Genomic DNA, 72,089 nt, shown 5'->3' with positions numbered 1-72,089 from the left:
GATTCCTAACAACAGCTCTTTGGATTTTTTTTTCACATTGCTGTAGTTTCCAAACTGTGGTTGACTCATCCCTTGTCATCTTCGAGATCCTAATAGTCCTCACATGCTCTAGGAAAATACTAAACAGGGACACATATGAACCTGTCAGTTTTGTCTGACAGGGACCTTGATTGAACCCCCTTATGTCTTTGCTCTGTCACCTTGTGTCCCAGGCTCTACATGAGGATGGGGAGTTTGCAAGACATATCGACACCTGACAGTGGTTCATTGGTCTAAAGTGCTTGGTAGTCACGGGGTTATTGAGTTATGCATCCTTAACAATGTTGAGTGGCCTGCTGAAATCCTGTCTATCCTTGAGGAAGGACCTGCACAAAAAACATGGACCATAACAACCACAGACTGGTTGACACTCAGCTCCAAATCTGAACTTTGTGATGGGTCCCTCACTACAGAGACATCACATAACACTATTATGCTACACTGGGTGTGGGGGGGAAGGAATTCAGATTATAAAAGCCAAACAATGCTTTCTTTTTTTGTATACATGCAAAAATGTGGTCCCTGTGTATTCAAATGACAGGCAATTCCAAAAGGGAGTGGATGTCATTTAAAAGGTGTAAATCTAGATCAGCTGTTAATCTGAGTGTTTTATAATAATGCTACTAGTACTTACTGAGCTACTAATACACCTGGAATCCATTGACATTTCTCATTCAAGAAAAAGGTGAAACCTAAAGATGCATATCTGATGATATGTCAATGCTGAAATGAAATGAGGAATAGAAACCCTGTGTGATTTTTGCAATATTCCCTACCAGTTAAGAGTTAGGCATTTTATCCAAACTGTTCACAAGAGTTCTTAACTCAGAAATTATCAAAGAAAGTCTCCAGGCAGTTGACCACAGTAGGTCTCTAGGAGTGGTTTTGGTGGTTTTTTGGTTTTGGTTTTGGTTTGTTTTGTTTTTCCCCAAAAGAAGCAAGAGGCAGAATTTTGTAATCTGTTTCTCAACCCATGTATCTCCTTGCCAGCAGATGATGTGGATTTGGAAGGGGGAGACTGGACAAGCACTTGAAAGAGATCTACTGAGGGCACTTCAACAGACAAATTGCTTGGGCAAGTTCTTGATTAAAAACCAGTTTGAGACTAGAAGACTAGTATCATATGGAAATATCATAGATGCAATACCTTGTTCTTACTCTACCCTAGGTACTTGCTATGGTCATTGCTGGAGACAGGATGCAGAGATGTGCCTTCCTCTGAGCCCTTATGGTTATTCTTATGTTCCAGTGAAGTGACAGTAAAAGTCCTGCTGGCAGGAAAGCCATGTTGGCTTCATGTTGGCATGAAGCACGCACTCAGCTATCCATCTATTTTTTTTTTTTATATTTTCTAGTCTTTGGTGCTTCAGTTACCTCTCAAATCTACACCTACAAAGTAATTAATTGCTGCAGATACATAAATGGTTATTCTGCTGAATTTTAGATGGATTACATCTCAGGTGCTTCAGACAACATCAAGGTAAGATGACTTCCCTTATACTTCTGTGATACACCTGAGAAAGTGGTGACACACATCCAGAGCACTATCTCTGCCTTGCAGTACTTTCCACATACACATCATCATCCCTTATTTTTTTATGATTATATTTTTGCTTGTTGCCTTTACTTTTCACTACTGTGAAGTTATATAAGGTGATTAATGCTCTCTGACTGTAATGACTTCATTTGATTTTTCAAAAAATAATTAGAGAAGAAAGAAACCGCCCTTAGAAAAAACCGTGAGACCAGATGAAAAGGCATGTCTTGGGCGTGGGAATGGTTACAAGGTAGTTTTGGGGAAACAATCATTTGATGATTTTGCTCTCTTCCTCTGCTTGCTCAATGATGACCTCAGTGACCAGTGTCTCTTCTTAATTATCAGGAAAGTTTAGGAGAGAAATTTTTTAGGGAATTTTGCCCTTGTTGGCCAATAGATTCATCCGAGTTAAGCTTCTCCAAAACTTTTGACCAGCCAGGGAAATCCTTCCCCATAACTTTAGTATTTATCAGAGGGTTTGGTTCAGTTTCAGGGGACAAATCATCAGGCTGGCATGTCCACACCCAGGCAGGAGTGAATACAGACCAACCTCTGCCAAAATAATAACAATAATAAAGAGAGATGTGTTGACTAGTACTTGTGCTCAGCCACTTCCTCCACTAATGAAGCAGGAAACAGAGGGGAGAGTTTCAGAGAGAAAAAAAAAAAAAAAAAAAGCAACACAATGTCATCTATTAGCACTTACTACTGTCACCTTGCAGTGGGGGCTTCGTACTTCAGTGGTACAGGTTTAGGACTAACTACCTTGTGACAGACCCCAAAGTCCTTTTGCCCTTTTCCATAGGATTTGAGACAGCAGTAGTAAGCACATGAGACTGTGCAGCTCTCACTGTCCAAAAAGCTATATAGGGACCTGAGCTTAAACATAAGGAATTGCTTGACTCAACATAGTGTGTGAACCTGAAACAAGACTGACATTTTTGAGAAGTTGTAACTTTATTCGCTTGAAAAGTTTTCTTCCTAAAAATATTTCCAGGAAATGTCCAAAGGCACTAGAAATCTCAAAAAGGCACCTGTTCCTGCAGGTTTTCCTACTACCTTTCAAGGTCAAAAGCTTATGGCTTGATTTAGGTAGTACATATTAGCATGGCAGGCGAGATCTCAGTTGGTGCCGATCACCAAAACTGCATTGGTTTATGTAACACCGAGCAGCTTCTCACACCTGGCAGGAATTAATAGGTCATCTTCCTGCATGGACACAGCAATCATTTCCACCAAATGTTTGGATAAAAATCCTCTAAAAACTCAGTATCAAAACAGGTCTATCTACTTTTCTGTCCCAGGATTCTTCTTCCTCTTTAGTTAAAACACCTTGGCTTTTCTAGGGCACAGCTTTACATTTCATTTGGTCTAAGAATCCAGTGACCAGGCTAGGGTGCAATACAAGTCATTTCCTCCAGCTCCAATGTGATCTCAGAGGCTTTCAGCTGGAGACATTTTAGAGCTGGAACCAGTTCTATACAGTTCTGAAAAGCGTCAAGCCAAGTTTTGACATGTCATAAAATATTTATGTCTAACCTGGGATAAACCATTATGTTTATCTGGGAACTTGTGTAGCAACTGAAACAGGATTAAAAGAAAAAGACCCAGTCAGTATGGTGTGGCTATACATATAAAGGTTCTCATTCACGCTTGCATCTTACTATTGAATCTTAATTTTGCTACAACATCATACTCGTTCCATTTAAAAAACAATTCCCCTAAAATTTCCCTTAAAAATGAAAAAGAGTTAGGAGCTATACTTTGGGTCTAATTTTACTCTCCAGCAAAGCCAGGGTGTGCACAAGTTTGATTCCTTTCAGTCTTAGAAGCACTTGTAAGTTCACAATCCAAATGACCTCTACTGGCTCGTTTAAATAGAAGTGATTTAAGTCTTGGGGGGGAAAAAAAAAATCTCAGGGTTGTCAAGTCTGAGATTTCTCTGTTTAGCTTCACAAAGGTTCTCTAGCTTCTCTCAGTGTTAAAATCCATACATATATATTTATGACATCAAGAAAAATGTAGTATTTCAGAAGCTTCTCAGCATTTGCTGCTAGAGAGAACTAGTTGGGACACAAATCCAGTATTGATTAACTATCATCTAATACACTATTTATGTTTCAAATGGCTACTTAATTAGGTGGCTAGTTGTGGTAGAGATCACAGGGAAGTTATCTATTTATTTATTTATTATGAAGAACGCATGTTCTCAAAATCTTATTTACTTCTGAAAAATGAATGGGACTGAGTAACCAGTGCCAGGGATGAGTAATCAGCACCAGATTAGTCATGCTTCACTGGCGTGCAAGGCATGGGAAGCTCACCCACATAGCAGCTCATCAGCCCAGACTTACCCTCTGCCTGGCTCAGTGTCTGGTCACTGCGGATTCCCACTGTGCCGCTTTCCGCCACCTCAGATGGCCATGTTGGTCAAGTGATTATCAACTATTTCTGGCTTTTTGAGGTAGATGTCTCCTTGTTCATCTTATAAAGGTGCTTCAGTTGTGCCTGTGACACAAGCCATAAGTCAGACTGGCAAATGCTGTTCAGTTCCATCAGGCGTACCAATGAGTTTTCACAATGATGGCTTAGGCAAATTTCCTAACTATGTCTCTTCTTGATGGGGAATTGTTGGCCAAGAGCTCGTGAGTAAGCAGTGCACCTTTTCCAGGAGAAAAGGAGGTCTGTTTGTTGCCCATGTAGAAATTCATATGTTAGAGGGGTGTCTGAATAAGGCCTGGCGATGCAGACACAATTAGCGGACGTTGCACCTGCCAGACCTGCAGCAGATATTAATGTTGCTCAGAAAAAAGGGTCATGAAGAGAGATGTCAGACTCTGAGACTCCTAAGGAAATTACGCTGTCAGCAAAAGGCCAGGCAGACCCCCGAGACGGGAGAACGAGCCAGGAGGTTCCTTTTGCTGGGAAAGCAGAGTTTTCCCCGTGGGGAGTGGGGGTTGGCAGCTGCACACCTGCCTCCTCTGCGGCTTCCCAAGTGCCTCCCCAGATGGAAATGTTTGCTGGAGATGGCCCACGCTGCTCCGAGCAGTTTCCTGAGCCCTGTGGCTGCTGTCAGGGGAAGGAACAGTACGTGAAACATGGCATCGTTTCATTTCACTAAAAGGAAGCAGATAACACAATGGATAAAATAATGTTCACAATTCCCATGTGTGGCTCAATACTGGTGCTTAAAAGGATTGTTTGAATACAGTGGAGCAGCAATAGGCACACAGAGAGGAGTTTTTAAATCTCTCTAAATTGCACTGCATCAAATTCCCTGCATTTTCTCCCAGTTTTCACAGTCTCCATCACCATGACACATAAGTAATGGATGTAGTGCTCCACATACCTTCTTGTTCTAGAAGCAACGGGGCTGCTCTGCACTTCAAGTGTTCTCCTTTCACTTGGACACTGATGGGCTTGCATGAAGAAGCAAAAGAGCTTTGTTGAAACTTCATCTGTGAAAGGTGACAAGACCCAGCAGAAGTCCCGGGGCCGCAAGCTTTGCCATGCCTGATTTCTAGAGACCTGGCTCCAGTGAATGCCCTCGTATGCAACCTAGTCCAACCTGGTCTAGTGGACGGTGTCCCTGCCCATGGCAGGGGGGTTGGAACTAGGTGATCTTTGAGGTCCCTTCCAACCCAAACCATTCTATGATTCTGTGATTCTATGCCTGTAGCCCCTCTCTGCAGCGAGAAGGGGATCCAGCCCCGCAGGCCTCCTGCACTGCCCTGCAGCCAGTGTGCTGCACAGCCTGTTGTTGGACGGAGCCCCTGGGGAATGGGGTGTCCTCTCCTGCCTGCCCTTCTCACTGGCCAGCTGCCGGTCCCAAACAGGGACACATGCAGGCAGTGCTTGTCTGGGATCCAGTGCCAGGAAGCTTCTCCCTCAAATAAGAACTTTCAGGCTTCTCTTTTTCTTCCATGAAGAAATCAGGGAGCACTCCTACTTTAAAACACAGTAAGAGGAGGTGATGGAGCTGTGACACTTATTCTGTCACAAACCAATTAGAGCACTCACCAGAACGTGGGGACTTGGGATCCCCTCAGCAACCCAAGAACAGTTGTGCCTTTGAAGTCAAATTCTGCAAAAAACACCCCAAACCAGCTAAATCATCCCAGGAGCAAGACCAATGTCCAGGTGTCCTCCAGGACTCCAATGAACAGGAGTGGTAAGTGCCTCTAATGCTTTCTTCTTCTCTTTGGCCCAAAGTGGAAAGTTCAAATCCACCACAAACATCACCTGACCTGCAATATAGAAATGAGCTAGAATAATTGCTAAAATATGAAATTAAAAGTTAACTCTTTCCTCCTGCTTCCACAGCCTCTTCTCCCACCTTGCTTCCTAGAAATATTTATCTGGATTTTTCAGACTGAAGTCACTGCAGCCGGCCACACCAGGAGTTCACCCGGAGTGCTCACTGGAACACCTCAACTGCTCAAACTTCAGCAAGCTTCTTCCAGCACCATAAAAACCTCAATCTTTGCTACATCATTGAGAGAGAGAGGGAGAGAGAACTAATCTGCTGCACATTTAAAAACACTTATTGCTCTACTGTGGACCTAAGGTGAGTGAAGAGAAAGCCTGGACGTTTGTCCTGCGGTGAGACAGTGAGCGAGCTGTCTATCGACAGGGCGTCTTAATACAGTTACAAAATTAAGCAAAGGGCACTGAAAGAGGGATATTCTGTCACCTCGTCACTTCTCCTTTTGTGAAGCCACACATAACACAAAGTTAATTAAAGCTTCTACTCTGAGAAAAAGGAATGTTCCATTTGGTAAATTTAGAAACAGCTGGTTAGTTTTATCCATTACTTTTGTGCTAACATCAGTTGAGCTCATTCAACTCTCTCTTTTTATGAAGCTGTCCTTCCTATGCTACCTGATAGCTACTAATTGCTGCAACTACATTTCTGAATTGCAAATTTTCTGCACTGATAAAAACTTTGATTGCCTGTCAGCTACACATAAGGAAAAGATCACCAGTGCTAAATGAGGTGTTCCACGCTTGGATAATAATGCCTAATGAATTATTCAAAAAAGAATGCTTGAATGAAGCAAACAATTTGAAGGGTTACTAGCAGCCGTAACAGTTCAACAGCCAAAAGAACAAAAGTATCATCCTGAAAATTACACTAATGATTAAAAAATGCGTATTAATTCTACATTTGGAGAAAAAAGAAATGCCAATCTGATTTTAAAGGTTAATCATTATTTTTTCACTAATGCTCTAATCTCTGGGAAAAACACCCTTTACCAATATTTTGGGACATATAATATTATGACATAACATATTTATATAATTTTCCAGGCATTAACCCTCTCTGCAAATTTCAAATTTCACTGTAAGAGAATCAAAAGCCCTGTTTGAAGGCTATTACTGTCCACAGGATTCTTTCTATTGCTTTAAATGAGCCTCGGATCGGACCCAGTTACCAGCACCGCAGCATCGTACTGGTGGCATTGTGCTCAAGCACCACCGATGCTGCAAAGATGCTCTCCAGAGATGGACTGTCGAGCCAGACCCCGGCCTCAGCTGCACCAAAACACAGCCCGGAGTGTCTGAATTACTCCAGACTGACTTCGGTGTGCTGAAGCCAGAATCTGGCTCTCACCTGTCACTTTATGAAAGGATTTGCCAAATGAGAATACACGTAAAGGAAGCAAGACCCACATGTTCAGATTATAATAAAAATAATGGCTATATTCACAGAACTGCTGTAATTAGTAACTTTTTCCAGCCCAGATTTGATTGTATCTTTTAAAAAAAGTGGATGGCTAACAGGGAAAGAAATATTTTCTCTAAATGCTGCTGGCTAAAGGGAGAAGGATAAAAGAAAAAGAAATCCTTAATAAACCATGAGAATTCCATGGATGTCCGATGCTGACACATTTTCAGCTTTCATAAAAAATATATTTCCAAGACCAAAAGTGATAATTTATTATGACAGACTCTCTCTGGTTGCCAAAAAACAAGAAGAATCTGAGAACTAAATCCTAACGAACATCTCCTGTAAAATATTAGCATTACACATACATGAAAAATAACAGCACAATGGCAGTGACAGGCTTATCTGCTTTGCTGTTAAAACCACTCCCAATTGCTCCGTTTGGAACTGAGCTAACGGAAATGCACCATTATACGCACAGAGGTCTCACAAGGATAGTACGATGTTGACTATGCTAAGGAAGGATTTTTAAAACAGCATTTATTAAAATGAAACCCAGTCAACCACTTAGCTACCTCTGTTGCAATTTTACAGCTATAAAGCCTTTGGTATTAGACGCCAATTAGTGATTTTATTATAAAGATGTTCAATGTCAAGATAACACTTCTTCTCATTTCTGGCAGTGACACCGAATGGTGGATAGAAGAAATGACTTCGGGAAAGCTTAGCTGACCATCTGCTTAGGCCTGCTCACTCACTGATGATTAATCCTTTCCCTTGAGGACAATGTCTCCATGTGTTTCTCTTGCTGTCTTTTTAATGTCACAAAAAGAGGTTGATAAACACATTCAAGTCACAATTAAAAAACATTTTAACTGACCAGTTGCCACTGATGATATTATTAGACAGTTTTAGTCACTGTTGTAACAATGCGTTTAGTGGTGTTGATGTGAAGTGGAGATGAAGTTCCTTTAATGTGCCTCCTACCTATTTTTATGTTTAAGTGACATTTAAAGGTTTACCTTGATGCTCGCAACCAAGCAGTTTGCAAGGGGCATGGGGAGGGGGTTGGGTTTTACCCTACAGAAGCAAAACCTCTGGAAACAGTATTTGCAGGACTGCAAGGTGGCTGCTGTGTTCCCTTGCCTGGGTTGGGGGAGGAGGAGGAGGAAGAGGAGCAAAAGACCCAACAGAGATTTCAGGTGGATTGCAGTGATTACTTCCAGACCCGTATATGCTTCTGCCAAATGCACAAGTGATTGATTTCCCATTTCCTCACAACAGGTTAGAGCACAGTGGTGGGGTCATGAACCTCGAGAACACACAGGAGTCACACGTGTGCTGGGACATGCCGCTGGTGATGTGGAAGCTGTCACCATAACGAAGTGTTGGGTCCTGCCTGCCCTCTTTTCTGTCATGGATAACCGTATGAATTTTGCTCCATGTGGGAGGCAGGTTCATGCTCACAGTCCTTTACAGAGTTGTCCTGATGGAAGAGGTGATTAGCGAGCGACTAACTGCTGACAAATGAGAGGACCAGCTTTCATGAGGACTGACAGTCAGAGAGCTCAGCACTTCTGGCCACAAGATAACTTTTTATTTATATTCTCAAATACAGATTGAGGGGGGCAATTTACAGTACTCAGGGCCTGACCTTTCGTCTCTACCCTGGCCTTTTCTTGCATAGCGTACTTTTATTCCTCCAATTGATCGGCACAAGCAAACAACAGAACAACATTTCTTGGCAGTCCCAGAAGGGAAGCACTATAATTCCCAAGTAGATGGGATAATATATTTATCACTTCCTGATTTAAAGCAAATTTGGCCAGCAGAACAGTTAATGATGGTCTGCTTGCCATTGATTGCAAATATTGCCCTGCACTATGAAATTTGTGGTTTTCAAACTCCATATTCACATCATTATACTAAATTTTATGAAGTGTCACACTTAGACTATATCAACTCCAATCAAATAAAATACATTGAGCACTTGATAAATCAGAAATCAAACAACGTCAAAGGAAGCTTAAGATCTAGTGATGTGAATTTACTTTATTCTTGTGAAGGCATCACGGGGAGCATTGACTTCATAAGTCTAGTGATGAATTCGAGCGTCTCTGCATAGATCGCCTCTCAGAGTTTCCTTTACCTTTTCCAGACCTGTATCTACATCGTTGCCTCCCATTAGATTAAGGGACTTAAACTGTCCCATGACTTGATGGCATTTCTACATCTCTGAAGGTTTCCAAACTAACAAACGCACTGCCTTTCAGTATCAAAGCCAGTCAGTGTTTTCTAGAAGGAGTTTGACCTGGAGAACTGCTACTGCCCCCATGCTACCCATATGGGGTGGAGACAGTCGCTCCTTGGTACAATCACATCCTCCCCTTGCAACTGGGAATCTCTCAATAGGATTTTGGTCATGAATTGAGGTCACGATATGGCCCTGAATGGTCCTACCTCTCCTTTTGTTGTAATGCCTTAGCTTCACATGCACACAGAAAGCAGGGCAAGGTTAGGGCAGTACATTAGAATTACCTGGCAAAGTTATTAGTTGTGCCAATAATACCATCTTCAACAGGAAAAGGTAAAGAAAAGACTCTCCTGTTGAAAGAGGAGCATTGACTACTATTTTAGCTTAAATTTGCCCCAAAACATTCCTAACAGAAAAGGTGGGTTTTTTCAGTCCTCAGGACCTTAGAAATTAATGTAAGGTGTGACACAATAGGAAGCCAAAAAGTTATGGGGAGGACGTAAGAAGGAGAGAAGTAGTAAGTGATTACTTCTTGAAGGCAGATTTGACTTCTCATTTCATTGACAAGATATGGAGAGGGATTTCCAAAAGCCCTGGGGTGACTTAGAAAACTAAGTCCCATTGACTTTTAATCAATTAGTCATTTTTGAAATCCATGCAGATAATGAGTAAACATGTTTACAGTCCAGTCCAACCTGCACTGAAGTTGATGGTAATGTTCACTTTATGAAAGATAGATTCAATCCTTAATTAGATTTCCTGTAGGCATTGCAGGAAAAAAAAAAAAAAAAAAAAGGAAAAAAGTGGTTTATGTAAGGAAAGTGTAGTTGCCTTGCAGTTTACCACTTCAGAAGGAGCATTTCATGGCATGAGAACAAAGACACAGATATCGAAAGAGCAGACAAGCAGGATGTCATACCGACCTAAGTAGTGTGAGGTTAATAGCAACATTATGCATGACAAGAAGGAAAGGCCAGACAGCCTGAAGACCGTGAGGAAAGGTGAGAACTTGGTGTGGCATGGAAGAGATTCAATGGAGGAATATAACAAAGGAGGAGAGTGATTTACAGAGGTGGGCCTTTAAGATGATTTTGGCTGAAGTATTTTTTTCATGTGATGGCAGCAAGAATGGATGCTGTAAATTTATTTTCTCATTAATAAAAAAAAAAGTAAAGAAAAAGACAGGGTTTCAAAGTCTGTATCAATGAGAAAAAGTTGGTGCTTATAAATGGTTTCTTTGGAAATCATCAGGACATATATACCAATTTTCAGTGGAATCACATAGATGTTTTGTAAGGGGAGAAGAAGAACAACCCTTGTAGAGGCTCTCAAGGGATGGTTGCTGACATGGAAAACCATTTGCCCCAATCAAACTTTTGGTTTTAATCTGAGATGAAGGATCTAAGTCACTTAAGGGTGTTTCTGTTTACCCCTCAAGCTTCCTGGAGGCAAGAGAGAAGCTTCTGTGATCAATAGTATCAAATGGCATGAAGAAGCATAGAGCAATACAGACAAACGTACATTCTTTTTCAAAAAGAGATCATCTACTAGATAACAAAGCACTTTCCACCTTCAGTCGGTCAGACCAATCGAGTGTCGTGGTAGGGGATAAAAAAGCTGACTTCTGGTTTATTAGAGTTCTTAGGAAATGGAAATTAAGCAGTAGGTGGTACCTTGAGCAAAATTTTGAGGGTGGATTACTGCAACAGATCTAGGCAAGTATCAGCTGGTAACAATTTTTAAAATGCCATTTAAAGACTTCATCCTGCAAAAAATTTCTTGTGCTTATTACAAAACCACCAGTTTCTCCAATGGATTAAATCATAAGCCCAACTGCACTGACAATTGCAAAAGCAGGAATAGATTTGGCCTATACTGTTGAACTAGAAACCCGTCATTAACAAGGTATATTTTAAGAATAGAATCAAATACTGTTATATTTGCAGCTCAGTTCTACCAGGGGGAAATCCAGGGGAAAGTAAAATGTGCTACAAAGGTAAACATTTTCATTTCTCCATCTGTGTATATTTGGTTTGTGAGATGTTTCCAAATCATAAAAAGATAAATAGAACGTGTAATATGATCCTGAAAAAGAGGTGATTCCTTGCCTTCATGAAGCAGAGCTCAGATGGCAAAAGAAATGAAGTAAAAAATTAAGAGAATAGTGACAGATTTTCATAGAGACATTTCAAAATGTTGACATTCAAAGTAAATTCAAAGAGATTAAATGGCTTTGAGTAGTCAAGAAACAAATCACATAGATCTGTCATCAACATAACACTGGAAGCTGAAACCCAAACCTTCCTGATGGCTGAAAAAACAAAAGGAGGAGCATACACCATAGAAATAAGTCTTCATCCAACAGCAGCAACTAAAATGACTAATTCTGATAAAATGTTAATTTTAATGAGTCACATAAATAAGTGTATTATAACTGTAATCAAGGTGTCAATAAAGCTCTGCAAGTATCCTGTGGTCATCAGGTACATTCAGAGGGACTGCTGTCTTGTGATATATCTTATTTTTCTGTTTCTACTCTGGCACTCTTGGCAGCCTCCGTCATCTGTTCGGCCATTTCTCCTACAAATGTATGTATTTTTCTCCGGTGGCTGTTTGTACCTGGAAGGCCTTACTCCTGCTCTTCCTCGCATCACCAGTCCTCCCACAACGTTCTCCTGAGCACCAGCGTCTCATGCCAAGTGTTAGCAGGAAACTGCCCATCATACCTGGAACATTAAGCTGGAAACTGAGAAGTAAAAAGAGAAAAGTAGACTCCATTTTGACTTAATCCAGTGAATCCAGAGGTGCGTGACTGCAAGGAGATGAAAAATATGTGTTGGGAATCACAGCGGCTAAACAGGAGGATAATGGGAAGTGCTGGTGTTAATGCTGAAAGACCAAAACAAATCACACAGATGCTGCCCTAGGCTATTAGATCTGGATTAAGTAATGAATTCATCAGATCTCCCCAGATCAGGTGTGTGCCTCAAATCTTAGCTGTAAGCTGGTTTAACAACACAGAGTGTGCACATTATGAAAAGCCACATATATGACCAGTCTCACATCACCCATTTCACTTGAGTCCCAGTACAATGTCCTATGAAATAGCTATTTTTATTTCTTTTTACCTTACTGCCACCAATATAAGGGTAAAATAGATGGTGTTTTCCGGGTGGTCGTTCCGGCACATTTTAAAAGTCCAGTCACTGCACTTTCCTTGCTTTTCCAGCTCCAAGACTGAGGGACTTTTCTTCATGTGTCCAGCTCGCTTCTTTGTTTTTCATCCTAATAAAACCACAAGAATAGATTTCAGAAAACAAGAGAAGAGATTTCAGAAAACTTGAGCAACTTAAGACCTTTGCATTGAATTGGGAAACCAAGTAATAAATGGGAAGGAGCTGTACACTGTAATACAAAGAAAATCAAACGCCAAAGCCAGTCCCATCTGTGTTCAGCCTTTCAAGCATTTCTCTCCCTGTATAAACTGTCTGGGATAGGTATCTTCTAGTAAAGGCTGTTTTGTCAAAATGTTCTAGAGGGACTTTATGTTTGTCATCTCTATATCAAGAACAATGTGCATTATTTCACATTTCTCAGTAATAAATTTAATTTGCCATGTGTCAGCTCAATTACCGATCTGATCTAAGGCACGATGAATATTTTTTGCCACTTATTTTGTGCTCAGTATGCATCATAATTTAGCATCATCAGCACATACAGTGAGTTACGGTGGGTCTTTCTAGCTAGGTAATTTATTTAAAATGAAGCTATGAATCCAGGTATTAATCACATGTAACTCTTCCCTTTTGGGGGACAAAGATCCCTCAGCACAGAAAATTCATTCTCTTTCATGTATTTCTATGTCATGTCCTTCTCAGCCCCTGTTAGGTTCATCTTCAGAAACAGGCTGTCATGTAGATCCTTATCAGAGATTTTCTGAAAACCTAGATAAAATATGTCATATGCACTGCAATTATCTACTTTATAACTCCTAAGCTCATTAAAGAGGTCAATTAGTCATTATTGCCTTTTTTAAACCCCCTCTGGCAGCCTCAGGTTAGGCTTTGGCTCCTTAATGCAGGCAGTACTCAAACTGAGCAAGTGCTCCCAGGAGCCAAGCGCTTCTGCAGCCAGAGCTGAGTACCAGCACTTTTAGAGGGGAAAAAAGGGAAAAGAAAAGGAAGGTAACTGCCCACTGTTCCACTCACATATTAAATATTGATGAAAAGACTGAGAAAATAGAGCTGGAAATGTAAGGAAATCACATCTGAGAGAAGAAAAAAAAAAAAACCACAGCGAGACCAGGAGGGAGGGGGGAGCGAATACTGCAGAGCACTTTTGTAAGCAGAAGCTGAAATTAGCAGGGGGGTTATCTATTTGTAAGCAGAACAAATAGAATTAGATGCTCCCCCTGCTAATTTTGGCTTCTGATTGCACAAGTGCACTGCAGGGCACACACCTTCCTTACCATTTCCTCCTGTTCTGTGCTTTCCAGGTGATACCTGTGAAACAGCAAAGGAGGAATGCCTCCATTCTGAGCACTGACTGTAAGCGCCTGCCTAGGATGATTCCTAGCAGTTTGTTATGAAAATAAGCACACACAGATTTTGGGTTATTCCTAACAAAACCTTCCTCACAGCACTGCTCCAGGGTGGTGCATTGCTGGGTGAACCAACACAGCCAAGCATCCAAGAAGTCTCACGGCTGCCTCCTCCTTCCTTGGTTGGCCCATCTCGGTTTCCCTGTGGGTCCCAGACAGGATCACGCAGAGTGATGTGAAGATGGAAAACCCCAGCTCAGTGGGGAGGACAGGGAGGCAAGTGTGCCCCAACTCCAGCTGAAACTCCATCTAGGAGTTCTGCATCCCTGTGCAGAGCGTGTCTTCCCTCTTGACCATGAACCATTCCCAACTCATCTCCTCGATGTTCTCTCTGCCATTGTTGTGGTGCAAATTGGAGGAGAGAAATGAAATGGGATAAGAGAATGAAAGAAGGCTATTCCTGTCTCGATCTCATTATCTCTGCTGAAAAAAATGAGCAATCATGGCAGTGAGAAACAAAATCTCTGAGGAGTGCTCACTCCAGGCAGAGAAAGCAGTGACAGAGGGAAAGAGAGCATTAATATGTGCTTTTCAACCAACTGCATTCCAATTTACTACTGGACTCTATCTCGCTTTTATTAATTTAGGAGTGTTTCTAGTTTACTCTGTAATCTGTGCTCCACATTTTACTGAATTAGATTTCTATTTTCCTTCTCTATTCTTTTTTTCTTAGTTTTGTTTGTCAGTGTTACAGATGATCACATTTCCTTCTATTTGCAAGTTTGCTTTATCTATCTTTCACAGTTGCAATCTGGGCTGTCCACTATCTTATTACTGTGTGATAAGTGATATCTGCTATAACTGCACATGAACTCATTTTCCTCTGTTCCTTTCATATCCCTTCAAAGCTGGCTCATCTGAAATAACAAAATGTTGTCTTGCAGCTGGCAATTATTAGTTTGGGCTTATTAGTTTTGATCTCTAAGGTAATTTAATGTGTAACCTTATTATAGTTACTCATAGCTCAGGACTCTATTTAAAGTCAAATTTGGTTTTACCTTCTTAGCTATTAATTGCAGCCTAGTTGGGATGTGCATATATTGGAATGAAACAATACTTTCATGAACAAATTGCTGCATCATTTCCTAACACCCACGTTTTAAGGGCACCCAATTAATGAGGACAACTTCTGTGCTGAGGTAGGCAACACATGCCATACTCTTTGTGATAGTATCTTTTGTGTTTACTAGAATTCAGGTTAACAACATAAGAGAAAGGGTGGGGGTGGTGTTTTGATAGAATAACCCAGTGTTGCACTATGACTAGCTAACGGATTTATTAATATCTTAATATCTGCGGTACATTGAGTTCATTTTTTTCCGTACACACTTCTGCTATTTATGTCCCTGATCCTCCAGTTTCATCCACGCAAGTGGAACTTTATATCCATGCTGAATCCTATGCAAGGCCACAGGGGCCTTCTCAGAGGTAGGGACGTGTCCATTTGCAGCCAAACACACGAACAGCTGAGTTGAGCCAAACAACAAATACGCAGATTCTTTTGCATTGCTTCCCAAACTAGACATGTTATTTATTAACCTTGTTTTCAAATGACCTAATATGCTGTGGTGGGTTGACCCTGGCTGAGGGCCAGGTGCCCACCAGAGCCGCTCTATCACTCCCCTCTTTCATTAGACAGGAGAGAAAAGGTACAATGAAAAAAAACTTACGGGTCGAGATAAGGACAGGGAGAGATCATTCTCTAATTATCATCACGAGCAAAACAGACTGAACTTAGAGAAGGAATTCATCTTATTTATTACTAAGCAAAACAGAGTAGAGGAATGAGAAATAAAACCAAATCTTAAAAAACACCTCCCCGCACCCCTCCCATCTTCCCGGGCTCAACTTCACTCCCAGCTTCAACCTCCGCCCCCCCCAGCAGCACAGGGGGACGGGGAATGGGGATTACGGTCAGTTCATCACACGGTGTTTCTGCTGCTTCTTCATCCTCAGGGGGAGGACTCATCGTTCCCCCGCTCTAGCGTGGGGTCCCTCTCATGGGAGACAGTCCTTCACGGCCTTCTCCAACGTGAGTCTCCTCCACGGGGTGCAGGCCTTCAGGAGCAGACTGCTCCAGCGTGGGTCCCCCAGGGGTCACAAGTCCTGCCAGCAAACCTGCTCTGGCGTGGGCTCCTCTCTCCACGGATCCACAGGTCCTGCCAGGAGCTTGCTCCAGCGCGGGCTTCCCACGGGGCCACAGCCTCCTTCAGGTGTCTCCACCTGCTCTGGCGTGGGGTCCTCCATGGGCTGCAGGTGGAATCGCTACACCCCCTCATCCTCCCTCCATGGGCTGCAGGGGGACAGCCTGCTTCACCATGGTCTTCACCACGGGCTGCAGGGGAATCTTGCCCCGGCGCCTGGAGCACCTCCTCCCCCTCCTTCTTCACTGACCTTGGTGTCTGCAGATGTTCTTACATCTTCTCACTCCTCTCTCTGGCTGCAAAAGCTCTCTCTAGCTGGGTTTTTTGTCTTGTTCTTAAATATGTTATCACAGAGGCGCTGATTGGCTTGGCCTTGGCCAGCGGCGGGTCCATCTTGGAGCCGGCTGGCATGGGCTCTGTCAGACACAGGGGAAGCTTCTAGCAGCTTCTCACAGAAGCCACCCCTGTAGCCCCCCCGCTACCAAAACCTTGCCACGCAAAACCAACACATATGCATTGGATATACTTACTTCTGTTAAAATCCCTGATGTACTGCTCAGAAAGGTTATGTTGCGGAAATTCATTGAGAACTTGAAGGAGTCTACAATAACGCAATGCAAAGAGAAGCTTCATCCTGAAGGAAGAGTGGGTGCTAAGAGTTCGATAGTGAAGTATAGAAAGCTATTTGCATGGTATCACCCGTAAGAGATAAACATATGAACAAATAGTCAAGAAAGTATGTTATAATGAACATGATGACGATACTGGAAGAGCACTTAGGGGTATTGTCTTACAACTGAGAAGACAGCAAAGCAGCAGGGAAGTTAAGTAGTCTGTGAATCTGACCCCTCACATCAAATAGACGATGTTTTACTCCCCTTAATTTATTTAGAAGTTTCCCTGTTTGTGAAGATGTTTGGGTGGATGTGGTTATGTGTTAACATGCTCCTCTGCTCATGAATGTGATCATACAAATCTGTGCATTGTTGAGAAATAACTGTACACTTATGCTGCTGTCAAAAGGGTTTTCTATGGTGATCACCAAGTCCAGTGAAAAAACAATACAATTTCAAATTTTGCTAGCACTCCCAAATCCTCAGCCACCTCCTCTGCAGGAAGGAGTAACATTCTGGTTAATGTGAAACAAGATCACTATAGATAAGAGCACTTGAAGACCTCCACACCAGGACCATGACTATTTCAAAATATTTCAATACCCAGACCTTTAGACTTTCATCAGTGCTCAGACCTGCATCTCTGGAATACTAAACTCACTAAATATTCTGTAGCAAAATCATTAAGTCCAGGAATGAAAATCCTGTTTTACTAAATAAAAGCCATCTTATGTGCCGTGCAGCTCTTGCCAGGACCATAGGCATTAAAGGAAAGTGCTATGTAGATCAAATGTGGGCTCACCTGCCAGGCAGCATATGTTTTGCTACTGTCAAACCCAAGGGCTCTGTGAAGAATTGAGACAGATGCTTATCTCACCTTCTGCACCTTTCAGGAGATCATGTCACAGCGTCCACATCTTCAGAATGCTTTATTGTGAAACACAGCACCCTTTTTAACATTGGTTTGCCAGCAATCTGAGACTTGCTGGTAGAGGTTTTCTTTCACACCAGCCAGTCTTGGCTATCTTAAGTTTTCCTAAAGTGACATGTTGGAATTCCCTCCACGCATACCAACCTGGAGATACGCGAGGTTCAGTGAATTGTAAACTTTCACAACTGATTTACATGTTCCAGGTTTTAATACCCTCTCAATTCTTAAACGGATTAAGGAGGACAGTCTTTAGCTACATTTGACAGAGATTATTCTCGACATGGCCTATTTTTCATGGTAGTCATTTATTGTACTTGGTAATTAGCTATATGGCCTTTTGCATTGATTTTTCTTTCTGAATCTACTTTAGGTCTGCTCCGTAAATGCTGGATATGGTGTTTAGTGACACCACTTTTGTTTATTCTGCAGTCTGGCATATTTGATAATTCATTCATTTCTTCACATGACATAAATTGGCAATGAATAAACTAATGTTGGAAATAAAATGGTTTTGGCTGTCATACGATGGATAAAAGCCCTGGAATGGCTGCCCAGTAATAGGAATACTGAGGGCCAAAAACCCAACTGCTTTTTTAGATGAAGCTTAATCAGTTCCTGAAAAGGTTTATAAGACCTAACATAGTGGCTCTGATAATGAGGAAATGGGTCCCAAAATACAGAATGCCTTTTCCAGGCATATGAGAGATGAGTGTGCACACACAAGATGATTCATCATCACAAAATATCACAGCATTTTCTTGTGTGCGCGCAAAACAAACAAAAATTAATCATAGCTCGTTACTTGTAGGCTTGGAAGGGCTAATTCTACCATTGAACAACTATTGTCTCCATAAGGGAAGTCTGACTTTTAAAAAATTTAGGGGCACATACAGACAACTCCTGATGCAGCATGTACTTGCCGTTTCTAAGACTGTGTAGGTTAGCAGTCAACCAGATCCTGCTTTCATGATATTTTCCACAAAGATCAGACATCACTGTACATGCTTCCTTGTGTACACAGTTGCAGCCTTGCTATTTTGATAACCAAGCCATCTTTTGTTCAGGTTTTTGTATTTGTCTGGAGACTGATTTCAGAAGGTTGTCAGATGCACCTATCTGTAGCACAGAAAGCCTAAAAGCAGTGAAGGAAATGCACACAGAGCAAGTACTCCAGCTTCAGCTTATTATCCAAATGCTGACTATGGATGACCCTCAACGTCCCAGCAACAAGAAACAGACATTAGTGAAGACACGGCAAACGGCTCAATAGCAAGCTTTGGCCCATAAACATTCCCTTCACAACCACAACACAGCTACTGCAGGACAGTGCATGGAGCTGTATTTGTGCAACGTGAAAAAATGCAATGCAGCTTGATAGATGAGGGCATTTCACCATCTGCCCATGGCTCTCATGCATGTCAATGTGGACAGAGTAAGACAGATGATGCCCAAGGCCCCTACTAATCCACCACGTCCATTCTGCTCCCACGATGTCTGCTGCTGCTTCTCTCTCCCAAGTATATCCCACTTCTGACGCTCCTTCCAGCTCAGCTTGCATCTCTGGACCTGTGGTCCCTTTTCTTGGACAGTGGTAGGTGACAGGATTCAGTATCTGCTCCCTTGTGGTGCATTCTTCATTTTCACCATATCTCTGACATTACGGGAGAGGGCTGGGAACCACAATCACACAGAAAAGTACCCTTCAAAATACAAGTCGTTTTAGTGGAAGAGTAGGATAACATCCACATCTACAACACCTAGGCTACGTCTGCAACCCTGATGCTGAGATCTCCTTGTGCAGCACAAGACAAATGGAACCACCTCTGGGACAGCTGCCAAAATTCCTTGAGGTGCCTCAGGAAGGGATGAGCCCAGCTTTACAAACCCAGCTCCCCAGTGCCTTACATGGGAAGCCCTATAACTGCTAAAGCCACCTAAAAGAGAACAGAAAAGCATTTTCTGCCCTTCTGTGTATGTGTAATGACAAGAGATACCATGACTGTGACAGTTTGGAAACAGACCCATGGGACTCATTGTATATCAGTGTGAAGGTGAAAGGCAAACACAAGCACAAAGGCAAGAGGAAACACAAGAACCCAGAGCATAAGCGTTTAAACAAATCAATATGCTGCTCTCCATCAGAGCAGACTCAAGGCTCCATTTGACATATTCCATGCTCCAGTCACTCACTCAAGTCATTGCCAGCAATGACGTTTCTATTACTGCTGCAGTGGCAGGAAAGTATAATTTTTCAGAAGGTGTGGGGGATGGGGTAGGGCTGAATTTATCTGCCACTTAGTGAAACGAGCACAGAGCCAGGAGGGACAATCAGGTAAATATCTACATGTAATAGTAAGGCAAATAGTTTCTGCACCAAATGGGGTCTATAAAGCTGCCTTTGCCTCATGCAGTAATAGATTTGGAAGCTATTTGTATAGCCCTTTATATGCCCAAACTTAGTGCTATATACTAACCCAGTCCAGACCTGCTCTTTTACAGGTACATACATGGACTATGGAAGCAGGGTTACCACTCCTCGAACCTAAGAGATGTCAGGCTCTTCTCTGCATCAGGGCCAGCCTCTCAGGGCAGATTTGTCTGCACCTCAGGCAATAGAAGAAGGGTTTTCCCATGGAGATCTATTCAGGGGCACAGGCTGTAGGTGAGTCTCTGTAGCCTGAGGTATTCTAGGTGCCTCATGGAGTGTTAAAAAGAACAAGCTAGCGTCACTTAGACAAAAATATTACTTACACTTGGGACTATCCCAGCCCCAGGGTAGTGGGAGACCTTTTGAGTGTTATATCAGTATCATCAAGTGTTTTCAAACTTTTTCAAGCCCTACTCTGAATGTCCTTCAGCCAGAATGAAGAAGTGGAGTCAACCACCATCACATATGGCAGAGAGTTCAGTAAAAATGCAAGTGGAACCATCCCACCCCGTTCACCAGAAAGCCAAGAGATAATAGAAATGCTACTTCGCTCTGAAGAGAGACTTGAAATATCAGTTCAACAACAAAAAGGTACCTATTCCCATCTTGAGCCAATCTACAACGCTAGATCTTAAAGAAAATTAGTGTAATAAAACATCAAGTCAAAGCAATATTACCTGCAATCTCAGTTTGGTTAATCACGATTATTTAAAATATTTAGTGTTGGAAGTGTGAGGAAAATGCAGAAACTGGACTGAAAATTGATGTGAAGATGTGACAATTCCAGTAACATAATGTCTTTGCATGATGGACTACTCATAAAATGCCTTATATAATCAGATGCACAACAAAACACAACATGTGTCTTGCCATGGATCAGATAAAATGTGGAGCGCTTATTTGGCATCAAAACTAGCTGCTGTTCCTTCAGGATCCATCCCATTTGCAATAGCTTTAGGAAGAACAAGACACAGAAGCATAAGAGGGAAGAGAAAGAAGACAATGATAAAGATATGAAAAATGCCTGTTTAATGATGCTCCAGATTTTATCTGCGTTTCGTATCAGCTCTCTCTCTTTCCTCTCCAAGAGAAATAACTGGCATGTGCTGTATTTTGAAAGTAGATTGACACAAAGAAAGAGAATTGGCCATGTCTCCTGGCATTAATCTCCCTCCACAACAGCCTGTGATTGAGTCAGAGCTATTATTCTCACTTTCAGGTCTGAGTCACTATCAAAAAGGATGCTATTTCTCCAGCATCCTTTCCAGCAGGGATGTACACTGTCTGGCAGAGATGGTATAGAACACTTCAAGCCCTACAGAATTTGCTCTGGCTCTTGCTTTTGACCTGTTCACAGCTCATTCAATGAAAACCACAAAGCCTAAAGGAGGACAAGGAAATAATATTGCTGTTCCCTTTTTTTTATTATCTACTTTTTTACATCCTTCTTCAGTCTACTCCATGACAGCATCTAAAATGTTATCTTCCTCACTACAACCACATTGCCTCATGAAAACCCTTCCCTATTAAATTTGAACTCATCCCCTTTACTCTCTACACACAAAACCCATCTTCTCCCATTATAGCTTCTCTTTTGTCCCCTCTGATCCTCTGCCTTCTGCTTACATGCATCTAAATCCTTCTTCCTAAAGATCATCTTTATTCTGCTCTGAACTCGAGATAGTCCTTAACTGGCTCAGCTGCTGAGCTCAGTATAGGACACCAGGTACTCAGAAACATTAATTTTCATCATATATACATATCATGTCTGCTCCCTACCCTCAAGTTCAGCTCAGCAAAGCTCTGTACCCCACCTCATTTAGCAACAGAAGGAGGAACGATCCTGTGCAGGAGGAAGATAGTCGGAACCACAACTGCCTGCCCAGCTGATGAAATGGTACAACGTGTAGCTCACTGACCCTTACTTTAGAGCTCCAGTTCTTTATCTCTCTCCAACCCTCTTTTAAAGTACCTACGGAGCTTTTTATTTAGGTAGGGAGGTGGAAAAGACTGACTTGAATTTTCCCAGCTCTCACTCAAGTTTCTGGGCAGCTAGGCTTTAGCACACCAGGAATGGAGACACCTTTCAGCCTGCCCCTGGTGATGACATAGTATTGCTCTCATGTCAGAACCAGGAAATTGAATGCTGATCCTAACAAATGCTCCCGGTCTGTTTTACTCTGAAGCTGAAGAACATCTCATCTCCTCTGTATTTAAGAACTTATTTTGTTCTCTTCAATAGAGTACCTGAGTGCTTTCCTCAGCCAAATTTCTCAGCTCACCACCTGCTTTCCCTGCAAACACCTGTGGAGATCTGAAGGCAGAATTGTGTCTGTTGTTGCAGTTATGAAAGCAACGCAGGACTCATATCATGCTATCCTTATGCTTAGACCCCTTTAATCAAGCAGCTTTCCTGAATTATTTTATTGAACTCTTTTCAGGAACAGTTCTGACTTCTAGTTTTAGCACTGCAGATATTCTGTGTGGGACTGGCTGGCAGATGCACATGGCTTCGGAAGACAGACAAGGCTGAAACTGCTCTGGGGTTTATATGGCGTTCATGGGAGCTCAAGACATGTGGGAGATCACATTCCAGTATTTCTATTAGCAAAGGCATATTTTGCCAATACAGCTGGATGCCAGTGTCCAGGGCACTCATCCTTCGCTACCTCAGCAGCAAAGAAACTGCTGCTCTAGAACGGAGTCTCTTCCAGTGGGTTTTGGATGAGACCATTTATCTACCTGAGGAGCTGACAGCACTGTATTCCCCCCCCCCCCCCCCCCCCCGCCCCATATCTAAAGCTTAGTTTTTTCCTGTCATCTGAAAAAAAAGTTGAGCTACAGCTTAGGTACATTTTTGTGTCTGGACAAATCTCAAAGACCCATCACTTAATCCCTTCATCTAACATCACACTTCGCTTAAGTGACTTTTCAGAACTAAGCCTGTATGGAACTGACTGTAGTATTTTACCCTCGCTGTGAAATATTCTTCCCTTTTGTGACACCAACTAGTCTTGAAATGCTGTAAAAATGCTGACAGAAGAAATACCAGGGAACGGTTTTAAAAAGCTTGTGAAGGATCGGTAGGTCCAGAGGTGTTTTTTCAGCATCGGAACAGCTAGGGGACATTTACAACCAAATGGAAAAAATTCTAGAGGACACAGAAGATTTAGTGTATTTGAGGGAGTCACCAACATGAAAGGTAACATATTTTGGTGGAAGCTGGAGGGGACAGGATCTGATGGACAGTACGTCAGCCCTATAGTAGTAACGGGGGGGCAGGCAGCACTGCTGGAACATGGGGAAAGCAATGAAATGAGAAAGGTAAATGAAGCGAAGTGTAGCATCAGGCAGAGGCCCCAACATCACAAACACAGTCGCAGTGTAGTCTCATAGATCCTCTGAGTTTTACATTGAAGAGAAGTGACAAAATCATCAGGAGAGAAATGAGAATGACCAGCAGAAGCCTGGGGAGGAACAGTGTGAGAAGGGAGTCAAAATCACTAAAGAGCTGCCTGAGGTTAGTGCTACTGGACTACGATTTATGAAGGGATACATTCAAAACTGCCTCAAAGGTTAAATGTGAAGCTTGGACAAGAGAATGAGAGAAAAGAGAATCTTCAAGAGTCCAAGATGTAAGCAAGATACATGGCACGTACAGCTCAGCTAGCACAATTGCACTGTGAAACTGAATTCCTGAGCAGCAGCTCTTTGCTTTACTGTCCTGAAGTGGCACTCCCAGTCGTGTCTTTGTCATTTGAACCCTGCTGGCTTCCATTGCTGCAGCACCTGCACCACAACAAAGGAAGGAGCCTTAAAATAAGGCTGTGGAAGGCTCATTAAAATCATACTAGTCTTCCAAGATTCCATTTTCAAATGTAAGCACTGGTCCACATATATGTTTACAATATAGATGCATGTATGCACACAGAGGTACATATACACATATAGATTTGGTTGCATACTCTGCTGCTCATCAGAACTCTTAAAATACTATTTCATTGTGGTTTAAAGTTTTTCTTAGGAATCCAGATACAAATAAAAGCAGTTTATGCAAATATGTCCCACAATCTCACTTTGGAAACCACAGCGGTACTTCTCAGCCTCCCAAACAAAAGTCATAGTTGACTTAAATTTATAAACCCTCCCTCTCATCTAGGCTTTTCTCAAGTCTTTGCTGCATTCTGGAAGAAGAAGCCATTCACCTTCCAAAGCAAGCGGTCCCATGGGCTTCCCATGTGCATTCATTCAGCTGCGTCAACAAGAGTCTTGCCCACCTACAGATTGCAGCATGTGGCTCCTGGATGGTGGAATTTGTGGCCAGTTAGTTTAATTTTGCATCCTCTATAATTATGGGGATTATTCTGCTTTTCATTCAAATCGTACAGCCATTTTTCACTTAGCTTTGTTACATCTTTAATTATGACCTTAGGTTGAGGTGGTATAATTTTACTTTAAGAGATATGCCAGAACTCAGGTACTGACATCTCCAGGTTGCATAGAAATTGCAGGGATCATAGGAATTTAACTTGATAATTACCTCAATATTTCAAGTCAGACAATCACCATATAAAATAATTATGGGTTGTTGTTTTTCCAAATTCACTTTGTGGGTTACTGTAGGTTACTGCAGGTTACAATATATGATATTAGATAGATATAGAAATACAGATAAAAAGGTATAATATACCTAAATGCAAGATTATTTAAGCAGTTGTATAAGGAATACCAAAAATACAAAGAGAGGCACCTCTTTTAAAAGCATAAAGTAGCAAATACCACATTTCCAATTAAAGAATGCTCAGACCAAGGATTCTTTTCCGCCACCTCTTTAGCCACAGAAATTTCTTTCCCCATGAGACTTGCAAAGATGCAAAGACTGGCACAAATGGGAGAAAATATACCCTTTGTACACTTCTTGCAAGAAACCTTCAATAACTGGCCCCTCTGCCACCCATATAATCTCTCTTCTTTTACTAACAGAAGTACTCTCAGCCAGCATTTCCTCATGTTGCTTGACACAGTTATGGTGATTTAAGCTATAAGCTACTACTTGCTAAGGGTTTGTTTTGTTTGGTTTGGTTTGGTTTCAGTTTTAAAAAAAGCAATTAACAAAGTCCAAAAGGGGAATATTTTAATATACCATAATTTGATTATATTTCGTGGGGGGGTTCCTCCCTCAAAATGCTTTTGTTATCTCTTGCATGTAAAGATGGAGAAAAAAATTACTTGGCATGATTTCCGTCATGTTGATTCTTCTGGGTTCTCAAATATTATGATCCATGGAAAGTCTGGATTCATGCTTACTTCTACTCTTCATTAAGTCAGTTGTAGTTGAATTGCTGGTAGGGCAGGCTGCTGATACAGTAGGTGGGCATGCTGAATAAAATACATACCACAGCTGTACCTGCACTTGTCAGAGAGCCAACCTGCTTTACGCCAGTCTGTTCTCCGCTGCTTCCTGGTCATAGCCCATCTGTTTCTGAATTCATAAAATGCTGAAGAACACAAATATCTGAACCTATTATAGCTAACATGCTTCAATTAAATTCTGATTGTGGAGCTGTGCTTAACAGACTAACATTGGTAATGTATCTCTTTCAAATTTGTCAATAAAATAGACACCCATCCATAGATATTTCTGTGGAATTCAGAGGCTTTTCTATCTAGTGGCTTCTACATATGGTGCACCTGGCCAATATTCTTGCAGTTGCAAACAAAATCAAACCCAAAAATAACTGCCAAACCAGAGTATGGAAGGTTACTAAGACAGATTAGATAAAAACCTACAGAGAGAGAGAGGTTCCACAGTAGGAGCACTTACAGGTGAAGTAAGCCAGACAGCTATTAACCTGAAGTTTACCAATAGCTTAAAGGAGCGCTTTACTTTTCAGTTGGATTCAGGGATAACATAGAACAACAGTGTACACAAAAATAACGAAACTAATAAAAGTTTACCTTGTATGTATAATTTTTGCACTGGGGGTGAAACAATCAACTTTACAAGGTCAGTTCCATAAAAACTAAGAATTAGAGGAACTCAGCAGGCTGTCAATAACTGATTTAATAGGAATAGACTTTAAACAGAAAAAGTAGGTGAGGGATATATCCCCGGGAAATTTGCTGAGAATACCTACAGTACCTATGATTAAACTATCTGTCCTCTGGATGTCATCATTGCTCTTTTTATATGCTGTTGGTTAAAGGTGTATTTATGTAGAAAATAACTGCAGTCCTAAGGAAGCTGGCTTGGGTGCATCATTTTTGGTAGCTTAGTGCATTTCTAATTAGTACTGAATACACAAGAGTGTGGTCCAGATCATTACTATTTATAATCTACAATGAACCATTTTCTATAATGTAATGCAAAAACAATGACCCCCCGTGCACATTTCATTTGCTGTGAATTCATATCTCTGCTTCAAGAAGCACTTTATGCCTCTTCACAAAAAATTTCCATCTTTCCATATGTGCAGCTGAGGCATAGCTGCCAGTCAGCAATAGTGTTTGCCGTATTTGCAAAAATCTTTGCTTGAACATGGAACCAGAATTTTAAATTTCAAAATAAGGTGCTTGGTTTCTCCAGGGAGGGAATACTCCATTAGCGCTGATGTGCCAGAGCAGAAAGAAAAATTTGGAATACACCTTACTGTGGCAAGAACGACCCTGAGAGATTTGTTAGAGAACACAGACCAAAGTGGAGCACTGCAGATATTTACCATATTTCTACAGGACCTTTTATAAGATATTACAGCAAAATAGTCTACGTAGAAGCAGATTTGAGGCTGAATCATTCTCCCAGCATGAGGCATAAGGTTGAATTCAAATCTTCTCAGTACCTTTCAAGTCCAGACGAATCCAAAGACGAGGAGGGGCTGGCTGTCCTAGCGCAGTTGGGTCTGCTGGCAGGTGGTGCAGGCTGAACTGGCCCCAGCTAGCTGGTAAAGGAGACTGTCACCTTTGCACTTCTTTTCCTGAGCTGTGCCAAATGTTTCTCGGCTGCTGTCAGCATCCATCCTGAAACACCTGAAACAGCGTCAATTTTAGCAGCATGGGGACCGCTCCAGAAGTCTTAGAAATGCAAGTACGACGTCCTTCTCCCTTCTGCATGGCCGTTGCACACAAAGTGAGTTGTCAGAGAGCTACATTGCACAAAAAACCCCTATAGCTTTCACAGAGGAATTATTATGGAGCTTTCAGAGAGACATGCTGCCCAAGTTGTACAAGCTAATGCTTAATGTATTCCTTCCCAGCAATAAACACTCCTCTCTCACAAAACTGGCTGATGCTGCATTTTGCACAGGGGCAGGGGGATAGGTGCTCCATTCCTAGCTTTACCCAAAGTATCAGTTAGACAGGATTCAGCCAAACACTTACACTTAGGTCTACAGAAAGCACCTAGACTGAGCCTTGGAAGAAACAGAGACGATTTCAGTGCTGAGCCTCTGAGCTCCCGGTCAGCCGAGCCAAGAGGCACTTGCAGTGTGTTAGTTTTCTGTGTGCTTAGATTTTGGGAACGCTCAAAAGCCTCATACTCTTAGCAGGGCCGAACAACTCAGCATTTTTTTCACACCTCAGCCCTGTGAGGATCATAAAATTTGATATTCTTGTAAGTAGCACACAGGTGGAGCAGAATCTGTTAGGTGAGCTAACTGGTCAAGTCCCTCAAAAATGGCACTTACCCTTCCTTTGAGGAAGAGGTGGAGGGTTCTCTCATCCTTTTACCCAAGAGCTAGTAGGTAGCACACCAGCTTCTGAGGAAAAAGGCCATTTTCAGAGGTCCATGCTTCTATTTAAACTGAAACACAGCAACATGTGACAGAAATGTCAGGATTTCCCTCTCCCAGGGAAGGGCTTCACCCAACATGCTGTGCACTTGCTCTGTCTCTTTAGTCCAATTAATCCTTTTAGTTTCATGCAAGTGGAGAAGCTTGAAAGAAAAAAGTTTCCTTCCCCATACCCCAATAGCTTCTAACTGGAGGCCAGAGCACTTCCGTGGGAGGCAGGAGATGCAGAGTTAAATACCTTCAGACATGGGCCAGCACTGATCTGAACATGCCAGAGCTGCATTCGCCCAGTACTGACAGGCTCAAGCTTTGAGGAGAGCTTAGCGATGTGCTACCACGGCTTTATGGCTTCTGGATCAGAGCTGGCCTTGGCTTCGTTTGGGACGCAGAGACACTCTGCCCCTAGAGAAGCCTTATGTGCCAAACAGGGCTGTGCAAATGTCTCACTGGCTATCACAGAGCCAAACCCCTTGGAGGATTTGCACTTCAGCTTTCCGTGCCTTCTTGTCCTGACTACCCGATATTTTCAGAGGAGCTGTGCCTATTCATTTATTACAGTCGGTACACCATTTTGTAGTGAAGTATGAAGCAGCATTATTAAAAGATGTATTTTAGGATGTTCAGTCTATTGTTTTTAAGCATCCTCTGGAGATGCAAAAACATGTATAGAAAAATAACTTTGATGTGCTGCCCCTTTTCGACACTGGAGTTTTGCCTTGCATGTTAATGTGTATGTTTTCATGCCTCAGCTACACTAACTGTACTTCTTTCCTGTTTCTATTTATTTTGGAAGCAATATATGTTTACTAAATCAGTTGAAAAGTGTTAATGATCAGTTCACAGAATACTAATGTGGATTCAAATTACTCTCACATGAATCAAGACAAATTAAAAAATACTATTTGATCATAAACTGCTTCAAATCCATGTCACAAGAATTCTAGTATCTTGAAATGAAGATTTCCTTTTTTTCATTTTGTTAATATCTCATGAGATATTTAAATTGATCAAAAAAGTGCGGGGACAAGAATACATGGATTATCTCTGGTTCATGTAACAGAGAAGAATGAAATAAACTCTGTGTGTGTATGTGTGGCAAGGGGGGAGGGCATCAAAACCAGTTGCTCCACAAGCAACGTCTCTTCCATGTGCCTGAAAAGGAAGAAGGAGACATGTGAGAGCAAGCAAAGGAGTTGTGACGTGGGTACAGCCAGCCCTGACTCAAAGCATATCATTCAGCCCTGAGAAATAGATGTGAAACCTAAAGACTGGTAACCTGCATGGACACTGGGTCAAAACGTTTCCAACAGAAATTTTTATTGCTCCCCAGAAAATTCATTGAATCTGAAGCATACTCCAAAGATGAACCAATTTCAATGACACTTCAGCTTGATCCTGTCTTGATCTGAAACAGAGCTGTGTTTCAGAACTGCCTTTCGAGTACGTCCTATATTCTAAAGGTAGGAACTTCCAAACTATGAAATTCCTATAGGTTTTAGTAGAGCAGAGCAACCCAATTTAGTGGCCACCACTGGGGAAAGGCAGACAACTCAGGCATTATAGTATGCGTGCTGCTTAGGAGCAGTGTGCTAGCTAAGAGCATATGCCATGCCCACCAGCCACACCTGCATATAGGTGACAAAGAACATGCAACCTCTAGCAAACCAGGCTTCAGTAGTTCTGTTGCCCACAGAAAGCCATTTTTTCCCCCCCATCTGTCAAAATCTGTCCTTTCCAGGCTCCCAGATATTTTAAGTTAACCTCTTAGTGCTTTGTCATACAGGAATACACATATGCTACACTAGCAAAACACTTCTTACGTGGATGCATCATGATAATACAAATGGTGACTTTGCTGGGTGAGTCAAACTAGCATCACTGAGCAAATCGATATTGGAGGGTAAAAGCAGTTTTGCCAGGAACACTGAGCCTATACCGGGGCACTCGCTAGATCCCAGTGCCGTGGAGTTCTGCAGGCAGAGCAGCCTGTAGTGCAGACCAGTAACAGACACAATGTCCTCTACTTCCTCCTTCCTCCCAGCAGAAAGCAGGTAACTTACAGTAGCGTTGCTAATCATTATATCTGCCTTGTAAACTGACCCATGAGAAGATAGTGGATACTAAGAACTTATCTCTTTGCTCGCCTTTTCCTTACTCATGAAGGAATAAGTGAGGGCACAACATTTCCTTAACCACAGTTGTCCTGAATTGTGGTTTAGGATTGTAAGGCAGGATGGAAGGTCAGGTTCGCCTCCTCCACTACTGTTTTGCAGGGCCCAGGTAGAACATTCAGCTGTTCCTTTACTCTTTTATTTTATTTTTTATGCAAAAAATGTAATCTATCGTGGATATTTTATGCGTGACAATTAAGACTCATCTAGGAAACTATCAGAAGGAATAGGCTCTCCAACCTACCCTATTTCATTCAAGACAATTTTATCTAACCAATTTTTAACAAATTTAAAACATTGCCCATATCTACTCTAGCTATGAGGGACTGGTAATCAAGTCAAGCACCATTGACTACGCGAATAGTGAACTGTAGAAAATGACTTCTCAGCATTATGTAGTGTCACAGCACAATTTAAATAACACGTTCATTATTCAAGGTCTCATAATTCGTACATATAGAAATAGATACAGGGAGCTGGAAGAGGCTTTCCAGCTTTCAACAATTAAATAAATAAGCGACCTGTATCATTACAAGTGTATTGTACATTCTTTAAATATCTGATAGGTTGTTGGAAGTCCTTCCAAGATTAAATCTAATAATACAAAGTGCTAATTTAGGATGAGAGATGCATATACAGTAGTGACGGCTACTACATAGTGACATTGCTTTTAAATGAATGAACAGACGGTTTGAGAGAACCTGTCCTTTCTGGGTAGGAATCTCAGACATTATTATTATGTTGATGTACAAAAGGGGTCTTACAATTGTGATTACAGAAATCTAATATTAAAGTCATGCTCTTTTCTATAACTTTAGTGGATGTCAGTATTTGTTTCTGTCCAAGGTGGAATTTATTGCAGAGGGTTTTGTCATGATTTTCATATGCATTTTAGCAGATTTCAAAGTGAAATTATTGCAATTACATTCTATCTGACATTTCTGGTAGGATCATTGTTGAAGAAGAGTATTCTACTTTTTTTTTTTTACAGTACTCAAACCCAGTCTCATATAATTTCTTGTAATTCAGTAATGTCACATTATACTTAGATGCATGTGAGTTATGAAATATAAATATGACATTACTATTTATATATAGATAAAATGTATAGATGTAATAACCTGAGCTATTCACAAGTAACTTTTCAGGAAATTTACCAATTAATATTTGCTTGCATATTTTGTACAAGGCTAATAAATTGGGCAAAAACTATTTAACAAAGACAAACCAAATGACAAAAAGACAAAGAAAAACAAAAAAGAAAAAGACAAACCAAATTTTACCCATCAATTGTTGCCAAAGCGAAAGAATCTCAGAAGTCTTTCCTGTACCTGATTACTCGCCTGCTTGGGACCTGTTATCTGTCTCTGCTGAATTTATATTGTGAGCAAGAGATGAATTTATGCCATGCTGTTAAGTATCTCAGCAGAAAACATTTTTCCTTCTTTTCTGAGAAGAAAATCTGTGTCTCTAGACGGAGCCAGGACAGACAGCTGTATTCCCCTCCTTATTGAGGAACAGATGAGAAACACTGTCCTCTTCTGCCTGATGCTGGAGGAAGTCTTTCAGAGGCCTGGTGTTTCTGGGGCATTTATGAGCTTATTACTCACTCACTGTTGACCTCAGAAAGCTGCCTTCCCAGAGAAAAACACAATTTCCCTCACCTCAGGACACACAGGGAGGTCCATCTGCTCCTCTTTCTGGGTAGACAGACACCCATTTAGCACTGGGGCAGGGATTGAAAGTATTCTTGAAGCCTTGTAAATCTTCACTTTGCCATTTGCTATCCTCATTGATACTCTGAGCTTTCCCCTTCGTCTCTCAGTCCCAGACATGAATATACAGCCTGCCTACATCATGCCCTGCATATCAACAAATTCTTACTTCTACTGCCTCCTCCAGTCTATACAGCAGGCAGCCAGCTGTGCCTGATGTGATCATAATCCCTTCGGAATCTCTCCACTGCCCCCTCCTAACTGCCTTCCTGTCTTCTATTCCACCACATCACATCCAAATTTGCTCTATAGTTTTGCCTTGGCCTTGTTAACACACCATGTCCTATATCGAAAGCATCCTCTCTTTCTTAATACTTCTCAATATTATCAAGCTAGTGAAGCTTTAATCCAGTCTTTAAGCATTTCTACCAGTTGTTCATGGCAACACCCTTTATAGAATTGCTTTTCCATGCTGATTACTCCTCCATACACAATCCTTCTTGAATCCTTGTTCATAAGTAAGGGGGAGATTTTTTGTATTTAACAAAGGATAAGAGCACATACGAACTGTCACTGGTGATCTGTAAGTCCCTACTCCAGCAGGTTTTGCAGCATCTTGTGAACTTAGCCACGTCTTTAGCACCTCAAAACAGGCTGGGTCTGTCCTGCCAATCATATGTGCTCCATAGGATGTCCTGCATTCTCCCCCTTGGGTGGTCCTGCTGCAATTTAGCTGCACAGTCAGATGCTGTGCACCTTCCTCCGTACACCTTCCTCCGTACACCCTGAATTCTTCTCATAGAAAATCTGGCACTGTGTGTAGGGAGGGTGCTACTACAGATCCCACAGCCTGGATGGTGAGGAGATCACAATTACAGGCACAGTGTGGAAAACACTTTCCCTATAGGTCACCAACAACCTCTGTATCTTAGCGCTGGTGTAAACTGGCTTTGCTGAGGACAGCTGAACTGCATGAAGTTGCAGTGGATTTGCCTTCGCGCTATCTGGCTATTAAAAAAGATCACCAGGCCACATCACTCATTCAGTGAGCATACCCTACGTTCCTATGCCTCCTCTACTGTCTGTGTTGCTCTTTCAGAGAGCTAGCTGTGTACACAAACATGTCCCTGTAAGTCAGACGAAAATCCATCCTTGCCCTGTATCCTGTCTTTGGGCTATTAGCAGGAGATTCTTAGAGGACGAGAATAAGAAACAGGACAAATCAGAAATCCCTGTGCATACTCTCTCTCTCAGCTTCCAGCAATCAGCTGCTTAGAGGACTTTCTGAACTAGAGCTTGCCACAGTACCATCATGTTAATAGTCCCCCATGGACCTATCGTCAATAATATATCTTATTTTTTTGAACTCGTAACATCCTGTGGAATGAGTTCCACAAAATAATTATGCCCTGCATGACAAAAGTTTGCTTTAAATTCCCTGGGTGATTATAACACTGGAACCCCCTTAGGTCCTGTATTGTCAGAAACAATGCATTAGTCACTCCCTAATCACTTTCTCCGTGACACTCATTATTGTGCACATCTCTGTCTTTTTCCCCTTAGTGGATCCTCTGAAAGGTCTGGATTATTTACTGTTATCTTTCCCTGTACCTTTCCTAGTTCTATCCCTTTGAAAGACAGCAACCAACCGAAGACAAGATTCAAGATGAGGACACATCTTGAAAGTGCGTGGCATAGATTTTAACAGTCTGATTTGACCGGTCTTCGTTGTGACTAAATTGTACTTAGCAAGTTTGACCAACACCAGGACAAAAATCAAAATAACAATTAAAATAGTATTGGCTAACAAATGGTAGTAATAATAAACAGACTTGTTTCTCAAACAACAATATGAAACAGAAAATAAATAGGTGGAATAAAAAAACAATCACAAGATAATTTCCAAAACTAAACAGTCAGTTCTTTTCCCCAACATCTAGTGAAAGCTTCTTTGCTCTGGGAGGAAATTCTTGAAGAAGTTTACCACTTCAGGGGAATGAAAAATAAAGGGAAATGCAGAGTTGACTCTTGAGGTCTCTGAGATACAGCAGACAATTGCATCTGCTCTGCTATTGACCCCTTGAACAGGGTTTCAGAAAATCCATGCATTTAAGAAACACTACATGACAGCTTATGACTTGCTAGAACTGTCACTTATCTCTGGCTGCAAGTGACTCAGCTGAACAAATATCCTCTCATACATTATCATGTATCTGCTAGCAACAAGACTGCTTTTCTTATGCATGGTCAGCACACCTTTTCTCTTCCGAAGGGAAAAAACTAAGGTACATTTAGGCTGAAGAGTTCAGTATTTTAATAAGACACTTCTAGAGGCAGCTGCACCTCTGGACACTTTCAAAGCAGCTACCTCAGAAATTGGGCTCCCCAGCATTGCTTGCTTCGTGGGCAAACTCTTGCCGTTCCTCTCATTCACACCAGAATCAAGGCACCTCTTCAATGGGGCGAAACATGTTTGCGCTCACAGTTAAGCTAACAGGAGGCAAAACCCTAGCAAGGCTGTGATGGTCTGCAACTGGTTCAGTGCCTGCACAGGCTGAGTCTCATGCAGCCTGCGTGGCCGTTACAAACGGCCGCGTACTCATTATGGTTTTCTCTCACTTATCTCTTTTTCCCCAGTGAAACAAAACTTTCTCATTCAAAAAAATGGCTTTTATGCAGCAGTCAGTAACCGATTTAACAGCCAGTAATTGAGGCGACTTCACTGGGATCTGGAATTGCCTTCTTCGATCTACCCTTAAGAATTAGTACCTTTAATGACCTATAGAGTTAAGCAATCGGCTTTTGTCTGGTGCGCAGACCCTGTGCAGGTGACAAAGATCCAGACAAGCTGCCAGTAATTATGCCAGGGCATACTCCCACGTATCATGCCCAGCCTAACTGAAAGCATCGCTGTTTTCTTTGATTTTTCAAGTCAGTGGATATTTGGATATTCTTCGAGGAAACACTAATATGCCAAGTCTCCTCTGTTATCATTAAGAAAATATCAAACAGGTTAAGCAGGCACCTCTTGTTCTGCTGGCTTTCCTAATCTAAAAGTTCGTCTGTCAATTGACAGGTAGCTATCACAAATTCCATGAAATATGTGTGTGAAAATAACTTCTTTCCCTATGCTTCTGAACAGAGATGGAAAAATAGAGTGTGCTGTTATTTATTTGTTACTAAGTGTTTCACGTTTCTTCTCAAGCAACAAAGAACTTGCATCTAACCCCGGTGAACATCCACCCCACTGCAGATGCAAACCCTCCTCTGCCACAGCTGCAAATCTGGCTGGACTCCAGGGCTCTCCTGCCATCAGGGCTACCTCAAATTCCTGTTAAGGGTCCAAGCTGAGAACTAAAGACTCCATATCTATATAAAGCATCCAGCCAGAGCCGTTTAACACACACACACACACACACACTCTCTTCTTTCTTGCTCTCACCTTTAAAATTGAGCATAGTTGTTTTTGCAATAGAAGTGGTGAAGGTGAGTCCTCAGGCCAGCGGGAAGACACTAACATATATTGCTAGTGCAAGACTAGCAAACCAGATTAGCAAGCCAAGACTGGCAAGCCAGTTTCTTGATGGGACAAAGACTAGCTCATACTGCCTGTCCTGCAGCCCAAGATACTAAGTTCAAATGGTTCCAATTACACTTACACTGGTGTGAGGTGATAGAATCATAGAATCATTTAGGTTGGAAAAGACCTTGAAGATCATCAAATTCAACCATTTACCTAACACTGCCAAGTCCACGACTAAACCATGTCCCTAAGCACCACATCTACATGTCTTTTAAATCCCTCCAGGGATGGTGACTCAACCACTTCCCTGGGCAGCCTGTTCCAGTGCTTGACAACCCTTTAGGTGAAGACATTTTTTCCTAATATCCAATCTAAACCTCCCCAGCACAACTTGAGGCCGTTTCCTCTTGTCCTATCGCTTGTTACTTGGGAGAAGAGACCGACATGGAAGATGAAGTCTCTTCTCTGGCGGGAACTTTTAGGAGACTTTTCTGAGATCCGTTCACAGGGTATGGCCATGGGAGAAGGCAAAGAAAGACTGTGTAACCAGTCTTGATGCTGGTTCGTGACATGGGACATGCAGTGATGCAGGGAAGTAGGAGAAAAAGATTCGGCAACCATCTAAATTGAGGTGATCTGGGAAAGGGCTTAAATACAATCTCCAGAGTAGATGGTGTGAAAAGATGGGGAAAGTAGTTTTTTTCTAGACAAAATGTAGGAGTTACAGACACAGAGAAATTCACGAAGTGTGGAAGAACCATTTGGATTAGGAACTGGGGCTAAGATGACACTTTGGAGAAGTTACCACAGGTTGTGATCAAAAAAAATGTTGAAAAATAAGAACATAATGCCTAGTCAGTATATGAGAAGCATTTTTTTTTTTTAAACAAGCCCGACATAATTTTTTTTTGGTTGTCAAAAATAATTGCACTTGCATTTTGAATTCATATTTTTTGAAAGTTTTTGCATTACATTCTGTAAAAAACCAACGCTACTAAAAATGTAGAACATAGTAAAATGTATTAAAAACTGACAAAAGCACTGTTATTGGGTATCATATCTGAATATGGGTGCATCTAGTAGTATCCCCAGTGTTTCTATTACTTTTTTTAAAACCCCTTTTGACTACATTCAGAACAGGAATTGATGGAAATATATTTATCTGTCCAGGAGAGAAAATACTTCATATATTTTAAACTGGTTACTTTAAAGGTATGCCATTGGAGAGATAGGGACTGGTCAGTTATAATGTGCTATTTGTATCAGCTTGTAAAATGAAGTAATATTTTAAAAATGTTTTAACACAGGCAGACACAAAGTCAGATATGTCAAAAGAGAGAATGTAGGTCACATAACAACACAGAATACCATATCCTGAAATGCAGTGACACTGAAAAGGACTTCAGAAAATCAATTTGCCATGAATTCCCTATGCAATCTATGGGCTAAGGTTAATGCAATACTTGCATGATTATGCAGGAGACCATGATATTACAGGTATGTATCACTGATGGGACCAGCATTGCTATGTCCAGTTCTGGTATCCAATTTTCAAATAGTGGTGATTCGGGAATATTGCAGGGGAATCAAGAACGAGTCACTAAATTATTTGAAATAGTGGAAGCCTTACCTGCGCATAACAAACTGCAGACAGCCACCCCAAAAAAAAGCAGAGATAACTCATTGCAGTGCCAGGGAAGCACTGGGAAGGGATAGTCCTGACAGCAGTGGCCTTTCAACTAGGGAGCAAAGCCATAAAAGTAATTAATGATTAGAAAGAGAAAGTAGACAAATGCAGGTTGGAAAAAAAATGTGTCTGTTGTTTTAACGGGTAAAGTAAGTATTAGGTTAAAATTAACTGCTCGAGAGCAGTGGATGTAATAAGCTGATGTCTTTTCAGCAAGAGTGAATGCCTTTGCAAAAGATACACTGCAGCTCATCTGGGACTTAGGGGCTGAAATCACATGGCTGGCATGATGCAAGAAATAACACTAGGTGCTCTTAATGTCCATAAAGCCACAAAATCATAATACAGTCACTAGCATATGGATATTTTGACACAAAGAGGAAGCAGAAGTCAAGGAAAAATAAATGTTTGTTTACATGGTAAGCTGTTTACCAGTTAGCTTTCAAAACAGAAGAACCCACATCAGCTGAAACCCACACAAAAATACACATGCTACTGCCTTAAAAAACACAGGACAGAAATTAGGTCCATGAAAAAATTTCACAAGCAAGCAGTCAAAATAAAAAAAGAATAATTCTTTCATACACATACACAGACAGAGGCACATACCCAAGAAACGGAAGGACTGAAAGAGGAACAAATGAGCATTTAAGGATGACGTGTTGGAAGATCCTAAATATTTTGTTTACATCTGCATTCAAAAAAGGATTTTAAAATCTTATTTCAGCACATCTATTCTCCCACATAAGAAAAACAAATCAATATTGAAGACTGTTTTCAAGTCAGAAAGTGCTATGACATTTGTGTTTAGGAGCAACAGATCTCCAGAACTGGCTTGTGTGCATGCAAATATTTTCAAGGAAGTGTTGGAAGAACTAATTAAAAACCCTACATCCTTGCTCATTACCATCAGCTGCTGGAGAGCTGGAAGCTGCTATATGAATACTAGCTTTAGAAAAATGTGTTGAGCTAGCCTTGAAAATTGCAGCCTACTAAACCTTACTCTATCACCAGGAAAACAAAACTCTTAAACCAAAAATAAAGTACGAAAACAACCAGATTATCATTACATAAAGGAGAGAAAATAGTGCAGAGTTTTTTAAAAGAAAACTGCCTCAAGTGCAAGCATATCTGATTAATCTACTGCTCTTTTGAAAAACAGCTGAGAGCCTTCATCACAAAAAGTGACAAAGGGAACAAAACCAACTTGGGAAGTAAAAATCACCAAAGAAGAGGAAGAAGAAAAGGCTTTCAATTGCTTTGACAATGAGGTGACTCAAAGAACTGTGTTAGGTACAGCGTTGTTTAATATGTTAGCAAACAGGAGAAGGGGCTTCAAAATCCAGCCGATAACATTGAATTTGATACAATTATTGAGACTTGTCCAATATTATGAGAATATTATGAACCACTTCAGAAGGACCTAATAAACGAAGTAAATAGGCAGAGACGCGGCAAGTGAAGGTCACTGGGGAGAGACGCGTGTGAATGTGTCTAAGAAAGAATTACTCCCATGCATCTGTGCTAAAAGGCCTGCGCTGACACCGGCTTCGAGCACACACAAAACCGTGTTTGTGGGTAGTGCTATTGACCCGGCTGGAGGAGCTCCGGGAGGGGAGGGAAAGGAAATGCTTGTCCGGATCAGGCCCTACGCTGAATTTTGTGACCGTTGTAGGGGGAGGTGGAATGGAGTAAAACTGTGGGCAGCTGGCCGAAAATCTGTCCATGTGCAAGAAGAGGCAAAGAAATAAAGCAAAACAAAACATGTTCCTTCTGCTCCACCGTAAACAACTCGACCACGAAAAGAAAGACTAGGTACAGACTAAACCAGGAAACAGTGAGGCCATTGCAATTCCATTTTGTAAAGGAGTGATTTGGCCTTTCTGCTCAGCATAGCCCAAGGAATTGCAGAAATGAAACGGGTCCCAGAAGAGGCCACAGAAATTATTAGCTCGCTGAGGAGAGAGCAGAGGGAGGCTCACCCCCGGTGACGCGTCCGTCCTCTCCCCGCAAGAGCCGAGCTGGCATCAGGAGACTCTGGCAAGACACTGTGGCGAATTACCCCTGAGGAATTACCCCGAGGACCCAGGGGAGGGTCGGAGGAGAACCGTGGTGGACTCACGCTCCCCCACGGCACGCTCCCAGCCCCCGCGGAGAGGGCTAACCCCAGGGAGGCCGCGAGCCGTCCCAACCTCAGAACTGGCATCAGGGCCCTGCTGCAGGGACCGCAGCTCAGGAGCCCCGGACGGCACGGGTGCCTCCATCCCCTCGTGTGAGAGAGACCTGCCAGAACAAGAGATTTCAAAGCCTTCTTTGGGATAAGGGCTGCACGCTTTAAGCACCCCAGTAAACGTAGCCGAGCTCCAGAGATGCTGGAATAGTATCAGCTTCATTTATGTAAGAATGGGGCTTCCTGTGGGCTTAGACATCTGACTACGTTGCAAGTTTTAAGACTAAACAAAAAGGGTCTATCTTCATAATGGAAAAAATAACATTTTATTATAACTAAGTTTCTGAAGATATTAGTGGCAAAACACAAATTGTTCAGTATTTTCTGGTATCACAAGCAGGTACAGAACAGAGTAAGAAAATATCTGGGTGTTTTACATTATGCTTTTATGTATTGTGCATCGAGCTTGCCTGAGAGCTAAACAGCATTTGATTTGTGCCTAACAATAAATAGAAAAAGGATTGCCAATTAAGAATGTGGGGCATCTATTTTTAACAAAATGTTTTTAAACTTTTGGCTAACTACGAGAGAAAGGCAGTGCCATCTGTTGGGGAAAACCAGCCGGTTCAGGAAAGCGCAGCGGGCACGTCGCCGCTTCGCCTTTGGTAGAACAAAAGCCCGTTTAGACTCTGTACGTGACAAGCCTGGTTGGATGCAGGACAAACTTTTGCTGGTGAATAGAAAGGAGAGGTAAACCAATCTAGACGGATTCGACACCGAACCGCGTTAACCAGCAGCTATTAGATGTATTTGATACCTTCGTGCTCCTTCCCAGCGGCAGGTTGGGGTTTGCGGAGGCCAGACGCGGGGCAGAGGCTGGAGCGAGGAGGGCAGGAGAAGGCACGGTGGGGTAAATCCACCCGACTTCGGGCACCGCAGCAGCGACAGAAATTTTCCTTCCTTGTCGTTTCATGAGTCAGCACTTCTGATGTCAAGACTTTACACTCAGATTGAAACAAGCAGCAGTCCTGCGTGGGAGGAAGATGAGTCTGAGCTCCACAAAGGGAAAAGCTGGCAAGCTTAGGTGGTCTGTCAATAATTGGGGCTTGTGTAATTTTTACTCAGCATTTGCAGACTCCTAGTGATTTCGCTTTAAATATGCAGCAGTTGAAGCCAAACGCAGGTTTCGATAGTTGCACTGAATTCCAAAGCCAATGTATTTAATGTTTAAATACGCTGCATGCACCTTCTCAATTATTTACTTACACCAACCCTTCTGGAGATGTATATTCTCACACCCACGCATGCATAGCAGCCCAAACACACCTATGTATATCAGCCAAGCCTTTTAGCTAATCATGCTTTTCCGTAGCTATTTAGCATGTTACTATTTTCATTTACAGGTCAGGGTAGGGCAGTGGATATCAAATATGGACATTTTTTTTGCCCAGTGAGGGACTGACACATCGGCTAGAATCACGTTGACGGTTATTCAACAGAACTGCAGTAGCCGCTATTTTTGCTCCATTCCCACAGCAGCAATAAAACAGTAGCACAAAACAGAAAGTGACACACCAGATACATTGAACAGCAGCTGCCCTTAAAATCCAAGCAGCCCCCATGGACTGATTTGCCATTCGCAAACGGCTACTTTTTTTTTTTTTAAACTGAGGGAGTGTAATTAAAGAAGAAGAGGGAGAAAAAATGGGATCCTGCTAGCAGTAAGAGCAAAAAGTAAACGATGAGATCAGAAATACATTTCCTCAGTTGAATAATTGTGCTTTGAGGGATGTGTGGAGAGGAATGCATCAGTAAGGTCTTTAAGGAAAGATTATCAGGAATAGCAGGTGGACAATCATGCTTCACTGTCCAGTCCTTGCCTGATTGGTAAAAAAATCATTTTTAGTCAATACCAAAGCAAGCAGTTGTGTATAAAAGCCATGTAAATAGTGAAAGCATACATCAAATGTGCCCTTGGGCAGGATTAAGGTATAGACAAGCTTTTGGAAAAGAGTTTTTTTCTTTTTTAAACAGATAAATGTGTTTTGAACTAAGCCAGGAAGACTTGTTTTTATGGTGTTCCATGCTGCCCTGTTTTAAGTATTGCACATCATAAGATATGAAATGAAAAAAAGCACTTCTCTGGTGCCAAAGGGGAGAGGGACTTGAAAGAACCACTCACAGAAGTACCATTTCACTTGTAAGAAGTGCACTCTGATTTTTTTTTTTTGTTGTTCCAGCTGAACTCTGTAAGTGTGCGAAGTCCAAGCAAACAGAATATAAATCTTTGATGAAGCAAACCTAGAATCGTATAGGCTTGGATTGCAATCATAATTATATTGTATTCAAATGCCAGGGCTCCTTTCTGAATAAATGCACTTATTCTGTGGAACGATATTCCGTGGGGAGACTGAGTTAACAGCTCTTTCAAACTCACGATGATATACAGGCCAACCAGAACCAGAATTGGAGCTAAAAATATTCAATGACCCTATCACTACATAGCTTTTTTTTTTGTAACATATGTTCACAGATATGTCATCATCATCTGTTGTCAGACTAGTGGCAAATAAAGACTTGCAAATTTTCCTAGATTTTTCACATCTCTGCTTTTTCCAGCAGTAACATTGCCTGCTTGCCTTTTATTCACCATGTTCTAGTAATTCTGTGTCATGATAAGATCTTGCGCCCTCAATATTTATTTGCTTGGGTTTTTTTAAAATGTACAGCAATTTCTCTTCTTTTTTTCCCGCTTTCTTACTATCCATATTATGTTTATTTCTTCTGATTTAGGAAGGACAGGAATCCCTTTCTATGTCCTGCATACACCCTCAACAGCTTAAGACTCAAGTCAGCCTTTTATTTAGTATCAACAAACCAACCAGCCATATTTGATACTGGATGAATATGTAAGTCCCAGCATAGCAAAGCTCAGCTGAAAGGCCCATCCCCAGTCCTTCTGGCCTAGGAAACACTTCCCAGCTCCTGTGACTGTTCTGCCTGCATGTCCGGATGAGTCCCAAGTCTTAATCATCTTTCACACTCTGAGTTTCACTGGGAGAAGGCCAAGGCGTACAGGTTAGGAACATGCTACAGCATGCTGTAATAGGTCTGGATGATCTGAACAACGAGGCGTTGGGACTACAGGGTACAGCTATAGAGTGTGATATGGATTTTGCTATGTACAGCACTGGAATGTTGGTGGGTTTGTTGTGTCATCCCCTATTCTTCCCCCCCCCCCCCCCCAGGAATTCGCAGTACAGAAAATTAATTTCCAAACTGCAAGAGCAAGCGAGTATTAACTAGCATTACTGGCTGGTACCCACTGCTAGAATTCTTTCATCATACCCAATAAGCCACAGTTTTCCTCAAAATGTATTATTCTATCTAGTCAGGCCCAGATCAGCAAGCAAGGTAAATACGTGCAGAACCTCACTTCTCCGTGGGATGACCCAAGCAAGTAAAGACAGAATCGTATCAAAAAAAAGTGTATTGTCAATGCTCACAGTAGGTCAAACCCATCCACTAGGTAAATTCCATTTACCTTAGGGATGCTATACCAAACATGCAGATTTTAAGGCTATGAGTTACTTTCCCTGACGCTGATGGGAATTTTAACCTCAGTCAAGGAAGTGTCTGGGCCTGAAGGAGCCTGAAGACGCCAATAATCACTAGCAGGTGATGAGTGTCTGTGCTGAATGATCCCATTTAAAATCCTGCCAGGCATCTATTTGCCTCTTCAGCTCCTTAGTTACTTTTGTGTATCTGGCCTTTGTTATTTGGAGAGTCTTTGGTTTATTCTTCTTTCTATAGTCTTTTGTCTTTGAAGGATTGATTTATTGCTATCTGATATGAGCTACATAATCCAGCAAAATTGCCTTGTCTCAACAGTTTATAGTTCTGCTCAAGATTTATGTTTCATCCATCCTTCCAAGGAAAGTACTTGCTTTTTCTTCTTTACGATTTTAAATGTTTGCCTATGCAGAAATAAAATCCTCTTTTAGGAAAGGAAATTAACCTAAACCTGAGTCACTTTGAACTCAGATAGCTCAATTAAGGACGTGCATTTTGTAACATAAAAACATAACATTCCCTGCCATCCATGTTCCCCTGTGCACTTGGATTGTTCCTACCCCTCATTCCAGCTCTTCCTCAGAACTTCCTCACCTTCTGCCCAGACTTCTCTTTCCTTTTTGTTGTTTCACCTTGTTTAAAACACTGTGGCCAACACAATTTTCATTGGTCTAACTGTCTTAAATTTCTGTGATTCTTTTTCTTCCACTGCCTGGAATAAGGATTCTACTTTCTGCCCATGCATAATTGTCTCCTTGATTGCTTAATCTCCTACCCGTCACCTTTCACTCATCTGCGGTCACACAGTGTAGTCCTTTTCTTCACTTCCCTCCCAAATGTGGATTCTGCATTAAAATCCTCATGAAAGCAAACGTGAAAGTTCCTGTAACAAGAGATTGTTTCTGATGCAATGATGAATGCTGCAGTTTAACATAAATAGCTATTTTATTTATTAGTAAATGGCTCCATTGGAGTATCATACACAGAGTTCTGCAGTGCACCTCGCTGGCACCTCGTAGGGTGCAGCTTGCCACCAAGTGCAACGCAGAAAGGGACAGTCCTGAGAACAGCAGCTTTATGCTCACTTGTGTGAGCATATGCTCACTTTATGCTCAGTTGTGGAAGTGGATGGGGAAATGGTGAACAGTTCTCTAGCTCAGAGAGCTGCAAGGAAGGCAACTCCAACTGAGGACTTATCACCTCCTTCCAAAATTACACAGCACCTAAACTGACCTTCTGTTACCCCTGTTTGGAGCCCTCAGTTTGCTGGAGAGTTGTAACCCCTTCACAGCACCGTTGCACCAGGGAGCGGCATCAAGAATAGAACATGGTCCTCTAGATCTGAATATGCAGTGAATCAATGAGTCTGTGAAGAGGGGAAAGGGGACATGGCCTGGGTTTTTCTTCTGCAGAAGTTCTGGTCCCAGCTGTTGGGTCTGGAAGTATTTTGCTCTGGAAGACAGTCACATTGTTGCTTTAAGACTCCAAAATTATCTTCAACATCCTCCACTTTGTGGATACACTCATAAGCAAATACATAAAGAAGTTCAAACATGCAGTTTTCACACCAATAAAACTCACATTCAAAGTGAGAGTGTTGTGGAAACCAAAAGGCTCCGAAAAATCAGGTGACCTTTATATGGACTCCTTGACTCACCTATATAGCTACACTTTTCTTGCCTCAGCTACTTTTCTTCAAAGGTGTCAGAAGTTCTGCAGCCTCTAGGTACTTCAGCAGAAGGCACAGATGCTTGATGTCTTTTAATGATCAACCCATTAAATTAGATGCCACTGACCTCTGCATCAGTGCATACTATGCACAAAATATGATAATATTAAACATTTTAAAGAGGTTTTTCATGTTTCATTTCAACCCAAATATTTCTGATTAAGACAGTTCAGTTCCTATCACCGTTTGCATCTAAACCTTTTTAAGGTTTATAATAATCTTCTATACCTAAAAAAAAAGAGTGATGACTAACATTAGTTGTGCAAGCAAATATTTTTAACCCCAGAAGACAATCAAGGGTGGCTAGGCAGGCTTCATTGCTCTCAACTAAACTACATATGGGATTTCTGATGTGATCATTCGCATTTATGATGACTGTCAATCCAACATCTGCTTTTACCATATTGGACTGTGAATATTTCAGATCAACCACTGAAATCCAGATGTGTTTGTGTCATGAGCTCTATGCACTCTACTTGAAATGATTTGTCTTTAAACACAGAATTAAGGATGCATTCACGCTTGCAACAGCATCCTGAAACGTTCCTCGTGCACAGCAGAGCTTTTGTGGGAGAATTTAGCCACCTGGGTCCAAATTCCCTAACACTCTGGGCAAGAGGCATGTGCAGACAGGACTCTCTCCCTTCTCAGTGCAACAGCTGGAAGTACAAGACAAACCATCATCACATTCTATGCCATTATTACGCCCATTCTAATTTAATTCTCTTGCACTAAAACCCCCAAAATTTTTACTATACAGTCTCCCCTCTAAGGATAGCATAACACTTTATATATGGTCACAAAATCAAGAATAGCCATACATATTTTTTCCCACATCCCTCTACACAGCTGCATAATTTAAAAAAGAAAATGGTTTATACAAGTGGTGCATTTGTGACCTGCCAGGTTTTATCAATTACCTTGACTCTGTCTTTGTCTCTTTTTTACTACTCAAGTTGAGGATTTCCACCCTGGTCACTGGCTTCCCCTTCCTTCCCTCATGTAGGGGGAGTGGAGGGATGAGAGCTGAAGGGATGGTGACCTGTAAGGGAGCAAAAGAGGCAGGACGGGCAATGGAGCACATCACATAACCTGGGGGAAGAGATATGAGAATTTTTCAGACTGACTTCATGGGGACCATGGGGTTAGCCTAAATACTAAACATAGGGAATTTTGCATATATATAATGCTTAACATCCTCCTTCCCCCATCCCCCCTCATCCCCCATCCCCCCCCCCAAAAAAAAAAAAAAAGTGGAATATTGCTGGTTACAACACAGGAAAGTTGTTGCTAATGCTTAACTCCTATCAAAACTTCTTAAGACCAATTATTAGCTTTTTTCTTTGTTTTATTCTTCCACCAAGCCTGGGTACTAACTGGTGCTATAATGGGGTCCATGTCCACACATGCAAGAGCCACGCATCCAGCTGCTCACTTGCACATGGAATCAAACACGGATGCTCGGACACTGGCACCCAGCTCTTACAAAAGTCCTCAACTTCCAAGAGAAAATAGATCTTCACAGATTTCACCAGCTCCATCTGGAGTTTAAAGTATTGCTACTTTCGAAGGAGTACAGAGCTCGTTTCTCTGTGTGTGGTAAAACACACAGAATTACTCTCTACCTACCATTAGCGTGGTCCAACGTGGCTTTCCAACTCCCTGGGACACGACGGGGAAGCACAGGAGTGTGCGCGGGTACACAGCATCTCCTCCCCAGTCACCAGGGCAGCTGCGCACAGCCCTGCTCGAGGCTGTGGATAAAAGCATACCCAGAGGACAGGGAACGGGCTCACTCTCACTAGAGCTACATTCAGAACTACGCCACGGAACTTAAAAACACAGCGCTGAGTAGGGTAAAAAGACAGGAAAGAAATACAGGGAAGTGCTCACCATAGCCAGGGAACCCACGTTTACCAGACTGGGTCACAAATGCAGTTTATTTTCCTAATTTCTGCTTGTTAACACATTTATTGGATCACCCAGCTCAGATGTGTGTAACTTCAGAAGCATGTTCCTTGTTTGTTAAAGGTACACGGCACTTCCCATATTCAAAGGAGAATTTATATTTTTAGACAAGAGCCTACATAAAGTTGCTTTTAAGAAAACATCTACAACCAATCAGGAGTATTCTGACAAAAAATTTTCAATGCAAAATACTGACTCATGGAACTCTGCCCTTTCTTTTCTTTTTTCAGTAGGAAGAAGGTCAGAGAAATATTTTTCAGAATTCTAACAGACTTTTCGGGGGGGAAAAAAAAAAGCTATGGAGAATAAAGACATTACTGTATTCACCTGAGACACAGGAGACCCAGATTCAACTTGGAGCTTTACCTGATTTGATTTTGGCCTCAGCACATCCCAGGTGAATGTCCTGACCAACTGCACGCATCTCAGCCTCCAGTACTGGCCCAGGGAATTTATGGACCCTGGGAATTTAAAATGTTCCTTGAATACTCATCAAGGAGGCAGGACAATGGCAGGAGCATGACCCAAATCTGCACAAATAATGGGAAAGAAAAACAGGTGCAAGAAGAAATTTGCCCAAACAAAATGAAAATAAAATCTCATTTTACAACATGTCTGTCAGAAACTGTGCTAAAACAGTCAGATGCCTAGTTCCTCTACTTTAAAACCAGGAAAACCAGAATTTTTTCCATCAGGACTGAAATCCCAATTTACAGTGATAAATATACTTTAACCATCCTCTTGAAAAGAATACAAGGATCATCAAATTCTAATATCCCTAAGTCTGAGGAAAACTCTCAGTGACTTTAGTAAGAGTTTTGTCTTGATGAATAGAGATTTTGGAGTTCAGGAGGTGGCCCTGAAATTTCAGGGTCAGATCTCTTCACTAGCACAACTGAACACAAAACAACCAAACTCAAAGGAATCACCCAGGACTCCGAAATTCTTCTCCTCCCCCTAAGGCGGCATGCGGCAATGGACACATTGCAAACGCGATGTGCGATTTGCCTTCTATTTGCCAAGATTCGGATTCCTTTTCTGATCGAGACTATTGTGCTATCACACCGAATGTCACTGCAGTCTCAGTAAACGCCGTAAGATGCTCCAAGTCCGTGGTTTCTCAGACTCTGCATTTCCCACGCTGCTTAGATTTACTTGTCACTATTTTCCCGCTTGATAACTGCAGGGATGAGAATATTAGGAGTGGCAGTCTAATCAGTGACCACTCTGGGCATTCAACCTGTCAGAGCTGAAAACTCATGAATGAGCTGCAGTGGTCAGTGATGTGCCAACACATCAACCAGAGCAGGAGGTTCCTCTACAACAGGGCTCTTCTTTATCACATATCCAAGAGAGGAATGGAAGCAATAAAATAAAATAAAAAATAAAATAAAATAAAACCCCCACCAAACAAAAACTAAGCAAGGATCAAAAATCACGCAACACAGATCTAAGTCTTTTTTCAGCTTGGTGAAAATAGAACAAGATGTTTACTTGCCCTTTAAACACTGTATCAGACAGGTATTGAACTAAAGATGATCTTTTTTTTGCAAAGTCATCTCAAAGATCAGACCCTTTCTCACACAATGGATCCAAATATGAAATGTGCACAAATTCTTATAAATCTCATCAACAGCTATTTAAAATATATATATATAACAAAAGCCACAAGTACAAGTAAATGAATTCAAATGTTCACATTGCTCAATTAAAGCTCAGCCAGAGATGGGCCTGGGCAGCTATGGCCCCAGTTCAACAAACCACTTAAGCATATGCTTAAAACAAGCTCTGGATCAATTCCCAGCGAGGATTAATGCATATTCGTAAATGCTTTGCTCCTTTGGAGATCACAGAATGAAATATTCCTGAAAAAGCCTTAAAAAGTAAAAGTACAGTTTTGGTTGCTTGTTTTTAAATTTGCTTAAGCCAAACTGAATATTCTAGACTCAGCAAACTCTCCACAGACAAAGGTTTATTTTCATTCTATAGCACCTTGTGCAATGAAATTAAGATTTCAGAATGTAGCACAGGGCGGCCAGAGGGAAGGATGACAACGGAAGGTGGAGGTTAATGCAGAAGGACTGTCTGAGCTTTCCAAGTACATTATAATAGAAAGCACATGAATAGGATGGCTAAGCCGGTAGATAATGATAAATCAATCTACTGCTATTTCTGTGGCTCTGCAAGATGCACATGTCCTGACACTCCTGTTTATGTATTAAATTGAGAATGTGAATTGATACAAAGTGAAATGTTTTCTTTCCCTCAAGCTCCTCTTGTGCCTAGATGGACTGATGTTCACACTCCACTTTTTCCCTTTGGTTAACCAAAGAAATAAATTCTTGATTAGATCCACATTATTCATGTTTTGCAGAGAATTTTTTGCCTACACATACAAGTCCTGCTGGGGTAAGCCAGCAGAGACCTATTGACTTAGTGTCGTAGCAAATTACATGGCCCTATAGTCAGATGAAATATTAACTCAAGGGACTGATATTTTCACTGGATCAAAGACTGACTAATGAGAAACAGAATACTTGTTTTCAAAGAGGGTTTAAAAAGTTAGAACAAAACACAGATCACTTAATATACTGCAAAAGTTGTGGTAACTTCCTGACAGTTTGCTTTCCTACAAACCTCTTAGCCCTGATTTATTAATATTAGATGCTGTGCCAAGTTCATGTCATAAAGGATAGATGCTGTGTGCCCACGCTCTGCTTGGAACTGCATAAACATGATCATCAACTAGATTTGACATCATAATCAAAACAATGAAAATAAGTTAAAGGTGGCAGGCAACATCCAAGAAACTGTATTAAGAAGCTCTGTCTACATTAAGAAAAATAACATTTGTCTCCACTGAGGGAGGGAAGGACTTGTTTTTTAAAGGAATTCAGGTGCTTAAAGAAGCAGATGGGTGCACAGTGGGATTTTTAGAAGCTCTTAGATGGCAACTCCCACTGAAATCACTGTGTATTAGGCAGCTAGGTATTTCGGAAAATTCACATTACCTGCATCTTTAAGCACCTAAATACCTTTAAATATTTGGCCCAAAGACAGCTTACTGTAACGTCATAGGGAACAGAATAGTCCCTGCTCAAGGGAAAATAGTTTATTGTATGGTCAATTAATTTTCAAGCAAGAGAAATCCATATAAGCAATTTGTAAGAGAAATAAGGGCAGAACGCCTGAGCTATGACTTCTGAACAGCATTTTGTAATTGAAAGAAGAGATATGGTACACAAAGAAATCCTGGGCATTTTTTTTGCAAGATTATAACAGAGATGATACGGGTACAGATTAGGTGCTCATCTTAAACTGGAGCACATCTGGAACGTACGGGACTTAATCCCACCGAAGAGTAAAAGATAAAAGTGGTACCTCGGTGTTTGTGAAGGGAGTCAGGGGCTGGTAAGCGTGAGGGCTATGGGAGGGACACACACCCTGCAGAGAAGGCAGGCAGATGGATGTGGGCGTCATTTGTCTCTCTGGTCTGGGAGAAAGACATCAGCAGTCGTCGCTTCTGTCCCGAGGAAGCTCAGGAATTCCAAACATGAACCCGTAAGATTTTTAGAGACATTTATGTCCACCCACTGTGATGGGAAGGGGGCACTGCGGGTGTCACGGAGGTGAGACACTCCATCCAAAGCGGCTCACTGCCATTTAGTTTTCTAATTCCACTGGTCCAAGCACAAAGTGAAGAGGCCTAAGAAAGCACATCCCGCACAAATCTTCTGACTCCCACTTCAGCAGTGGAAGCCACAAGCAAAGGCCATCTACAGCCCAGCTTGCATCCAGGCTTTGCTCCATTAGCCTGAGGTCCAGGAAATTAAACAAGTTTCTTGGCTTACCTTTTACAGAAGAGGAAAATAACAGTTATAGTTTTGCACTGTGCCACCTTTCAGTGGCAGAAGAGGATTTCTCCTGCATCACCAATCTGTGTATCCCATCCAAGTCACTTCATTTAACGTGGGAAAAAACAAGCAGTGACAGAACAGGGCCCTTAGACTAAGGCTCCCAGCATAATGCAGCCACAAGAATTTAACAAGTGGGATTTACTTAACTGGTCACTAAGTGTTAGCATTGCTTTAAAGACATATGGCTGAAAGTGTTTCTCTGGCCATAAAGAAACAGAACCGAGAGAGCAGAGAAAATGCCTGGCAAGCAAACTCTCTCTCTCTCTTTTGTTTAATAGCTCTCTTCAGACTGGTAAGCCTAGAAAAAGCTTCATTAAAGTTAATGGACAAATCTTCCAGGGGGAAAAAAAAAAACCAAAAAAACTTAAATGTTACTGGTTTTGGTCTGAGCATGCACAATTTTACTTCCTCGCAGGACTCGCCCCAAGACAGCAATCTTCAGGTCAAATTGCATAGATATTGACAGCTTTCAGGCTGGCTTTGTATCTCAGACCTGATGAGTGACTGGCAGAGTTCATGGGCCAGGTTCACAAGCCTTGTAAGTGGGCACAGCTTCTCTGAAGTCAGTCGGAGACCTGCACGCATTACAGGAACGTCCCATAAATAGACCAGACCTGTGTCCATTTGTACCAGAAATGACTGCAAATTACTGCCAGCAACATTACAGAGAGCATTTTCTCACCCTGTGGACTTCAGGGAAACAGTTCCTGAAGATACCATACAAAAATACCCCCTCCAAGTCACTTCCTTAGCTACTGCCATGGCACCCTTTCCCTTAACATTTAAACCCTCTCTTCCACACCAATGCTAATTGCAATTAGCCTTGCTACACCTCCAGTGTGCTGCTACGCTTAGTTTTCAATAGGTGACTCAGGCACAGATTGTGACCTTCACTGAGTCCCAGCGAGTTGATGGGGAGACACAGCGAGGTGCTGGGACAAAGAAAGTCGAACATAATCCCTTACATAATGGACTTAACACTCAGTCTTTACCCACAACAGGCATTTCGCAGAAGAAATGCTTTAAATAGCTTCTTTATAGATTCACAGTACACAAAGAAGTAAACTTACTGTGCTGTATGCTTGTAAACAAAATCTTAAAAGCCCAGTTAAGAAATTCAGAAGACCCATACATGCTGCCATTTTAGATTTTAGATGAGATTTTAAATGGATGGCCATTAAAAAAAAAGGCCACGTGACTTCCACCCTAAGCCAGACTAAACTGCAACTAAGGATGGGACTCTGCACAAAAAAGACTCTAATACCACACAACCTGAGGTGAGACATAACAAACATAATCTGCAGTTCCCATTTGGGTGTTGGAAGGTGTAAAAACAGTGTTTGAGATGTCCTATTCTTGCCAGACATGAATGCTGCAATCAAAGATAAAGTATCCCGCTGTGAAGTCTGCAGTTCATACAGGGAGCAGAATGTAACAGAGACCACTTACACAACATGAGACTCCTGACTGCCCTTGGTACAAGGTTGGCAGAGACCTTTCTGGATGAACAAGGAGGAATCATTTCTCATTAGTGGACCATTCCTAAAATTTTTACATACGATCTTATTACAAGACAGTATAATATTGCTAACTGCTGTTTGTTCAAACTAATACAGTTAAAGCAATAGAAGAATGAACAGATTTTGAGACATAAGTGACTATTTTTGGCAATTTTCAATAATATATCAGTAAAGTGCATCATGTTGCGGCTTCTTCATGCAGAGGCAAGTGCACTATCAGAAGAATTAGTAAAGTACTCTGAAAGAGATTTTAAAAATCTGAGAGGATTTAAGGGATTTCTTGGCAGCACTCAGGCTACTCATCAAAACCCACAATGTTGTAATACTCACTGTCAGCTCTCCAGTTTATAAGCAGAGGCCAAAAAATGTGGTCTGATGATCCTCCTATAAGCCAGAAGACTGAACTCATGTAGTCACCAGGAGAACTGGCAAGGCTCTCTGACAGGAAGAAAAAAAAAAAAAAAAAAAAAAAGAAGAAGAAAATTAAACCTTTGGGGGTTCAACTTGACAAACCTCACTTTTTCTCCATCAAAATGAATGGGAAGACATCCAATATTTCACTGTGCAAACTTAGCAGTCCCAGCTGGGGGCTGACACACTATATGCAGTACAGGACAGAATGGGGTGCATAGGGGACCCCATGATTGTAGCTTCACGCTTTGATTCCCAGCATCTGTTGAAGTTTCTGCAAAGCTATTTTAATTTACTCCTGAAAATACACTGACCCACACAGGTGTAGGTCAGTGTTGCTACACTGATACTTACATGCTTATGTCCTGACTGACCTCCTGAAGAAGGTTGTGTGAATATCTGCTTTTCAAAGCTGAGCTTCATGTTTTAGGCATAATCTAGCCACAATGCAAAATCTATCTTATGCAGACTCTAGCTTTTTCACTTTTTACTTTCAAAGAAAAAAAAATCATTAACACTGACTTCCGTAATTTTTAAAAAAATGTCCATCTTGATTACTGTGGAATCCCTGAAATAAAGTGTTAAAGGCTTTCAGAGCTTCTGTCAGCCTTTAAGGACAGAGACAAGTATGTATTAGCCCATGATACACATAGGCAGAGGTTATTAGCTACTAACAGCTTTCCTTCCCCGATCCAACTCATGGCTCTACTCTCTACGCACAGCCACGGTCCCTACGTCTGTTGAGCTGCACATTCCTCCTGCACGTCTTCACCTGGGCAGCAGCCCTAGTTCATACCTCGCACTCCCCAAAGACATCATTCCCTTGAGATATTTTTCACCAGTTATTAGCTTTCAGTCCTCTTCTCTGGATTAGACACCACAAAACTAATTCTATTAATTAATTAATCTATTGTCTAATTTTGTGTCTGGATTGAGAGCACTCTGGGGCAGGGCCAGCTTTTCGTTCTGTTTGTACCGTGCGTCCCATAAGGGCCTTCCTGCGATAACTGAAATAGTAAATACATAACCTCCATGTCATTAAAGAGAGTCATTGGCGAAAGGAAGGAATGAGTAAGTGCTAATACCCATCATGCTAACCTGTGGATTATGCTTCCTCTCACAACAACAGTGATCCAATGGAAAAATTAAAACTGATCAGTGTAATTGTTTCAACATTAGATGCAGAACCTAGAATCAGAAACTGAGTAGCTGCAAGGATTGCTTGAAAGCCAGAGTAAGCATCACCGACCTTGCCTGTAGGTCAAGTGGTGAGACTGAAGATAATACTCTGATTCACAGCATGGTAAAAGTACTTTTCTCCAACATTTTCCAGTAGGCTTCTCTGCAAAGCTACCATAACTAAAATGAATTTGAAAGGTGTTCTTCAAGAACTCCATAGTAAAAGAGGGGGTGGAGGGATTTTACCACTTTTTCCAAAGCATGCTGGTATCACTTGACAATTTTTTGTCAGATCAATTCAAATTCACTTTTTCCCCCTGAGAAGTATAAGATTCATCAGCTTTCCCTGTCTGATTTCTGCTGTCAAACACATCAGGGAGCATGTACCTCTTCATAATTCAAATTCTTTCCTGCCCACCTTAATTGTATGTCTCTTTTCTAGATGTAACATAGTAAGAATGGGCTGTCTAGAAGGGAGATTTCCTCTAGATGTCCTTATATGGCAGGTATACGTGATCACTGAAGGGTAAGTTCTATCCATAATCCTTTTGTCATCAATTTATGTTATGTCCCCATGCTTCATGACAGCCATTTTGATGGCCTTGTCCACAGGGAATATTGCCATGAACTTCCTTAGAGTCTGCAAAGAATGAAAGGAAATTTGTACCTCCAAGTATAAGTAATTCCAGCTGTTTCAGGAGAAATTAAAATGCTCCTAAATTCATGCTCCTCAGAGGCAATAAAACAAATCCTGATTTAGCTGATTGTCTTAGCATAGGACTTGAGGATAACTTCCCATTTCTTTGGAAGCCAGTTAAGATCTCACATATTTCCATTTACCATTAATAACTTCCAGTCAGCCAATAAGCAGATCTGTTGATAACAAGGGGTTGGTGTGACAGACAGTAATTGCTAGCAAAGAGTAGGTGTTCATCTCCGTGCTTCAAGTTTCACAGAGCTCTAACAGTCTGTAGATCCTGGAGTTTGGATGCACGTGGCTTTTTGCTTATACCGACTCTGTCCCCAGTGTTATACAAAAGGCATTTGGGCTCCTATGTTATTTGTGCTACATCTGCAGGGATTAGGGGTCTGCAACTCTGCATCTCCACCCTTTTAACTCCAAATGTCACACATTGCTAGGGAAGACCTTTAAAAATACTTAAAATTTGATCTGCAGCACTGGATTCCTTCAACACAGGAGCTTTCTGAAACATCTTTATCATGTGGTACCCACTGAGGATTGTAAACATCAGTTAAGGTAAGGAAAAAAAAAAAAAGGAGTTTGCATTACATAAGTACTATAAAAATATTGAACAAAAAAAGAAAGAGAAGAAGGAAAAGAGAAAGAATGCAAGCCAACTGTAATGAGGAAAGATGTTCTTACCCTGATACTTTGGGGACTTCTGAAAAGAGTTCACAACTCATTGGTGTGAAAATATATCAAGGTTACTGAACCTAAGGCATGTCTCTGCTAACTGTTGCTTACTCTGCTGACCTTTGTGTCTGCTTACCCAGCTTCCCTAGGACTTGGTAAAGTGTACAAAAGGTATCCTTTACACCAGGTGACCAATACTTTGGGCTAAATTCCCATTGCTTACTGTGCAGCCAAAGACCTGTCCCCTTGTTTTGCTCCCACATTTAAACAAACCGAACAACCGTTATCTCTAAACTTCATTGTAAACACTGGATGCCTCAGAATGAACTTATATATGGTTAGATATACAAAGGAGGTGTTATGCTTGTTTCTATCCATACAGAATAAATATGGTGGAGGGGGTGTGCGCATGTGTGTGTAGTGGTGGAGAAGCTACAAAGCTCCGTCATTGATTAACTTAACTGTCAATCCCTTCAACAGAAAAAAAAAAAAGAAAAAAGAAAAAGGCAAAATAAAGCACGTCAAATAAAAGGTTGTTCCATCCTTTTCATATTCCCTGGCATTTCAGAATATCTATAGTGGAGATTTCTCCTCCTTTAAAAGAAGAAACTTCCTAAGACTTCTGTTTCTATGAGACCTTTCCAGGCTTATCATTATTCAAACAATTTCTCATTCAATTAAACCACTGCATATTTTAGAAACTTGGCATTCAGTGTTGTATATTATTCCTTGATGCTCTCAGCAAATCTAAAGCTATGGCTCTACAGAAAACAAACAAACAAACGAACGAACCCCAAACCCCCCAAAATCTGGAAGAAAAGGCACCGGTACCTGTGCCTGAGAGATGCTACTCTTGCCTTTCTTTTCCTTGCCCTATTTAGACAGATTCAACCTTGAAAGAATCCTGCCATTGCCTACTGCTGGCTGAAGCCCCTTCTTGTTAAAGTCAGAGAGAATCAAAATAAGGTTTGCAAAGACCTGAGAATAAAACCAAAACAATCACCCAGCCAGCAGAGTAAAAAGAAATTGTAAGCAAGTATTTGTATCAGTAAACTTGAAAAACATCATCTGCTGTCTTCACTTAATGTCAATAGTTACTGATGTCCACTCTCATAAATATCATCTTGTAAGTGGCTTCTCATCCCTTTCCATCCGTGCTACCCCTCCCCCTCCACACACACTCTGTTGTAACATACGGCAAAATTGAGCTCTGGAAGTAAATTCCAGGCTGGTGTATTGGCAAATCTCAACAGATTTCCATGTAGTGCTGGCAATTTACACCGACAGCTAATTTGACCCATTAAAGAAGTTATTCTGGTGAATGAATTAGTTTGTTTACGAGTAAAAGGAAGTAAACTGCAAACTAAAGTGCTATTTGAATATTCCGTATTTGCAAACTCTGGTTCAGCAAGGCTTACACTGTAGTTACATTTGATTAGAACCGATTCTGTGGTACAACTTAAGTACAGGTTATTTAATGAATATCTTACTAAAATAACACATTTTATCAATAAACGGTAATATTGAACTCTACCTCTGTTCCCCCAACTCTTTCAGAAAAAATACATATCCATAAATATACATACATTGTTCATATGCCTGAAGGCCAAGTGAATATACTTAGTGCTAGTTGAAATAAGACAGTTGAACGCTGCTGAAATCTTACTGAAGTAGCTAGCAAAAGGCCTGAGGAACAGAGCACAATAAGCGTTCAAAAACATCTCACAATGTAATAATCAATGTGTAATACGAGCTAGGGGTTAGTTAAATAAAATGTGAAAGCTGTATTAATGAACCCTTTCGCTGTCCAACACAGCATTTCATTTTCTTTCATAGGCTGCATAATGCAGGGCCTGGGAATAAATTATAGATGAAACCCCCATCATATGTTTATAAATACACTAACATTAGCATTTTACTTCCTCATAAATCTGCACCAAACATTCAGGCGCAAGATAGAAAGCCCTGTAAAACAATGATATATTCTCTGCTTGCAAGACTTGCCTAGTGGCCCATTCATTTCTACCGCTGTTCTTCAAACATTACTTTCTTCGCTCATGCCCCCTCATTTAAAATCCATTTTAATTTAAAGATGTTCGATGCAGTCCTAGTGGTACATTTACTCATCCTGGTTATACATCATGGAGCAGGGAAAAGAAAATTGTTTAATCTAGAGATACGGTTCACTGTGGTCACCACTGAACAGTGGAGTAATTACCAGATCAGCTCCGCTAAAAATGCACTCAGGGTGTTCTGTGACCTATCATCTTCTAATCTGCATAGTGAAGTATAGCTTCATAACTATAAATTGCTGACTTAATTAAAACCAGGACCTTTCTGTCATTTAATTACAGGGAGAAAGGTTATTGCTTAAATGCAATTTTCCAAATGTGATTTCTTAACAGTTATTAACTGCTTCACCATCATTTATTGTTTCAGATTTTTCAATTTGAAAATAGTCCCTGTGACAGAAGTAATGACTTCATGAAAAACTCAATCTAGATGGAGCTGAGCAGACCCATTTGTTTCTCGTAAGTGGAGCAGACAGAAAACTTGAAAATGTCACGGGAGGATCCTGTGATTGCTCCACTTTACAGGAGTAATTAAAAACCAAGAGGTTGTATTAAAGGTGAAGAGAAGAGGTTTATGACAATTTCAAGGTTTTTTTCCCCTTACCAAAATATTGTGCTTGCATTTTCAACTCTATTAGGAGAGGTACAGATTAATAATTGTTAATTTATCCTAGCCCAATACACGATATGTGTACCAATAGACTAAAGATAAGCCAGGTAGCTCTGCAGCTTTTTTATTGGTCTTCCAAGAACCACCTTAATTTGAAGAAAAATAAGTTCCATATAATTTTCCTCTGCACATAAAGCTTTTCACTTCCAAGAACTGTTGTTTCCATGAAGTGCGCAAGTGCATTGTAACTAAAATTTGAACAGCAGCTCATTGTCTAAGCCAGACCTTGTCGTCCAAGAATGAACTTGATTTTGCTAAGCCACTTTTATACCAATCTGAGTCCAGGGAGAGAAAAATCAGCATCAAGACCTCCCCTGCAGAGTACTGCATGAAAATCTACTTGAAGGACAAACCTGGCCATTATAACTCAGAGGAACAGCTACAGCCTGAAAGGCCTCTTGCAGGGCACTGCAAATCCAATGCAAGGCCTAAAAAAAAAAAAAAAAGGGAGAAGCCCCACATGCTTGCTGTTGCCAGGACAACAATTTCTTGCTCCCAATAAGAACACATTTTTAATCCGAATTTTCCTTGCATCCCATTTTATGTAATTAACAGTCCTTCCAAAATATGCATGAATGTTATATGCAAGAGGTTTTGCAGATCAAGGGAAGTTTCATTATTCAAGAATATCATAGGGAGCTAAGAAGGTTTCTACCAAGCAGTCACACATTCCTTTGCCCTTGTGGTGACGATCCCACATTCACACAAAGCTTCACTGACATCATGGGCTTTAAGATACTGGGGGAGCTAGTAGTGGATATGGCAGCACTACAGATCCATCCATTTTAAACAGCTTTGTGATCCTGTAAGCATATCACAGTCTTCAGTTCATTAATCCTCCAGCATCCTCATAAGTGAGGGGAGAGCTGCTATCCCCAGGTCATTGGTGTGGAGCTGGAGGAGAGAGGCCATGTCACTATGGTCTGGGACCTCCAGGTCCTGGGTTAGAGGTCCAAGAACAGAGCCTTTTCTTTCCCGAACAAACGACTCACACGGATTCATTTTATGACCACTTTTCTAATGTTTTCAGCTGCATATGAACTAATTGTGAGAATGTGAAACATGGTGGAAACTGTTATTTAGTAGTTAAATTCTGCAGAGCAGTTTGCTGCAGATATTCACCGTATGCATGGTGCTGGCTGGATTGCATACGCCATGTGGCAATGTTTCCTCTCCCTGCAGCAACACAGCTGAATATTGCCCATCCAGAATTTGCTCTGGGTTTACTATTAACACAACACCCAAAATATTTTCAAACCACGTGTCACCTCTGTTCCAAAATGCATTACTAAGTGGAATACAAGCTTTTAACTCTCTTTTTTTTTTTTTCTTCTTTTTATTGTGAGGACAAATCATGGTTTTGGTTAGTCACCAAACATATGTGGTATTGGTTTTGTTCCCTGACTGGTAGACTTGCATAACTTAGCAATGGAATCAAAACTGTAAACAGACGACATATGTGAATGTACGATGTGCAATTTGCTTTCAGCTAATGATCAAGCACTCTGGGTTACAGTTTGCCCTTGGCAAGTATATCTGTACTAGCATAGCTTGAATCCTTACATGTTTACACTCAGTGCTGGCAGGGGAGTGGCAGTGTGGCGCAGGAAATAGCACAAGGGAACATGAATTATCTATTTTAGGACTCTCTGGAGATGGCCTCTGCAAGAATAAAAACTGCAGAGCAAGAAAAGGCAAGAGAGAGAAAAAGTGGAAGAGCTTAGGAGAAAACGGGAAAGACAAAATGCAGCCACCATAGACAGAGAATAGGAAAAGGAACGGTGGGATACAGCCACATTCCCTGGAATGAAAACACAGCAGCTCTGAGCAGAAAGAAAGCACCAGGCATAGACTGTCTTGACAAGGATTCAAAATCTGGACTATCCTGCCAGGCCTAATCAACAGCAACATCTTAGTGATACACACTATAGTCTTACCTGTTTATTTAGAAACCAGTGTTATTGCCAGGATCATGAAATTACATGGTAGGGCTAATAAATTACATGATTTTTCTGACCTTTTTACTATGCAGAGGAAAGCCTCCCTTCTTGCTGAGAGATCCGTCAGAGTGCAGAAGTATCTCCTACAGAAAACAATGCATCTTACATCCCCATTTAAAATAGAGCTAGAAATTATACTCAAAGGAATGTGCACTAATCCAGTGCACTCGATGAGTTTTGTAACAATTTTCCAGTCTCAATTCTACACTCAAACCACTTGTGTTTCATTCCCCAAAGCCAATAGCTACTCTGCAGATGGTGGAGGGAAAGCCAGTGGCTGGCACTACAGACTTCGGACTGGACTGCGTCCTGTGGAAGCTGCAGAAGAGTTCCCTACTATCACACCCACGCTAGGTGTGAGCTGTCATAAAGCCCTTATATTTGTATAGGAGTCCTAGAGAACAGACATTCTCTAAAAGGGTCTAAAGCACACCTGTACAATGTAATGATGGGTATCTTTTGTCTCCAACCCTTCTCAAATAGTTTTCTATCTCCGATGCCATTGCAGATGGTACTAATCCGAGAATCAGAGCCACTAACATCAAAGCTGTTTCCTCTTTAACACCTGACAGATTCTCATAGGTTTCTGTAAAGTAGATACTCTTTTAGTGAACACCGAAATATTAACGGATGCCCATAGGTCAGTTAAATTCATCATTCAACCTTGGATATGCTGAGGACCAGTTATCTGCTCTGGAGAAAACTTCTCATACTCACCTATTCAGAAATATGCACCGCTATTTCACAGACAGAATTGCCTTGATCATGTGAAACAAGACCTGATTTCAGTGGGGTCTGCCCAAGCGTGTGCTTACAAAAATCCTCATGCCATGCTGTCTTACAAGCTTTACATGTTTCCCTAAGAATTACAAAGACATATACTCTCAGAGACGCAACACATGGATTGCAAACCACACCATTATAACAGGACATAATGGCCATGCAGGTTAATAGCCTGAAAATATAGAATGAGCCTTTTTTTGTAATTCCCTACAGTTTGTTCATTTGATTAATTGAGCCCATTCAATTTCCATTTAAGACTATTAAGAAGTCTGTAGCTCTAGCTATTTTTGTCTGTGAGGCTCAGCTTGGAGATTTCAGAAGCTTAACATTCTAGCTGCATGTCACTGCCACCATTGTCTCTTGTCACAATTCTAATTCTATGTTCTGATAATAAAATTTCATTAGTGTCTGCACATCCTTTGCCTTACCTTTGAAGTACTGTCTTGTGCTGAAACGATTAGCAGTACTTTACGTCATATCACTTGACTGTTTGACAGCCATTGTGAGTGAGCTAAACGGGGAGAAATTAAAATTTCTGACAATTTCCATTACATCTAAATTGCTGAGAAATTAAGGGATATTTACTTTTACAAATATTAAAGGTTGTTTAAAATGTAAACTGACTTCATTTTATTAGTAGATTCCACAATGTGCTAATTCAAAATGACTACATGGCCTTATGTGAATAAATTACCAACTCATTTTCCAAAAGCGAAGGACATTTCCTCCAGGCTGCTTTTTGACTGTTTGTGTCAGTAGAAAAAGAAAACAAAAAAACTTATGAATATTTCAGAACAGAAGATATTCCTTGGTGCCTGTATTCCTTGTTTCATCTCAACAGAATAATGAGGTTATTCCTGTATGATATGATTTTTTAACAGCTTAACAAAAAGTATGCCATGAAGCACTGAGTTTGTCAGATGAGGTTAATTTATCTTGGGAAGGGTCCCTCCTTGGTCAATGTCTTGACCCCTGGTAATCCAGACAATCACACCCTACATGCCCGTCCATACAACGACTGAGCTTAATTTTAAAACTAGTTTTTTTCTGTTCCCCTTCTCCTACACACCCTGCCTTGAGAGGTGTATACATATGTATATATGATGAATTTTGCAAAGTAGTAACTTTGTTCTTTCCAAATAAACTGGCCTTCTTTCCCTCTGAATTCACCAGCCAGCCTTCCAAGCCTTGTTGACTGGCCACCAAGCCAGACCACCTACGCTGTGACTTCAGGTCACAAGATCGTGAGTTTACACGTTTGGTGTCGCAGTTTCTTCCATGATTTGGTGTTTCCTCAAAACAAAGTGGCCATTATCATCGCAGACTCTGAAGAGACTTCAAACACTTCAGCAAGAGAGACGATAAGAAGCTTAGCACACCTGCGTGGGCTTGTGGGGTGCCACCAGTCAGGTACCTATTTCAGACACAAATACGTGGCTGAACTCTAGTTTGCCATGTAACCATCCAGAGCTGTAGCTCAGTTCTTCTGCTGATTTAAAAACTGATTTAGTATGGCTGCCTATAGTTATTTAGGTTTCAGGTTGGGAATGAGTGTTTTTAACAGCAGTCATGACTTTCTTTTATTTCAGCTGAAGGAGACAGGGAGGCCAGGCTCTCCTACACATTTTGGATTGCAGCCAAGAAAATCTGGTCCTGGCTCCTCCACTCTAAAGCCTTTCCTTTGATTCCCCCAGAACCTCTTCCACACTAGCTTTCTTTCCAGACTGCTGAATGTCTGTACCATCATTTATTAGTTTTGTTTTGTTGGGTTTTTTTAAATCTTGAATTCTTTCCAAGGTTTTTCTTAGTGTCTAATCAGAAATTTCTTCACAAACTTTTTTTTTTAAAGGTCTCTGCACAAGACCCGAAGACAAACACTGCTCCTAAAAGTCCTACTGCTTTGCCTTGTAGGTACCTCTTTTATAGACTCCATTGTAGACAGCATTCACATGGTCACTCTGGGATGAAATCCCGAATGGCTGTTCATAGCATGCTGGCGTGTTGAATGCAGCTTATTCCATGAAGTCTGGCACCCATAAAATGGGTATAATAGTTACCTACCACATAGGATGCTGTAAGGCTTAATTTATTACTGCTGTAAAGCATTTTAGACCCTTAGAAGAAGGGTGTTACGAAAACGTAAAGCGCTATTGCCATAAAACATTTGTCTGGCTGAAAGCTCTCTTATAACACTGGTCTGCTCGAAAAACAAAGAGGGATGTAGGGAACCAGAGTGTCTTACCAGACATTTTCCATTAAGAAAAAAAAAAGTACTGCTTTAATTTATTTGGTGTCTGCATACATATTCTAAGAGTCTTGGTGACGGAGAAGGAGGAAGAGTAGCGAGTATGTCTATTGCATAAAGCATACGTGAATAAAAGATTACTAGGGCATGGAAAAGCATACAAGCTATTTCTTGTCAGCTAAGAGCATTTACCAAGAGAAACAGATACACAAATGCAGGAACTTTTAAAACATTAAGTCCTTCAGATTAAAGCAAATCATTATGAATAATGCAAACTGTGTAAGAAATACTGAGCAAGGATGTGAAAATGGAGAAAGGTTACAATATTTTTGATGATTTGTTTGTGGACAAGTGTTTTGTTTTGTTGGGATTTTTGAAAAGGAAGAATCACAGCAGTAAATGCAGCCAGGTTCAGTGGCTGCCACCAAAGCTCACTGTGCTTGAAATTCCTATTCACATGCTTTGCTGAATCAGGACTCTAGCATATGAAATATACTTTGATCTTGACAGTGGTTCAAGTCTTTTCCTTAAAGTCAAAGACCATTTTGGGTTTTTTTTCCTTTGATGCACCATCAAGCTCATGCACATTCTTTGTCAAAATATATCCATATAATAGGGTTATAATAAATAGTTCTTTTAACAGTTCATTTAGGATTCCAAAATGATGAGGTTTGCAAAATGCAAAGAAAAATTGCATAGATTTTTTTAAGCAAACAAACTGTAACAACCCCTGAATTAATGCTACAACTGAAAGAAAATTAAATCTGAGATCAATTTACGTGACGTAAAGGCTTTGGGGCAGCAGACAGCAATATGCTAAAGACAGACTCATAACCACAAGCTACATGTAGGACTCAAATCACATATGAGTGGCACATTTAAAATGTTGTTCTGCTCCTTAAAATAGATACGTACTTACCAGATGCTGGCAAATGGTCACTCCATAAATGGGTAAAGAAAGACTTCTTGTTGTTCATGTTTGATTTTCTCTGCATTCTATGTCATGTTCAGCTTCTGCTCACATGCAACTGAGTCAAAAATAGAGCTGTTCCATGAGAAATGTTGATGCATGATATTTTTGATCTGCCCAGAAGACAACACAGCATGTGACAGCACGTATTTCTTACAAGATTTTCATTGAGTTCACTAGCAATCCCCATATAGGTGTTCATTACTTGGGCTCTACATTTTGATTCCAAGAATCAAAGGTTATAAGTATCAAAAGGACCTTTAAAACCCTGGGCTGCCCTCCAGCAAACAAACACCACAAAATTCCTCCAGCAAATTGGAAAGATTCAGAGGAGCATCTCAACTTTCAGGAATATACTTAGATCAAACTTCCAAACCTCTTCCAACAATATAAAAACAGAAATAAAACTGGCAGGTGCATCTTTTGCAATGTCCTGTAACATAAAAATCACGAGTCACTTAATTGAAGTGATTGGAAGTCAAGAAGATAATCTAAATATATACAGCCATTCCATGAAGTATGCTACATTGCAGCTGGACTTCCAAAAAGTTTGCTATGAAACTAGTAATAATACCTAAAAATAAATAGCACAAAATGAGCTTTACTTTAATCCTGATTAAATTTAAGACTGATATTGTATCTTAGAATACAACTACAGGAACAAATTACTGCAAGAATAGGTTAGGTGAATTCACCATGCAATTACCAACTTCACAGCAACTTGTCTGTGTCTGTGCTCTCCCCCACTGAAAGTGTGCTAACACTGCTGTACAGATAAATGTATAGATAAATGTATACTAAGTCCATACCTTGTTTCACCGTAATTTGTGGAAGCATACCTGGAGAAGGGATTATGGTCATGATTACATCAACAGACATTGATCTCAAGGTACTTACGTAGAGTGTACTCATTGCTGGTAAAACCATGGCTTGCTCTGGGTTGAACATGGGATATTGCTACCAGCGACATGGCAGCACTACAGCTCCCAGGGAAGCCGCAGAATTTATGACTTCGTGGCACCACTCTGCAAGTGTCTGCCCCAGTGGCATCAGATCTTTGAAAAGTGTTTCTAAACTATGCAAGAGCGGGCCATTCTACCTTCAGACCCCAGCCCTTCCCCACACAGAAAGTATCATTAAGCAAATTTAGCCCACAACTTGGTTGGTGTGCTGCCTACTGCTTATCACCAGTTTTACAGTGTCTTTTCTGCATTTGTTTCATGCGGACTAACAAATTTAAGTACCCCACTCTGATTGACTTAAGCCTTGGAAATTTCGATCTTAACAGAACAGTTTCACTGATTGCATAGTGGCAAATGGAAGATTGTCACTTGTTTTTAAAGTGCTAGCTTTTTACAGTGAAGAGCATGAAGTGTACCAGCAGCGTTAACCTTCCGGAAACACACAATATTTAAATTACACTGCTCAGAGCACAGTAATTGAGCCAAACAGACATAAGTTCATATCCACTGAGCTTTCAATGTAGCAAATGCTGCCATCAATCCCTCTGAAATGCCCTAAGGATGGTTCATATGCCCAGAAAGTTGTGTATTTTTTTCCCCCACCTCTAGCAGTATATTTAATAAACTAATAACTTCCCCTTACAAATCCTACCTCAGCCATGTACTCTAGGCATATTCAGATTGTTGGCTAAGTCAAATCTTTCTAACATGCTCAGCTAAAACCCTGAGTAAACAATGAAATACTTCTATATGATGTCTTTACCCCACTCTTGAGTGAGCAGACTGACAGGAGCCCATGCATAGGCATGCCCATACATTTGTTAAACTGCCATGCTTATGAAGGGTCACTACTTTATTAAGAAGCATTTGAAGAAAAGATTAATCGATCACTCCAGAGTCCCCTATTTGTTTATGACCTGTACCTAATAACAAAAACAATACTTTCCACAAAGACTGCCATGCTGCTTCTTTCTTCAGAGGCCCAGATTCCTGTTCATCAGCCTTTACTACATTATTTGCAAACAAAAGTATAATAAAGGATGGCCCACTTGTCTACAGAATTCCTCAAGAAAAACATACTTTCATTCCTGCTGTAATTTCCCAAACATCTGAATCTACTTTGCACTCATACGTGAATATTACAGACACCAGAACACTTAGTTGCCACACAGATGTCGTTACCAGATGTCTCAGCCTGGGTGCTGCTGGATTCCAGGATGAATGAATACTAATATTCCTAGAAAGAGAAGGACTGTCTTGCCTAGAAGGTAAAGCCAGGGCACATTCTTACTTGTTACACGCTACTGCAACCACTCTGGCATCAGAGGTACCTACAAGGATGCTTTACACGAAGAAAACTAATAAGGCAACTTCCAGCTACTTAGTATCTTGCAGTGAAACATAATATATATCTAACCTACCTATGGTGATATTTCAAAAGGCATCAAATAAATGCTGCAACTACATTGTTCTCCCTCCGCTTCACTTTGGATGTCATGCACTGAGTTTCTGGAATCACTGCACTTTGTGGCAGTACTGACATTTTAAGTTCTTGCAGGGTAAAGTGTAACCTCTGTGGAGAACCTACACATGGTAGATGAGCCACTATTGTGCCTCCCTCATCTTCAAAGCAAGACATATTCACCCCTTCCGAGAATATCGAAAAGTGCTGTGCTCTCCCTGCTGGGTTACACAGGCACAAAGCAGATTAGGCAGAGGCACAAGCAAACACATTTACTCATCTAAGAAATCCAAACATCCTCTTAAAAATTAAGGTCTAAACTATCTTTTGAGAGAAAGTGCATTATATTCATGAATAAAATAAATACCTTTGTTATCTGTTAAGAATCTGTGGTTAAGCGGTTTTTGTTTTATTGACTCTTAAAATCTTGCTTCACCACTGAATCCAGGTCTCTATATGCATTGAGCAGATGCTCAGTGTTGTCTATTAGCTATCCTATCAGCCTAGCAAAATGACATACTGAGGCTTAATAACAGATTTTTTTTAATAAAAGTTTCATAAGCCCAGGTGTAAAACACATGCTATGTCACAAAGTGTTTCACAATGTCGATTGAAACCAGCTTTGCTGGCTTTTTGCAGAGTAGGTATCTTGGACAAAGCTCTGTCCATCTCAGATAATGCCAGAATTTCAATTCTACCCACTTCAGTAACAAATTAAATTATATCAATGATCCTGAGCCTCCACAGTCTCCCAAACTAAACAACAATACCTTTTCACTCTGCTTCCACCAATACATATCATATCCTACAAGCAGGAATGACAACACGTATGCTCATGCAGTCTCAATTTCACATGTCTAATGGAGGAGCCTAAAGAATACTCATAAACAAAGTATTTGGAATCTCATTCCAGACCCACATTTTGCTGTTTTCAAGTCCCTCTTTAATCCCAAATGCACTGTAATGTGTTACACTGCAGGCTAGCAAACTCTTCTAAAATAAAATACTTGGGGAGATAGCGATCGTTTTAACTGTAGGTTTGTTCTAGGGGAAGAAAAGCTGATGGTCCAGATCCTGATTCAGCAACATCCATGTTGACTGAAACAGAATTATCATTGAAAACAGGCATGAGCTGAAGTACCTTGCAGAATTTGTCCCTAAAAGATACAAATGATATATATATAAAAAGAAAATTTTTAGACATAAAAGTCTTTTTCTGCTCCAAAAGCACCCTGATCTCAAATGAATTCTGCTGTGTAAATAAGCCTTACTCCTGATCACTGTGCTCATCTCACTCATAAAAGAAGAAAAAAAAATCTCTTAATACATCATTTAACACTCTGTCCTTTTTACAAGTATCGGTCAATTAAAAAGTCTGATATTTATTTTCTTTCTTATTCTAGGCAGACTTGCTTATGGTGTTCTAATTTCTAAAGAGAAAAAACCCAATATAATCCTCAGATTAGAATAAGACCATCTCAGGAACTCGAATTATATCTTTGTTACTTTTTCTCATTCAGATTCGCAGAGAGCTCCTGAAATCAAAATGCTAGCAAAAGCAAAAGATCAAGGTTATTATTATCAAGCACTTACATTGTGTGTAAATTTACTTAGTGCTTTACAAGCAGAGATAAGATATACTTCCCACCCCAAAGAGCCTAGAATCAACACAGATACGACAAACATAAGGACCGCAAAGAATTGCGTATGTAAAAGAGAGCACGCAAGGGTAAAAGAGGGCGATAAGAGATAGGCTAATCTAACACGAGTCACTTCTATCACATAACCAGGCTGCATTCAAGGACGGAGCCGCTTCCTTCCCATCCGACAGCAGGTGGGGCTACTGCAGTACCAACCTCGGCCGGGGGACGGCTCTGCCCTGCGCCGCCGCCTCCCCGCCCAAGGGCCGCCGGAACCGGGACTCTTCGGCCTTTCAACTCACCTGTAGGAAAGAGAAGTCTCAAATTCAGAACCGCAGTACAAGCGGCCTGATTTTCTGCAGAGTTATTTCATCGTTCCTGTTGGCCTCAGCAAGGTTTACCAAACCTCCAGAGTGCTGCTTTTGTGTGTGACTAAAACACAGATTCAGGAAGATGCAGACCACCGGCTTTGTCCCGAATCTGGATCAGATCTTTAGTGGCAAAGCTGCACTGGCTTGTGATACAAAGTCAGTCTACACCAGTTGAGGAGCACACCTGAATGACTCCTAAAAAACTTCAGTACATCTCTTTTAGAACACCTACTGCAGATCAAAGCTAGCCATTTATAACGCAAGGGTCAACTCCGTGTGCAGACCATTCCCATTACCCTATCAAAGTTAGCAGCACGTAGAAATGATGTTCAAAGTAGAATGCAAGAAAAAGTCCTGGGGACAAATCTTGTTAGCCTAAAGACTTATTTTCAAGTCCAAAGGTCCAATTCTGCTGGACTGAATGGGAAGTGAAGCCCTTTTTCAGGAGAGAGAACGGGCACGGAAAGGTGGTGTTCGGTTTAGCACCCTAAAACCACCTGCAAGGGTGATAGGTCCAAGTTCTAGACTCCACCAAGCAGTCACAGTTCAGTGAGGAGAAGTACTGGCTGCTGCAGCAGAGCCCTGCTGTTCAGTTCAGCTCTGCGGACCTTCATTACCCTGACAGCTTACATAAGCCATGCCACAGGGTAGAACGCGAGCGCTCCGGGGATCAGCCTGTGGCAGGTAACATCCGTGGATCCTTGTTTGGGGGTTGAGGCCCAGTTTTCATGCCCTATTTCTACCACTTCTGAGCCAGTGGCAGGTTGTTCTGCAGCATGACACAATCTCTGCCAGCACTTTGCTTCCTCCAGAGTCAGGCACTGTGGGAGGGTTTTAACAGTCCTGGTCATCATTTTTCTGGCACAGGCTCATACTTCCAGCACTGGAGTGGAAACATCGCTTTGTCCCCATCCCTCCTCTGACACACCAGCCATAAGGTTTCTCTAGATTGGAGCCAGTCTTCTCTTTGTTTGCCTTGTTTCCTATCCTTAGTCTCTTAGCATTGATTCCATGCGTGCTGAGGATGTGTCTAGATGAACATTTACACTCTTCATCCAGAACACTGTCACTGTTTCCTGTTAGCTAAAACAGATGCATCCCATCCACAGCAGCACGATACTCAGGACAAGCTGCAAAACCCACTCAAGGAGTGGAAATAAACCTTGTGGCAGTTATTTAACTCGGTCATTGCTAAGTACCAATTGTGAGATTGTTAACAGCTATCTCAGGGTATCCCTGCAAGCGGCAGTTGCTGCAGTGTCAACATACCTTGAGATATATACACAAGGTCTCTGGAGACTTTATAACTTGGTTGCTAGCCAGTGCTGCTGCATCCTCACTGCTACTATTACCTCTGCCAGTTAAATTAAGACAGGCCAACATGCTACAATCACACCTTCATTTTGCCGAGGAGACCTATGGAGATAAAGACAGCCCCAAATCAAAAGAGAGTCCGTGATCACAGTGAGAGACAGATGCATAAAAGACAGGCCAAACTGTAATTTTTCTAGTGAACATAATAATTCCACTCTTTGAAGAGCAGCATGCAGAACCAAAAGATGCTGAACCAAGCATGGGGCTGGCCATGTCTCAGACACCGCTGAGGTAGATAAAGCTGCTTTCTAACAAGCGTACAGCACCTCTCAGGCCCAGGTTCCCTGCCAGCCAGCCACAGCAGGACAGCAAGGGGGTGAGGAGAACAGGAACCGTCAGAGGGCACGGTGCTAAGTTAAAGACTCTCTTGACCTTTTTTCTACTGAGTGATGCTACCTTTCTTCACCTTTCCATCGCCTGTGTGATGCCCCTATGTGTAGGGCCACCCATGCACAGCTCCCTGGTGACCACAGTGCCTGAGCAGGGTTTTCCACTCACACAGGAAAAAAAAAGGCCAGATGGAAGCACAAGGGACAGTCAAAGGGAGAAATTAATAGTTGGAGTCACCTTCAGAGGGAAAACAGACCAAAGAAAGCACTGCTCTTTACCCAGCAATTTTTGCACTCCCTGTAAAATGCTTGGCTACAGTAGAGACTCTCTGCAGGGAGCAGAGGAAGAAATTACTGTCTGAACGATAGTAAGTGCTAGAGGCAGAGCTTCAGATCTGCATACACGCTGCTTTGGCCAGTCCCTGCCTCACAAGTTTAGCAAATGTGTCCCCTCCAACACGTGGCCTGTTTTCTCACTGACTTGTATTGCACTAGGACTGCAAGAAGCCTTTGAAATCAGGGGGGCACCAGGCCAATTTCCCTTTCTTCAGCAGACTTAGTACCGATTTGCACTTTGCTTGAGGGCAGAATCAGGCCCACAAATCTTTCGAGATGCAACAATGCTGAATTAGTGTCAACATTTTTTCAAGAAGCATCATTCCAAATAGACGCCTACCCCTCACAGAAGAAGGGCACACTCTTAAATGCGGTAATTAACAGGCAGCACTACAACTGCTGTAAACACTAATAACATGAAATCTTTAGCAGACTTTTTGCATCTGCTTGTAGAGAGTTTGTTTTTCATGGAAGACAAAGCAGTGTCTGTGTGTAAACTACTCTCATGTCAAGTGCTAAAATGCAATAATGCACCACACTCTAGAACATGCATAGAAACGAACACTTTGCCATGTATTTTGCACTAAAAGCTGTACCCTAATCATCTGGGTAAAGCTGAATAGGCTGTTATACACGCTCAGCACAGGCCAGGAGCTCTTACATGTGATTTGGAATTGGTAATTCACATTTTTCACAGAAAGCCAAGATCAAGTGCCACCCACATCAGATGAATGCCTGCAAAGAAGCCCAACTACACCACCTAGAATAATGTCCCATACTTAGCCCTTGTGGCAGTCAAGGCTGCAATATCCAAACAACAAAACTGGTGGTCCACTCTCTTCATCCAGCTTAGATATTGTTCCCTCTAGCTGTGCTGGACTGCAAGGAGCCTCATCCATGGACAAAATTATGTAGCATTCCTGCCTCAGGACACTCCTAACACCCTTGTGCACCGCTCCAATAGAGAAAGGGGATTTCTTCCTTCTCATCATGTGCACCTTGAAGTTGCAGAGGAAAATGTCACAGTCAAGAACCTGGTCTCTTGTGAAGAAGTCTGGATTTGCCAATATAACAACAGTTCTCTTCCCCCTGATGCTTTGTCCTGTCCTCTAACTCTGTCTCTGGAGTTGCCAGCACCGGGGAGAGATTGCTGCCACTTATCTGCTGGGGAAATCCCTGCTGGGAAGGGTGAGCTGTGGTTTGAGAACTGGCACAGCCAGCGTCTGACATTTCCTCGCTGCGGTCGCCCTCGCAGGGGGAAGTTGACTTTGGCTGAAGCACTGTGTGTTCTGGCTAACCCAGCTGGCACAGAAATCCCCAGGAACTCCTGGCAGTGCGAACCAGAGCAGCTCGAGGCCGTACTTCTTTATTCAGGAAAGCCCGGGGCAAAGACACTGAGTCCAGCGCCGAGCCCAGCCTTCACTGCCCCCATAAAAGCCCGAGCCAGCTTACAGTGAGGTCAGCGCCAAGGCTCCTGCACGAAAGAGAATCCAGCTTGTTCAGAACAGCGTCTTCTGTGTCACTGCCAAACCCCACAGGATCTCAGGTCCAGTGTTAGTCATGCTGCTGGTGGTAGTACACATTTGTGGGGTCTGCTGTTGAGGCTCTGCCATTTACTGCTTTGTTCGTTCAAGTAAGTCAAGTTGGCTTAAACTGATTGTGTTAATAGATCTAAATATGGACATAAAGAACTTGAGCATACATAAGCACAATGAATATTAGTCTCTTATTCATTCCTGCATAGTACACGGTAAATTGCCAGTGCAGTCCTTTCAGCTTACTAACATCTTTAGACTTTGCCTCACAAAGATTACATTCCCCACTCGGCAATTCAACCTCCTCCTAATACTTTTAAAACAGAGGAAAGGCCAAGACCCCTAGAGAAGATGCCAAAGATCGAATGGTTGGCCCTGAAAGCAGATGAACTGCAACAGC

The 72,089-nt window shown here is 41.5% G+C and overlaps 3 long non-coding RNA genes across 3 annotated transcripts; all 3 read right to left on the bottom strand.

The window, feature by feature from the left end:
* Nucleotides 1-26,104: 26,104 nt before the first annotated feature.
* Nucleotides 26,105-40,290, bottom strand: LOC142601935 (uncharacterized). The gene is made up of 4 exons (XR_012835510.1): nucleotides 40,086-40,290; nucleotides 37,042-37,150; nucleotides 27,898-28,013; nucleotides 26,105-27,241 (listed from the first exon to the last, which is right to left on the bottom strand). It is a non-coding gene; the product is annotated as an uncharacterized LOC142601935 (long non-coding RNA).
* Nucleotides 40,291-44,509: 4,219 nt separating this feature from the next.
* On the bottom strand, nucleotides 44,510-46,354 carry LOC142601936 (uncharacterized). Its single transcript, XR_012835511.1, has 3 exons — nucleotides 46,200-46,354; nucleotides 45,491-45,612; nucleotides 44,510-44,570 (listed from the first exon to the last, which is right to left on the bottom strand). It is a non-coding gene; the product is annotated as an uncharacterized LOC142601936 (long non-coding RNA).
* A 570-nt stretch (nucleotides 46,355-46,924) lies between these two features.
* On the bottom strand, nucleotides 46,925-59,766 carry LOC142601934 (uncharacterized). The gene is made up of 3 exons (XR_012835509.1): nucleotides 59,700-59,766; nucleotides 52,306-52,413; nucleotides 46,925-47,068 (listed from the first exon to the last, which is right to left on the bottom strand). It is a non-coding gene; the product is annotated as an uncharacterized LOC142601934 (long non-coding RNA).
* Between the last annotated feature and the right edge of the window lie 12,323 nt (nucleotides 59,767-72,089).

This window comes from Balearica regulorum, chromosome 5 (genome assembly GCF_011004875.1).
Source record: "Balearica regulorum gibbericeps isolate bBalReg1 chromosome 5, bBalReg1.pri, whole genome shotgun sequence".
Taxonomy (NCBI): domain Eukaryota; kingdom Metazoa; phylum Chordata; class Aves; order Gruiformes; family Gruidae; genus Balearica; species Balearica regulorum.
This window is presented reverse-complemented; position numbering and strand designations above follow the sequence as displayed.